This window comes from Mangifera indica, chromosome 6 (assembly GCF_011075055.1).
Source record: "Mangifera indica cultivar Alphonso chromosome 6, CATAS_Mindica_2.1, whole genome shotgun sequence".
NCBI classification, from domain to species: domain Eukaryota; kingdom Viridiplantae; phylum Streptophyta; class Magnoliopsida; order Sapindales; family Anacardiaceae; genus Mangifera; species Mangifera indica.
Genome location: NC_058142.1, coordinates 11695914 through 11768002, shown reverse-complemented (window position 1 = coordinate 11768002; position 72089 = coordinate 11695914). Strand labels below are relative to the sequence as shown.

Genomic DNA, 72089 nt, shown 5'->3' with positions numbered 1-72089 from the left:
AAGTCCACACACGAAAGAACTTCCATGCCTCTCTTTACTTTATGCAACATGAATCCATATAAATTCACATGCCCAACAACTTCATTTAACAACAAAAAAGTTACAAATCAATACAAGAGCCTTCTAAGTTTGTAATTTTTGGAATTGTTGTGATTAAAGATATAAAAAAATATTCTTGAATTACTTGTTACATATGGGATATTATATTGTTGGTTATCAATTGACTTTCAATGAAGTTATGTCATTGGAATTGTATGTGTAAATTAGTATGCATCCTTTTGACAGTAGTTACGTATATATGGCTATTATTTGAGTGTTGATAGAGGGACTTAGTGTGCGTGATTATGAAATCTGAAGCATGTCAAGCTAGGTAACTAGGCTTAATTGTTTTAGTGATCATGATTTCCATGTAAATGTGTTTGTGAATATATGAAGTGCATGTAGACCTATTGGTTAACTAAAAGGTGTTTAATTGAATGGCCAGAGGCAAGTTTTGGTGGTAAAAAATCGTTGTTCAAATGAATTCTTTTTTTATAGATTGAGTGATTCATGGTTGTGTAACACGCTCAAGTTTTGGTCAAGTTTTGGTGGAAACACGCTTATGTATCTTTATGAATGGATAGTCTTTGTGTTAGGAAAATCACGAGTGTATTAATTTAGGGATAAATACAAGCTCGTGTGGTATGAGACACACGCCCTTGTATGCCACCTTGGATTGCATACCCCTGCGTTAGATAAATTTGTAATTGTGTAGATAAAATAACACACCCTTGTTTATGGAAGATACACCCTTATGTACATTTGGAAAAATTTAGAAGTAAAGGCGTATGAAAGTAGTAATGCTAGAACAAGGTTTTTATACTTATAGATGACTATGGAAATTATTATTTTACCCGTATAAAGGATGATTATAAGGAAATGAATAGTAAGGTTTTAATGAAGGTAACACGAGATGATATCTAGATAAATGGTCTAACTGTGTGTTTGACAGTACAAAGGGATTTTAAAGATTAACTATGTGTATGATGACACTTGGGATAGTTTGTGTGACCTTGATATCTATTTGATGATTATGCATCGATGTTGGGCGTCTTAGCATCTAGGATGCTTATGTAATATTGGAAGAGGCTCGAGGTCTTACTCCTCTTGTGATATAGTGTCCATAGCCTGAAACCCGACTAACAAATGTACTGGCTACACCTTATGATTAACTTATGGAATATATTATGTTTTTACTAGGCATTCGAGATGCCAATATACATTGTGTGACATTAGTCATTCGGAATGATACTGCCATTGGAGATTAGATGTTGGGCACCAAATAACTCAGATAGGCATTCGAGATGCTGGAAAGACATTCAAAATACCATATTGAGATCAAATATGGGACACAAACTGACAATTATGGTTATGATTTATATTGTGTGTTTGGTGTCAAAAGACCACCTACTTACTAATTGTGTTTCATTCACCATATTCCTTTTGTGATTTTGGAAGAAGGATTGTAGAGTAACGGAAGAATGACAAGGGAGTCAATGGGTCAACACAAGACGTTGCATGAGATAGAGGTATTTTGGTAATTTGGTATTTTGAACGATTCTGTTACCTATGTTTTAAATAATAAGATACCAAATACTCTTCTTAGGGTTGCTTACAATTATTTCAACTTGCAAATCAAACAACGGTTAAACTCTATGTTATTGTTTAATAAGTTGGAGAACAACCAAAACAAAAAACAGGAGAATATAAATTATTTATTTTTAAGTTACCATTGCCAATTGATATTCTTGGTGAAAAGTATTATATTTTTATTTCATATGGAAGTTGAAGTTCATTGGAATACAAATATTGTAAGAAATTGAAGAGGAGATAGACATTGTTTTGAGAAAAAGGATTTGGTATCAATAAAGTTTTATAAAATTTTTTAAAAGAAAGGCTTTTTATATTCACACACGATATGTCTTGATCATCTAATCCTTATTGGATGAGTCCTGTCATCTTGTCTAGGTGTTCATGGGTTATATTGCTCATTTTCTTCTATATGACTTCTTGTTTTATGCTATCGTACTTTCTTGTGTTTTGTCTTTTATGGTGCCCATATTTCTTTTTTCTTTTTAATCAGGAAAGCTATGATTTGAGATTTTTTTTTTTTTTTTGGTTTAAGTGTGGGTGTATTATAGACTACATTTTCGTTAGATTACGCATTGTGCATACATTTCAAGGGAGAAAATTTGAATTTTTTTTTTTTAGTGTAAACTCTTTCAATAGTTTCTTAAAAGTCAAGTTTTTTTCCATTTAAAGAAATTCATATATATGGGCATAATTACTAAAATTTCTTAAAATATACGTTGTAATCTTTAGAAAGAGGAGATTATTATCCAAAAAATTACCATTCTCTTATTTTGATGATAACGTACTGATATAATAGTAAACATTATTACCAATGATTTGTGTTTAAGTTTGAATTTAAATGACAAAGAATTTCTTATGACATTGTTTAGGATTTAGAATTTAGGGTAATTGGAAAATGACAAAGCTTGGATGAAGAGATTTGAAAATTTCAAAAAAAAAATCTAGATAGTTGTTTTTTTTTTAAACATTTTTTTTTTATTAAGCGTGAGTAAGGGTTAGAAAAATCTTGCACATGTGAAAGCTATCAAAAACTTGTTTTTGGGTTCTTCTAATTTGTGTCAAAATGTTTTTTTTTTTCTTTTTAATCATGTTAAAAAAAATGAAAAATTTAGACAATTGTTTATTTGATATGAGTTGATTATATAATTTTGTTATGATTTGAGAAATTTATTAGTTCTTAATTTAAGTGTGGATGTATTTTGGACTATGTTTTCATTAGATTATTTATTGTGCACACATTTTGGGAGAAACCTGTATTTATTTATTTATTTTAAAGTAACTCCTTTCAATTTTTTTTAAAATCAAGTTATTTACTATTTTAAGTAAAATCATATTATGTTTGCACAACTCCTAAAATCTTTTGAAATACATATATGTTTGTCATCTTTAGAAAATATGAAAATGTTGACTCAATAAATTATCATATTTTTATTTTGAGGATAACAAACCAATATAATCGTAAGTATTATTAGTAATGATTTGTGCTTAAGTTTGGATCTTGATGGCAAGGAATTTTCCAATACATTTAAATTAATATTAAAGAGGGATAAGACAAAGTTTAGATGAAGAAATTTGAAGAATTCAAGAAAGTTATGTTTAGGTAATTTTTCTTGTAGTCATATTTATTTTTATTAAGCATGAGTTTGGGTTAGAAAAATCTTGTGCACGTGAAAGCTCTCAAAAACTTGTTTTTGGGTTCTTCTAATTTGTGTCAAAATGTTACTTTTAAAAAACTTAAGGGTTAAACAATTTTACTTTGGAAATTTTGACTTTGGAAACTTTAAAAAGGCCAATTCATCTCCTTTTTAGATGATTCAAATCTTTCAGTGTAAATAATCTATATATACATATTTTAAATATTGAGATGAGCCAAAGCTTATAATCGAAGTAAAATCAATCTTAAAAAAAAAAAAAATTGAATATAGGATACATAAATTTCTTGAACGAAACTTGAGACTCAAGCTAAGAAAGAGTCCATATGATTGCTTAGTAGGTAAGACCAAGTTTCTCATGGTATGATATACCAAATGGGCATAGTTTGGCCCAACTATGCCCAAACCATGTTCATCCCAAGGTGTCATCATGACTCTGGCTTTGGGAACCAAGGGCCTTTGATATGGAAAAGTCGTCATGTCAAGTCGTATGTTCATCCCCATGATGAGCAAAGGTTTCTTCGCATTCATATTGTCAGCATATGACAGGTTTAAAAAAAAAGAGTGACCTAACGTTAAACATAATTCTAATATCATGAAACTACCCAAGGATTCGACAAAATCAAGGGATTCTTTGGCTTTCAATGTCAAGAAACTTTCCAAGGATTAAAAAAATCAGATAAATTGAATGTATAGTGAGTGATAAAAGCTCGAATATAAAGGAGCAACGTTCAAGTAGCGAAATTCAAAGAAGGTTCAAAACAAGCTGAACAAGAGCTCTTTGGAGCATATCCTACAAGCTCAGTTATGGAGGTTTCACTTGAACATGGACAAAAAGTCCATAAATTCATAGACTATGGGATTTGGGGGGCTACTGTTAGATGAAATTATATAAGTCCAATGAATAGGAAGCCTTAGAATGTTCATAAGATACGGAATTTAAATAAAGGTATGTATTAGAATGTTGTTCATAGGATATAATATGAATTATATATTCAAAATCTCATACCAATAATGCCACATTAGCATATAACATAAACTCCAGTGTTTGTCTCATATTTGACTTTCCATATTGTACGTATTACAAAGAAAATTTCAGATAACATGGGCTCATTGTAATATAAATTGCTTTATTTTAAAAACAAATATTATTTCGAAATACTTTAGAGCATTTATAATGTGACCTCCTCAGCCACAACAGAAAAGATAATATAAAATATTATTTGGTAGTTGAATGAAGGTCTACCATCCCGACCACCAACTCAATTGATTATCTTTCATAACTTGTTCCCCATGTGGCAAATTCCATTGTTGACAAACACATGTTCATATCCAATTTCTTTGAGTTTTTACAAATTCCAATATTTAATGAATCAAGGGATATTTACCTTAAATCACAGATTGAACTCTCTAACTTAGATTTACGTCTTATTTCTCCAAGAAATCTTAGTCAAAGCAAATCAAATTAAATTTCTTCTTGTTGCATCAAAGTTGGGATTTGTTACGAAAAAGATAGGCATTAAGTATTCTTCAAACAAATGCTTATATTTTGCTAACAGTGAACTATGCTGAACCTTATAAAGGATAAACACTCAAATTGCATGAATAAAAATATTTACAATATTACAAAATTTTTTCCTCCATTTTCTAAACCCTTCCTGTTGGTTAAATTTCTCCTATATTGAAACAAACGTAAACAGCAATTTCATTTACTTTAAAAATCGAGAACCAGACTCCCAAAATGAATAATTCTAAATAGAAAACAGATGGATTGGAATCATCCTAACTTATTGCAAATGCTTCATAAAACTAAAACATAGCTATTGGATTACTCATAATATTAATAATAAAACATAACAAGTTGCTTTGGACGAACAGTTCAAGTATAAATTTTGGAAACAAAATTTGTCTTGACGAGATCATGTTATTATATATATATAATTAGGGTTTGTCTTGAAACTTGTTATATATTCTAAAGAGCTCTGTAAATTTAATTATATTTTTAAATTTCTTGAAATAATAGATTTGGTTAACGAATCCCCTCTCCTAATCATTCATTCTATTAGAATAAATTATATGATATACACTTAATTTTATCTAAATGATCATTTATAACTTATTATTTATTATAAATCTAATATACCATAAATTTAACCAAATTAATAATAATATTTCACACAAAAACAGTAAAATAAAATAATAGAATTGATTATAGAAGATGGTGGGACAGAATCTAACAGTTACATGTAGAAGTAGAACCAGTACTTACTGTAGTATAAAATAAGGCAGACATAGAAACAATCTGAGCAGCTTATGGTACCAAGAAAATGGGATTCTCTACAAGTTTTTAGTTTTATTTTCTTTAGGGTTTACTTGTAACAGTCATTATATTGTATCAAGTTCTTGGCTTTTGCATTTATTTTATTTGAACTCAGTGCTATGCAATTTAATCAACTAACATTGGTGTCGTCTGGGTGTGACATAATTTGTCCGATTGTCGGCCTAACAATTCAGCGGGAATATGGCTGCCTGTTCTTATTTCATTTATTCTATTTTCTTACGATACTTCCTTTAATTCATTCATTATAAACTTGTCTTACTTTATTTGACCATTTTTTTATTTACCAACTATTACTATATATATGTATGTGAAAAGCATATGCTCTTGTTATATTTTAAGCCTTATTTTTCTTATTTATTTATCTCTTCTTTATCTAAGTGTCATACATTCAAATAGGATATGCAAATATTAAATTAATAAATAATGATAAAATTATAATAAAATTAAAATTAATTTGATGGCCTTTTAATAGTTAACATAAAATGGTTTATTATATTATAAATTAAGTAATATCCATACTAAAATATAAACTAAGCAATGGAAAACAATGATTGGTCCAATAATATCAAGGAAGAGTGGGTGGGTTAGAATAATCAATATATTACAAAAAAAAAAATTAATTAATTAATTATTTTCCCTGATTTCTTAAATAATATATTATATGGTATATAAAGTGATTGATAGTACATGTAGATGATAATAAGTTGTCTCAAGAGAAATCCAGGTGGGCTATGGCTTTTCACATGCAAACATTTTGACGCTTCTTCCTTACAGCCTCTTCTGAATCACCTCTTATCTTATTTTGAAATTACGACATTTAAAGGCACCAATTATTGTTGACATCTTCTGAGAGAGTAAGCAAAAGGACAAAATACCAAAACCCAAAAGGAAATTTGAGTTTTAAAGCTTTGGCCCACGGGATCTCCAAAGGGGGATTAGCAATTTGGATTTTTACTCATTTACATGTGTTGTTAGTGCTTAACCACATTGATTTAATCATTAAAATCTATGGATTTAGAATTTTGTGCTATTTCTTTTTCTTTTCCTTTTTCTTTTTTTTTTTCTCTCCTAAAAATAAAAATAAAATCAGGCTACAGGTCATTTTGTCTGCCTCCTCCACAGTATGGTTGATTCTCTCATTTATATCATTGATTTATTTCAATACCAACATCACATGATTGATGTCTTTACATCTCTCTCTCTTTCTTTTTTCTTTTCCTCTTTTCAGCTAGTTTGCCTCGTTTTCATTTATACCACGTTCCTTCGGTCTTCATCATAACCACTATTCAATTTTTCTTAAATTTATAAGGCTAAGTTATTATTTTCCACCCAAAGTATAGTGTAATTCAAACTGATACTCCCTAACTTTTAAAAACCTAAAATCTACCCTTAAAATAATAGTCATTTTTACATCTAAATTTTAAAAATCAATTCTAAATTATACTATATCTTATGTGGGAATAAGTCATTAGGCCAATTTATAATATATATCTTCCAAATCCTTTTATCTTTTGTGTGAGGTGATACAAACAACTCATTTATAGAAATCTCTCAAAAAACAGGCTCTGTTTCAAATTTTCAATATTCAATTGATCAAATTATATCTTTCATTTTTTTTGCTAAATACAAAAATTAAATAATACGTAAAATATTATTAGGGTTTTTAACTAATAAAAAACTATTTGGGTTTTCATCCAATCAACCAATAGCTTGGATTAAAAAAAAATATTTATTTTTTTATCAAGATTATATTTATATCAATTTATGTGGGTGATAATAACAAACTTATAAAGTCATAAAACAAGACAAAATATATTTTATGAAAGAATATAATTATATATTTATTTATTTGTTTGTTTATGGGAAGAAAATTCAAATGGCTCAACTGCAGAACTCTGCCACTTGCCTAACTTTTTTGCTGCACTTTTTTGCAACACCAACTTCATTCAAAGCTATCAGGGGCCCTTAACCCTTAAATTTATTAGTTACAAAGGTTGAAAATGAAAAAAATCCAAAATTACGAGGGACACACGAGGGACACATGTTCCCATGAGTTGCAACCCACTCGCTGTTTCCAGCCTTGCTGACATGTCATGCTTTCTCTGTTCCATGTGGAATTTTAGTTTCTGTCTACTTTTCTTTCTAATGTTGCTTTCACTATTAAATACAAAATTACCAACATTACTCTTCTATTACACTAAACACATCTTTAAATTATTAAAATAATAAAAGCATTATTTTTTAACAATTTTTGCATTCAGTGTATTTAATCTAATCTAACAAGGGTAAAATTGGACACTAAATATTAGTAAAATTAATAAAGTATCAGAATTTTTAAAATGAAGATTTAAATTTGAGTCTCTATCATACTTATAAAATTTTGACTTATCTAGTATAATAATTACGAGTTTAATCATTATATCCTGAGTTTATTTATCTAACAAATACGGATAGGTTATCAGGTATAAAAAAAAAAAGTAAAATTGAGATCATAATTAAAAATTTATGTCAAAATTTGCCATAAATAGATGTTTGATTCTTCAACAAAATTATAGTGTCCTAATAAATTAAAATGGGTTGTCTGTATTGCAATCATGCTATTTATATTATTCATAAGTTTATGGTTGAATTTTCCGATCTGTAACTGGACTTCCCACTATTCTCAAATTCTAAAATAATGGGTTGAAATTTAAAATTGATTAAAAAAAATTTAAATTTAAATTTAAATTTGAATTTGAATTTGAATCCAATCAAATTCAACTCATAATCCCAAGTAACCCTTCTGGGATTTAAAGGCTCCTAAGTTCTAAACATGTAATAATAATAATAATAATAATTAAGTGAAAAGCTATTTTACTTTAACATCACAATTCACAAGATCACGGGAATTATAGACAATTTTACAGACAGAAAAATGCTCCATCAAATCCTGTAGACAACAGTAAAACCACACGCGCCTGGTGTGTAGTGTTCCAATGCATTTTTTTTCAAAAGATTGCATCTCAGACACGTGATGACATCTCCCCGCACGTGCCACCAACTTACGTCATCATAAAAGCTACTCAACTTAATCTATCCAGTCCAGGAACAATTTATCGATATGCCCACGCTATACCCAACGTCTACATTGTTTTAATCCAATTTTCTCAAATGACACTTTTACCCTTATTTAATTTAATATTTTCTTTACCCCATCCGAATCCTACGTCTTATTCCCATTCTAACCCCAGTATCAATGTCTTATATGAGCAGGGAGAAACCTGCACGAATTTGGATATATAATTAAATATCTGATTGGAAAGATACTGTAATAATGATTTAATTAATAAAAAAAAAAATGAACCCATTTCTCCCGTAAAATTCGACTTGAAGTGAAAAGACTATTTTAACCTTGTTTTATTATCTTGTTAGAACGAAACGAAGCATAAATACCCTCAACTACCATCTCATTTACAGTGTATCGTCTTTCTTTCTCTCAGAAAAAGAAACCAGAGATATATTGAGAAAACAAAACATGCGCTCTCTCTCCATTACTGGCTTAGCGTACGGACTGGTTTTTAATCAGGAAAACCCTAATTTTCAGGTACACACTGCTTCTTTCAAAATGTACATTCAAACCATCCTTTCTCTCTTCTATCTCTTGTAATGCCGACTCTCAAGTCTTAACCTTCACTTTTGTTTTCATTTGCACATCTTTTTGACTTCAAACTCTTTTATGCGTTTACCCATTTTCATTTCCATTAGACCCTACGTTCTAGAACAAAGTTCAACTTAAATTCCTTTTCTCAATCTTATTCGTGTTGCTGTTGTTGTTTTTCTTCACTTTTTGACCTTTGATCTCTCTCTTTTAAAGAGAGAAGTAAAATGGTAACAGACTCATCAGAGCTTGATACAACAACAACAAATTCAAGCTCGATGAGCAGTGAAAGTTGTAGCAGTTTTAGTCGTCTCTCCTTCGAACTCCCAACTTCTAAATCTTCCCCAGATAACATAACTCTCAAGCCTCACCGTTCTTCTGACTTCGCCTACTCAGCAATCCGTTCAGCGACTTCTGCCCGAAAAGCCGGCCTCACTTTCCGAGATTTCGCTCTGCTCCGCCGCATCGGAACAGGAGATATCGGAACAGTCTATCTCTGCCGACTCAACCACTCTGAGATTATTGACAGTGGAGATGATGAGCAGTGTTTGTATGCGATGAAGGTGGTGAATAAAGGGGCATTGGCTATGAAGAAAAAAGTTGAGAGAGCTGAAATGGAGAAGAAGATCTTGAAAATGTTAGACCATCCATTTTTGCCTAGTCTTTACGCTGAATTTGAAGCCTCTCATTTCTCTTGTATTGTCATGGAGTTTTGTTCCGGTGGCGACTTGCATTCTCTTAGACATAAACAACCTCTCAAAAGATTCTCTTTGACTTCTGCAAGGTACTTCATTATTTTGTTAAGTTAATCGCTGTGGAAATTTATCTTCTTCCTATCAGAAATAAATAAAGCTGAAACTTTTTCAAGTTTAATTTTCTTTTGTATTTACTCTTATTTTTAAAACTCTCTGGAAATTTCTTGATTCTGCGTGTTTTGTTTTCTTGTGTAACAAAGCACTGTATCAGTATGAATTGTTCTTATCTTGTCTGCTTTGGCACTGCAATGTCGTCTTCTTCAATGAAAATAATATTATACATCATTTCATTCATTAATTGGGTCGTTCCCAGTTTTCAGATTTCTCTCTCGTAATCAACTTACTTCGCCGCAAATTTCCATTATTAGGTCAATACAGCCTTCCTGTTTTAGTTTGCTTATTCGATAGAATCTGCCTCATGGAAGAAATCAAAAGATTTTCCCTGAGATGAGATTTCATTGATAAGAAAATTAATATTAATTAAATTAAAATTTTATTTTCAGGTTTTATGCTGCGGAAGTTTTGGTGGCTCTTGAGTACCTTCACATGCTCGGAATAATCTACAGAGACCTGAAACCTGAAAATGTTTTAGTTAGATCGGACGGTCATATCATGCTCTCAGATTTTGATCTCTCTTTATGCTCAGATGCCATTCCAGCCGTTGAATTTCCATCCTATTGTCCTGATCCGGCTTCTCCACAATCTCAAACCTACGCACGTCAACACTTCAGTAATACCCTTAAGCGCTTCTCCTGTTTTTTTAACCGGCTATTACGGTCTAGAAAGATCCCAACATTAAACCCTAATCGGCTCTTCGTTGCCGAACCGGTCACCGCCCGGTCATGCTCTTTCGTCGGAACCCACGAATATGTTTCACCTGAGGTTGCTTCTGGTGGGTCCCATGGTAACGCTGTTGACTGGTGGGCGTTCGGCATTTTTATCTACGAGATGATTTATGGCCGTACACCATTTGCTGCTCCATCAAATGAAACTACACTGCGCAACATAGTGAAGAAACCATTAACGTTCCCAACCCACGTGCCTTCTTCGACATTTGAGCTGCACGCGCGGGACTTGATTTCCGGATTGTTGAACAAGCACCCTAATCATCGACTGGGATCGAAACGTGGAGCTGCCGACGTCAAAACGCACCCGTTTTTCAAAGGCCTTAACTTTGCTCTTGTACGGTCGCTAACGCCACCTGATATTCCGGGTCTTAGAAGACGGAAAACGACGCCGTTTCCCGAGGAAAAGATTAAAATACAAGCAACGGATTTCGATTACTTTTGAGTTGGACAAAGAAGAATCAACCTTTGCCAGATTTTGTAACTGGCTGGCTGGTGATGAATGTGTACATGTTTTTTTTTTTTTTTTAACTTGGATGCTTTTGAGAATTATATAACCAATTACGTAAATATTGTCATTAAACAATGAAATTTAAAATTTTAGTTAGAGATAAATATCATGTGCCAAAAATTATTATTATTATTATTATTTATTATTATTATTATTTGTTTACAAATCACGTGTGTATATATAGTGATGGATTAGTGATAATGACTGAGTTATATTTTTATTCAGCTTTTAAAAAATAAATTTAAAAAAAAATTAATAACGTATTTATTTAAAATGGAACATTCCCCGACAAGTATACTTTTGTTGGGTGAGATTAGATTAAAAAGAAGAAAAGTAATAATCAAGAAAAATAATGATGATTTATTAAGACGGAAGAGAATATAATGAAATTGATTATTTAATGTTAATCATTTGATGTATATGTAATTCGACTTTTTTCCAAAAGTTATGATGGAATTTGCAATTGCGTAAAGAGGATTTGTCTCCCGCATTATACCACCTCCCCACCCCAACAATATAATTTTTATTTCCAACTTTCAATATCATTTTGCATGCTTCATGCAATACAACATTTAACATCTTAATCATTTCTTTAACTAATTTCTATTAGAAATATAAATAATATTTACTTAAAATTAAATCCCAGTGGAGTAGAGTAGGTTTATTCATGCTGTCACAAAGAAGGCAAATAAATAAATAAATAAATCTCCCTGACCTGAATTAAGTAGATTTTTACTACTGTTAAGTATTTTTTTTATTACTACTACAATGGAGGAGATGATGAATAATCATATCATATCTTATGGGAAGACACAACCAACGGCTGAGATTGAGTCTCAACTCTTCTCCTTTATTAGTTTTCAAAAAAGATTTTAAAAAAAAATCATTGGATAATAATAATTTAGAAAAGGGTTTTGTTTGCATATGCCGAGGTTACATTAGATAATGACGCTCTCTGTTGAGGAGGTGAAGAACACGAACCAATGAAAAGGGGAGTAGGTGAGAAGAAGGAAATTGTTAAGACAACACATGGGAGTGTCGATGTGAACACCTGCCAACCGGGCAGGTTTAACAGCTAAGTTAAAAGCAGTGTCCCCACTTCTGTCTTACCAAACATAATGCTACCAAATATCTGTCCCCACCCTATCACATTTGCCCACATGGCTTTTTTATTTTCTGTTACGTGGGATTTCTTTGCTTCCGCCAAATTACCTTTTTTTTTTTTTTTTAATTATTGTAAAATTACCTTATGTTGGGAATAATAGAGCCTACTTTTCGGTATATTATGAGACATATGTGAGCTATGATATAGTCAAATAATAGTATAGCAGCTCATCAAATGGTTTAGGACGACCACAAAATAATCTTAAGAATTATCGTTTAATTTTGGCCACTACCAACATTTCCTTTTCGATTTCGATTTTAATTTTTTTTAATTATTAATTATTTCTTAATATAAATTATTTTAATATTTATCTATTGATTATGGTTTTTGAATTTTAATGTTTTGACAAAAAAAAAAAATTCTGAAAATTTTCTGAAGTAGTTCCCCTTTTCATTGGTAGGGTAACAACAAATTTTTAAAAGGCAACAATATCTACCATATATTGTGTGTGATATAAATAAAGTTATGAGAAAGCAAATGAAATAAAAAATTCCTAAAGTAGTTCAGCTTGATAATTGAAAACCCTATGTGATGTAATTAAATATATCTTGAAGAAGATATATGTAGGTTAAAGTGTATATATCTAATCCTCTATCTTTTTCTTTTATTGATCATTTATATTTATTGGATTTGAGAGGAAAAATTACATTCAAATAACAATATCGCAAAGTTTCTTATTCAAATATGATTTTGGAAATGTATTCCTATTCTAAAAAAATTGAAAGAGAATATTTACAATAATAAAATTATCTTGGGGGTCTTCTCGCTATTTTGGGATGGAATGTCTATTTGTGGGGTGGCCAACATGTTTATATTATACAACAAGGAAAACAAATAAACTTTTCATCCTGTAGTAGCAAGAATAACTTCACTTAAAGCTAGTTATATACACTTTCTCCTATACACATCCTCTCCTTGATATAGTATAACACCACGCTTCAAATACATATTTTTATAGGAAATATAGACTCAAAAAGACGTGTTGACTAGAAATTTTACTCAACAATATGCAACAAAACTAAATTTAATTATTAGCTTGATTTATTAAAACTTAAATGCATGTAAAAAGGTGTCTAAACAATATTGTAAAACATCATCAATAACTATAACAAAATATCTTGAGCATACATCTGAAAAATGTCTCAATCCACAAATTGAAATGTGCAATAGCAAATAACACAAACGTCTCAAGTCTAGTACAATAACATATAACCATAAAACCAACATGGAAACTAAAGCCCCTCCTTATGCAAGCACTCCTTAGGTTGACCCATTAGCTCCTCGCATGTCCAACTACTAATCACGTCTACTTGTAAAACCACTAACAAAGGAATGAGTGAATGTTACAACACTTAGTAAGTAGGTGACCTATTGGGACATCTTAGAATCATCTAACTCAAATAAGCATTCCTAGGCTAAACTTTATTAAATTTTTTATCGGGGTCTACCCTTGGATGTTTTTCAATATCCCAAATGCCATCTGAGTATACTACAACATAAACTCATACCCTAACACCATAGGCTCTCTCATCTTGAATAACTAGTTCTAAGCTTGTATCGATAAGATCCAAACTCTTGATCTTGGGCATTCCATATATCTTGTGAAAACATATTAAACAGCATAGTAGATATCTACTACTATTAGTACACATAACACAATGTCGATTGAGCTTTAGGCTGACTAAGCATAGATACTATAGTCACACGAAGAATTTGATCTTAGTTCCTCATTTTCCACGTACACATAAATATAAGACTACTAATTAAAAACCATCCTCTAATGGCTTTTACCATGGGCACATATGTGAAACATTTTGCAGATCATATGAGGAATAAACTAATGTAGTTGTCCCTTACCTTGCACACTTGAATATGATGGACTATTATTACCACTTAGTGTCGAGTACATGATGCATTTACTAGGTCTCTAGATATAGCCTTATTGTTTTCACATGTTTAATTTGATATACATCATTTCCTTTACACTTTTATCAACGTTTTTGAATTTGAGTTGAATTCGCTTAGGTCATGGCTTGTGTCATTCTTCGTATAGTCAAACACCTTTTAATTATTAATCACCTTAATTTTCCTATAATAAGGCTTCCCCATCCTTATCCTCATTCCAACACATAGCATATGCATATAATTGTCATTTTGCTATTGTATATAGGCATGACCAACCATGCACACACATCCATCATCTAATAGGTTATGCATAGGCATACATTCCTTAAAGTCACGACTTTATTATCCATCCTTTTATGTCATATATAGACGTGCACCTCATAATACACAATCGTACATGACTTTATTACCTAATCCTTTATTAGTGTGCACCTATGTACGAGCGAGTCGTCTCTACATAAGGGATGTACAACCATACACCTTTATGTGTATAATCGTGCATCATTGTGGGCCTTACAATTTCTAATGTTTTGCAACGTACATAGTACAATCTGTGTGTCCTAAAACATGCAAATTATGTCTTTAGGAACCCTAACACATGATTGCCATATTAGAAATATCAGACAATAATCAAGATCACAAATCTCTGATTATCACAAATTATATCTAACATTTATATATTTCTAACATGTTTTCCATGTACTTGCATCAATACAATAACAGTCTTTGTATACTAATCATCATGTCATTTGTACAGAATATGAATATCAATCACAAAGCACTTGAAACTGTTATAACATCCTTATCCAAATGAAACCAAATGATCATCATACTTGTTGTTTGACATTAGCTAAAACTTCACATGGCTACAGCAATCCTCTGGCAACTTTAGTCTCTTCTCTAACACTCTTTGGTCTCCCACTTAACTCTCTTAAACTCTTTATTTTTGTAAAATACAGAAAGTGAAAATGACTTTAACAATACCATTACACCTCTTTTTTATTTTGGTCATATAATGTTACTCACAGTCGTTTAACCTCCATGCCTATTGTACAAGCAATTTAATAACAAAGATCATGTCTTGCTATCATCGTAAATGTGATTACAAAAAATTCCAATGCCATGTATGACCGTATACTTTCTTATGCATAGGTGTACATCTCTAACAATTCGTCTTCGTCTTGACGAAGATGAGTTGTCTTTGTCAACAATGACGTCTAGGAGAACCTTCGAAATGATGTCGCATTGAAGAGGAAGAAACATCATTTGGAGGTTGTTGGAGAGAAAGAAACATCGTCGAAAAATCGAATTTGAAAACTTGGAAACCCTAAGGGGAAAACGCTATTTTTGAAAACTTCGGTTGGGGGGAAATTGTTAATTTTTAGGGTTTAAGGGAGAAAATGATATAACTAACGAACTCAATTAATTTTAACCACTCATGATTAGGTAAATGAGATTTTCAAAGTTAACGGGGAAAAATTTAAGAAAGCAGCATACTTTGGGTGGGAAATAGTCCTTTGGCCTTTAATTTTTTATAATTCATGTAAATTGATTATATTTTTTAATATAAACTCATGTTTACAATTATAACATAGTGATATTGCATCAAAACGTTTTAAAACTATAATGAAAAACTTAGTGATTACAAATGGCCAAAAGACTTATTCCACCCAAGGTATGGTGAAATCACAACTCCTACCCTCCAACTTTCAAAAACCCAAACACTCACCCATGATTTGGAAAACTAACAATTTTTCTTCAAAATTAAGTTAGGGTTAATGGCAAAATCATCATTTAATAATAATATTTAAAGTTTACATCATTTTACCCCATTAATTTGAAAAACTACCAATTTTTCCCAAAATTAAGTTTTGAAAAGTGAGATTTTTCCCCTACCTTGGGTTTTCAATTTCGCCAACAAATTTCCAGCCAACGATAGTCGATCTCTCTCCCTCTCAGTGTTGTCTTTCCCTCTGGTGTTTAATATTAGACTGACGACATCTGAATTCGATAAAGTCTAGACAAAATCTAAACGAAGAATTTCTCTATAAAAATATACAACTAAATATATAAAAAGATGTGACTCCACTCTTTCATAGTCATATTATTCATATTTATTTATTGAACATATATTGAGTTAAGAGTAATGTTATATGTATTTATAATAAATATTAATTCATATATAAATGATAATATGTCATTATGTGATTGTTGTTATATTATTTTTAATTCAAAATCATTTAATTACATAATGATACATTATTATTGATATTCAAATATACTTATTATAGTTGCATATAGTTTTATTATTGAAAATTTTTTTTATATAAATTTCTATGATATTGGTTTGTAAAGAAAAGTATGAACAGTTATAATTGCTCAAAAAAATAATAGTAAATGCTTCTGAATATCCTAATGATCTTATCAAATCTCTCTAAAATAAAATGCTTTTTTTTTTTCTCTCTAACATAAGTGATGTTTTTAAAAGCCAAAATTACTCACCAATAATTAAAAATCTTTGGTGCCCATTATTAGGACATGTCCATAAACATAACTATCCATCATCACAAGTTTGTTACAAAAGAAGAGATAAGCTAATACATGTATAATGTTTCAATATTATAATGTAAAGAGTGAATTACATTTAACACCGAAGCATTGACCTAAAAAAACTTTTCCATCACTAAATAGCATAAAGAACACTCTTTCATCCGAAATCAAAACCCTATTCTAAAATATTAATAGCATAAAAGCAAAATAGCAATTTTACAATCTATTAACTTTGAAAAAAAAATTAAAAAATAAATTTTTTATAGATTAGACCTAAATATTTTAAATATAACAATTTGACCTTTAAAAAGTTTTAAATACTCACAAATCAATTTTTAAAATCTTTTGACTCTAATATTATTATTACCCCAATAGTTTGTAATATAAAATTAACTCATCCAATTTGTTGTGTTTTATTAAGTTCTTTAGAGTGTAATTATTATTTTTTAAACTATCGAAGATCATATTAAATTTTTAAAAATTTCAAAATGCTCCAAGTCTTTTTCAAATTTCCTAAAAGCATTGAAAAAATTTCATTAACATCTCCAACATTTTCACAAATGGTAGGTCCTCAAATATATAATTATACATTGTTGACATTTCTATCTATACTTATAGTAGTGCAATTACTACTTTTCCTTGCCATCATTATCCACTTAAAACTAGAAAGAGATAAAGAAGGGGGTGAGGGTGATAGGAAAGGAAAATAACTCTTATGTAATTTGGATATTTATAGCTTTACTTTGAAATTTTGTTAATTTGAAGTTGTATGATAATTTTGAAAAATGAAATAACAGAAATAAAATAATTATTTCACTTTCTAACACTATTAATGTTTTTTATTAACAAAGTTTGATTTTGAGTGTGAAAATATTGCATATGCGCTATCTAGGGTGTAAAAGTGTTTTTAGCCCAAACCTTGTTGAAAAATGATATTTACTCTAATTTAATAATTGAAAGCAACATAATGATAATGAGAAAGAAAAAAGTCTAGGCTTGCTAAGATAAAATGTATGACTTTTCCTATGTCATTGATTATATAGATACCATGGAGATGTGTGTTTCACAATAATTTTATTTTGATGTGAATAAATAATTCAAATGGAAACATATATGGGTGGAGTGATGTTTAGTTGTCTTTCCTTAATTGGTAACAATGAAAGATTAAATTTATATTATCGATAAGAAAGATTTGAGCATGAATTTCTTTGGGTTTAGGCACATGATTTCAGTAAATAAATTAAATATATAGTTTTGACTCTGCTGTTTGAGACAGATTGCTTATATATTTAATTCAAGTTATAATATAATGATAATTTTCTTGGGTTAAGAGCTAACAAGGGATGCATTGTCGACAACATTTGAGAGACTTGATTGTGAGAAAGAAAATGCCAGCTGAGATTTGATTCTGCAAGACACAATGTCAACCCAACTATCCCTTTTTCTATTTGTTTTTAAGTTTTCTAGAAATCAAATTGTACATTTTGTCACCCAAACCAAATCTCATTATCTTGTAAACCTTTTTATGCAAGTTAAGTTAGCCTTTATAATTCCTTGTATTATGTATATGCTTTACAACATATTATTGCCACATTCTAACTCTATATTATTATAAGTAAAGCCATTATGTTATATATATATGCACGTACGAGAGAATTGGGATTGAATTTGAAACGGAAACACGAAGAGGTAGAAATGTCAACGGCAGAATGGCAACGTGGCAGAAATGCAGGGAAAGGAGAGTATCAGGGTTAGAGATTACGTAGAAATAGAAAGGAGGTGTCAATGGACATGGACAGACAAAGCTGTCAATGTCACGTGAATCGTGCATGCAACGGAACTTGTGCCTACATTATATAGTCTGTACGTGGGCTACGTTATGTATTTCTGAATATTTCTTAATTTATTTTATTAATCAATTATTAACATTTATTAATTATATACAGCAACTAGGTCTAGGCCTGCCTTTTTGCTTGCTTTGATGCTAGATGTAGGCTTTCTTGGTTGTTGCTCAAAACTACGGGTCAAAGACTCGAAATGACATATCATTCGAATTTCCTTCGCCATGTTGTATGTTCAGACATGGGCCTGCCAGCTCATTGCCTAGGGTTAGGCTCTGTCTAATTCTGTCAATGGGTGGACTTAGCATGCCAAACTGACTCACTAACTGTATCATACCAATCCATCGGTCTTGTCTCAAAACCCGGCACACTCTACATGATCCACAGGTATGACACAACTCACAATTTTGCAGGTCCAGTCACGGGTCAACCCATATCCCTTACTATGTTTGTATTTTCTTGCAATTTTCCTACACTAACTCACATAAATTTTATCAATAATATGTGATTATGCAAAATAATAATAATATATGATTATGTCTTTACTTTTATTTTAAAATTACATAATCATATACTGTTACATACATAATTACTCTTTTAAAAAAGAAAAAAATTACAAAAAAAGAAGGTTATATGTTAAAGATTTGTGCTCTAATTTAGTTCAGCAGTAAAATCTGATACACAGATCCAAATACCAAACATTTCAAGTCTTAAATGTGGCAGAAAAGAGAGCTGATTACAGACCATTACATACTTTGACATAATATGAGAACCACACATAATTCGTTTAAACTTAACTACTAATCATAAAACATATATTCATAGTCAAATTCATAATCAGAGAATTCATAGTAATCATCCTCATCCGACACAAATTCAATGTCAGATATTCCAGATGGATAGTCTTCTTCAGATGATCCATAATGTTCAAGAAAGTCTGTATCAAATTCCCCATCCTTAATAGAATCATCTGGATATTGCATAACTTTGATCCGTTCAGCACATCTTTTCTGCAAATTTCCACCAAGATTGATGTTGAAACACTGGCGCAGGTCAAGCGATTCAAGGTGAGGACAACCATCAAGAATGGCCTCCAAGCCATCATTTGACAGCTTATTACCAAATATCTCAAGATGGCATAATTTAGGCATGTTCTCTGCAATTGCTATTGCCTCGTCATCACACACTATCTTCGGGCATCTGTAACCCTTATCATTCAATTTCAACGATTTCAGATGAGGACAACAACTCCCAACAGCTTCCAAAGTCTCTTTTGATAGTGAACAGAATGAAATGTCAAGCTCCTCCAGCAGTGGAAACTTTGATACAGCTTCAATCAATCCAAGGTCTGATATGCAATAGCAAGATACCAGTCTAAGGCTTCTTATATGGGGACACCTAAAGGACCATAAAAGAGCATGATTTAAATATTTTCAATGGATGATTTAAAGATTAATAAAATGAAAAATCAGGGGAGAGAATCCCCAACTGATACTTGAGAACATTCGCTGAACCAATTTGTCCACTCATAGATCAAATTTACAACCTGCAGTAGGTTAATTCTAAGTGCTTTCTTTCTTCTCTATCTCTCTCTCTCTTTTCTCCTTTTAGACACACAAACACCTGAATCTTTCCGTATGTTCAGTGCATACAAAACTCTGGACAACTGCCAAATCACACTAACCTGGTAGCAAGGAAACTTTGGAATTATAAAATTCAAAACAGATGCCCAAAGGGATTTAAGTGTTGATCTTTTGCTGATGCAAAAGGCCCTAACTTTCCACCATTTCCTTGGGGTTAATAAGAGGTTACAAATGTGAAACATGCCTCTGTCAATTGGAATAGAAAACAAAACCAAACATTTCTTGCAGTCTTTGTCAAAATGTTACATATGCCAAATTTCACGTGTTCAAAGGCAGCAAAACAAATCACAGTAGTGTCCAACAATCGTAAGTCATAGAACTCTCAATCAAAACTATATTATCCATACCCCTTTTACTTCTGAGAAAGAAAATTGATCACAGCTCAACTACAATCCACCCACACTAAAAAATATGGATGAGCATAAATGAAAGAGAACATGCAAATAAATAAAGAAGCACCATGTACAGGTATTGCATTACTAGATTTTGGTATAGTTGATATAAAGATCAAGTTATACCTAGTTCAGGAATTCCATTAATGTAGAGTTGACAATATTTTGGTAATTAATTGAACCTAAATTGAATTACGTCATATCTAGTCCACTGACTTCTTGCTTGTGCAAAAATTTCTAATAATATTCAGCTGGTGAATCCAAGTCCCATTAAATTAAGGAAAGAAATTAGCAAATAACTATAATATTTAAACTGTTTTGGGATAATGGAATTGTTAAGCTATAAATGATTAGTGCTCCTTCTCCCTTTATTAACAACTTTTCTTCTATGAATTACTACTTCTTGCTCTTTTTCCTTCTTGATTTTCTATTCTTGAAAGCTCAAATCCATGTTTCCATTAGCTTTGAAAATGGAATTGTTAAAACTATAATTGATTAGTGCTCTTTCTCTCTTTATTAAAATATTTTCCTACATAAATTACTACTTCTTGCTCTTTTTCCTTCTCTTCTTGATTTTCTATTCTTGAAAGCTCAAATCCATGTTCAAATTAGTATCACTATTATAGTTTAACATGACAATCCATAGTCCCTGTTCAAAGCAAGGATGGACAAAAATCATCAAATATCAAAATCAGAGTTAAAGTTAGTAATGTTCTTAAATGTTAAAAAAAAAAAAAAAAAAAGAAGAAAAAACAGGTTGGCTGGGCTCAACCCTGCACCCCCCTATTGTTTGGCCAAGACTTTGGACATAGGCAATGCAATCACCTCTCTGAACATTAGAGAATGTTTCTTCTTTGAAAAATAAGTTATTTTTTTCATTTTTTGTGTGTGTGTGTGTGTGAGTGTAGGTGCACGCGTTCGCATGTGTGTGTATGTGTACATTAGCCCTGCTTGATATTTGGCTAAATATGATCATTTTTGTTTATTTATGGGTTTTGTTAATTTTCTATTTCTTCTTAAAAAATTAATTAAAGCCAAAACAACGAGTTGAATGACCTGACCCTAGAAATTCTGATGGTTCAAGCTTGTCAAACCTAGACATGACATGAATTTTGTCCACCATCGTTCAAACTAGAATTAAATTCAAACTTTTGATTGAAAAAAAAAATAGCAGTTTCATTTTTATCTTTTAACAAGGACTATTCAACATCTTATTCTTACAGAAATGTACAGAATGAACACTGTCCTGCTCAAAACAAAAAATTACAGAAAAGCTACAATGAATATATTGTAATATTATATCAAATAATTACTTTAAAATTCTACTAGTTTCAACTGTCAAACAATTTTTTAAATGCTTATTATATTTTAAACCTTAATTTCCTCCTTGTAAATTTTAGAATATCTAATTTTCACATGCATCATGCATCATACAGAAAGAAACACAGAGAACAAGTGGTGAACCCTTCTTTAGAGCCTTAGCAACATTCTTCCAAACTTCTCTCGCATTATTCATATAAAAGATCATATATGCACATTAAGGTGATGAAAATCAACCAAAACTATCAAGATCAAATTGTGTTTGTTAAGCAAAGTGAAGGTGAAATATTTTTGGACCTCACATAGCTTATTCCATGTCTTGATCAAAAGCTTTCTTATACCACCAGATCATGATCATATGTAACTATGATGTCATTTAACAACTAGTGATGTCACTCCTGTTTGACTGCTTTTTTATGTGACCGCAGAAAGTCACCATAAAATCTAGATATAGAACTTACAGCAGGTATTCTTTCTATAACCTTGATTTTAAAATAGAATATGTTCGAGACATTGTAGACATAAACCTAGCCCAGACTAACCCACTTTAGTTTAACCTCAGGAAAACAATGTCATAGGGTTACGCATACCAAACATAATCGAATCAATTAGTAGTCACAGTGAACCTCCCACAATGTAATAGCGTCTATATCTAAACACAAACCGTCAGCCAGTAGCTTATCGTCCAAAATGTGATAAAAAAACAAAGCTGTTGCAGAAAATGTAGAAATAGACACAACAATCAATACAAAGATAATAAAAATAAAAGGCCAACACGTTATCACACAAAAACACACACAAAAAGAAACCCACCCCCCCCCCCCCCCCCCCCCCCCCCCCCCCCCAATTTATAATTAATTCATGATATATTTAAATCTCAGTAGTGCTAAAGATAGATCAGTTAAAACGATCAGCTATAAATTCACAATTATATATATTTTTAACTGAATAAAATTTTAATGGATATATGTCAAAGAAATTACCTTTCAGCGATGTAGTTGAGGAGATCATCGGTACCAAAGGACTCGATGTTGATAGAAATCAAGCTGCCATGACTAAGATCAACGGCATGCCGACACATCTTCCCCAAGTCATATTCCACGTCGCAAAGATCTCCAAGGTTACGCATGTCGATGCTCCGCCACATCGACGGTTCTCTGCAGATCCTCAACCATGAAGAACACACATATTGCACACTCGTCAGGATTTCAATGGCCCCTACCTTCGCGAGAATCGTCGCCGTCACGTCGACTGGAAGCTCTGTCCAGTCGCGTGTTTGAAGATCCGGCGTGATGGTGGTGCTCATGCCTGCTGTTGCGATTGCCTCGTGTTTCTATTTCATCTTAATCTTATCCAAGATAATTTGCTCGACCTAATTACCTCATTTTTTATAGGGCACCGACACATAAAACGCAGCGTTCTGTGGTGTTGAATGGTTAAAAAGTAAGACGTTGAAAATGGCTTGGGTAATTTGGTTAAGGCCAAAGAACTATTTCCCACCCAAGGTCTGCTGCATTCTCAGTTTCCCCTCTTTAACTTTGATAATCTCAAATACCCACCTATACGTAGTTAAAATTAACAGAACCCTAACTTCTTAAAATTTTATCTCTTTTTGCCCCTCTAAACTTTAAAAACTAAAAGTTTCCCTCATCCTATGTTTTGAAAAATGACAGTTTTCCCTTAGTGTTTCGTTTTGAGATCTCCAGCTCCATTGCAGGCGACCTTTTCCTTTCGAAGTTTCCTCTCATTCTAACAGTCTCTCTCCACCCATTTGGACCCCTGATCGAAGTTGAGGGAGTTGTGGAAGACGAAGTTCTTCGTCTCTTCGTCCTCCCAGACGAAGATGGAGTTGTCGTCTTTGTCTAGGAAGATGATTGTCTTCCCAGAAGAAGACCTTTGGGAAGACGACAACTTCCTTCATTTTCCCAGACGAAGCTCTTTGTTTTCCATGGATCTTTCGATGTCGATCGGACGTCTAAATAGGAGGAGAGTGATCATCAGAGGGAGAGTAAGCTTCGGGAGGGAGAGGTCATCGACAATGGCACTGAAGATGATGTCAGAGATCTCGAAACGAAACCCTAAGGGGAAACTATCATTTTTTAAAATTTAGGTGGGGAAAACTTTTAGTTTAAAAAGTTTAGGGGGGCAAAAAGAGAATATATTTTAGTTTATTTTTAATATTATAGAGAAAATGATGATTTTATGCTTACTACCGTTAATTTTAACTACTCATAGGTGGGTATTTGAGATTATCAAAGTTAAAAGAAAAAAACTTGAGAATATAACATATCTTGCGTGAGAAATAGTCCTTTGGCCTTTGGTTAAATATGAAAATAATGTCACTTTTAGTGTGGGTAATCAATATTTTATTAATGCCAGTAGCTTGTTTGATTCTCACTTACTTATTTTAAGGGAAAATATCCTTATTTTTTAATAAAATAATAAGTAATATAAGAATATTTTAACATGAAAAAAAATGACTTAATCAATTAATTTTATAATTTAATTATATAAAAAAATACAAATATATTATTAAGATGAAAATTGTTTTTAGAAAATATACAAAGCAAATATACCACTTAATGTATGTTAGTTTAAGCAAATATAATATTAAATTATACTTAATAATCTTTTAAAGTTATTCAAGTAAAATAATATCTTAGTATTCATTTATTATTGTCAACTAAACATAATAATTATTTATATATATTAAATTTGATCAAATATAATAATAATTCATATTCAATATTCTTCCATGTAATCTATCTTTGTGGTAATATTTTATTTTTGATAATAAACTATTATCTAAACTAAACGCATTATACATAATTACTTAAACCCCTCAAATACCAAAACGATGTAGAACCCCCTTTTATCTGTAAGGATGAACTTGAGTCGAGTTAGTTTAATTCAAATTAATGTTTAACTCAATTTGAGTTGAGTTTGAACTGAAGTTTTAGTTCAAAAACTTGGCTTGAGTTCAAGTTGAATCCTCCTCTGGCAATATTGTTCATCTTATTGGTGATATTACTCATCCTATCGATGACACTATTTATCCCATCGAAAGAACTATTCATCTTGTTGATAACCCTATTCATCCGTTAACAACTTTCTAATGACATACCCAACTAGCTCAAATTTGATTGGAATTCGATTTGAACAAGCTATAATAAATTTGAGTCAAACTTAAGCTAACCCATGTTTACGCTTGGCTTGGCTCATATTTAACCCAATGTATCTGTGAGAGAGATGTCACAAATTTTAATAGAATAAGTGCAAATGACATTGTTGCCCTGACTATACCCTTGTTTAATCATCTCTACCCTTCCACACCACCATTAGTTGAACTAGCACCTTTCCACCCAACCAACCACCATAAACAACACTAAAAACATCATTAACAATTACAAAAATCAAAATACAAAGTTATACTATAAAACTCTTCATTGAGTGAATTCATGGGTTTGAATTTATAAAATGACCAACTACATGAATAACGATCATACACATAACCTATCCATCAATTGTCCAATAACATGGGTAACAAATCTTATCACTCAAGTACAAACAAGAAGAACTCCACAAGTTAGTATATCTCTTAAACATCTATAAGATTCTTTCTGATTCCATCTTCTATCTACAAGGGAAAACAATTATCTCCTATCAAATCAAGATTATGCAATCAATGTTATATCATGTTTTTGCACAATTATAATAGAAATAAATCTTTAGAAACATATTCAAACTAGAAACATTTAGATACAGTATCTGCATGTAACTTTACCTAATCGTCCTATAAATTTAAAAGATTAACACAAAGGTAAGGGCATCTAAAGAAAGATCAAAAAGGGAAACTAGCTTACCAAATCGAATCTAAACCTCAACTAGAGATATTAGACTGTTGCATCTCGCTTGTAAGTGCATGAGTTATTAAGTAATATAATATATATCAATCCCACAAAGATTGGAAGTCAACTACTAATTCTTTTTGTTGTCCATATTAGTTGGGGAACTGAACTAATGCTAAGATTGTATTAAACTAATGTGACTATATTAACCACTGACTAATCTATTATACTAATGTGATCTAACTACTATTAACTGAACTTCTATGATAACAATCTCTAAAGGTAAAGATTTCACCGACAATCCACATAGACTTGTAGTTTAACCATATGCACTTTTGAAGCTCGTGATGTATTGATGATTGGTTGTCTTATTTTACTCTAGTTCCTCTCTTGAGGTTGATTAAGCGTATAAGCATTAAATGGGCACCTACTCTTGTGGTACTCGGTTAATATGAACCCTTGAAACTCTATGATGACCAATTCTTCCACAAGGATGTAATTTATCTTTAGAATTATGTATCAAGGTTTAATGAATGCATGAACTAATTTTGTATCTACCTTTCAATAGTCTACATGAACCTCTGTAAACATCCATAAAGTTGCTCTCTTGAATCAATGCAAGACATAATATACATATCCATGAAATCAAAAATTGACGAAAATTATATTAATGATCAAAATAAAATACTACAAGTTCATAGGGATTGAAAGATCCCTTTTAATCCCTAGATAATAAGTTTAGCCACTTGTAGCTTTTACAAAAACATAGTAATAATAATCGAAGAGAATCATACTAAATCCAAGAATTAAGTGTAGAATATTCTTAATGAATGAATGACTTATGCTACTTGGACTCTCATTGTTGTCCTTTGATTCGATATCGTTGATTGTGATTTGCATTGCAATATAGTCTTGGTGGCTTGCAAAAAAATTCAGGAAGCAGAAGTGTAGGTTGGCTATCTAAAATTGTGAAATCGAACTCTTTTTGTTGTGTGTTAAGTGTCCTTTTTATATCTTATGGTGATAGTTAGCATGAAATAAGAAATTACATATCTATCTACATTATCCAAATCTACTTGATATTTGCTTTTTCCTTCTTGCGCGCATATCAGTTTCCTAGTAGGACTTAGATTCTTCATGTGTTAAGGTTGTTAGTCTCCTAATGTGATCCAAATTCCTTTATTTTCCTTCTTTTCTTCCGTTTTTCCTTTATTTTATCTGCATCTCTTACAAAAGAAAGAAAATAATGTTAAATCAAGAAAAAGATATAAAAATTATTCTAATTCTAATTTTTTTCTTTCTAAAATTATTTTAAATCTGTAAGTCTAGACCTTAAAATGTGCGTAAAACATGAGTGCAACATAGACACAAAATATTCTTTCTTTGTATTCATTACACCAACTCTACTAAAACTCTTTTCTTAGAGATAAATAATATAACTATGGATATAAACTCTCGAACAAAGGGTTAAACCATTTAAAAATTTCTTTTGTTTTTATTATTCTTTCTCATACTCTTATAATGGATACAAAGTTACTAGCTAATTTTCATTGCCATTATCATAACCTATATAAAGTAAGATTCTAAATTACTTACTTTTAGTTAGTAACGAAAAATTGCATCAATTATTTAATGCTAGAAAGAGGGCTTCCTTTGAACCTCATTGCAAATGCTTGCACCTGTTGATATTTGACATACCATTCTCCTTAGATGGCCCTTAAAAGATGGAAAAGAAAAAAACCCTTGGGTGACTAATCCTTTGAAGAATCCAACCCTAGCCTAAGACCATCCAATAATACCATTTAAAATTAGATAAGTTCAACAAATGAGACACAACAACCAACATGAACTACACTTCTCTCTTTTGTGCTAACCTTGAAAAGTTGTTAAGGAATACATCTAGAAACTCACATATTATTAGAGTATCTTTTATTCCTGGGATTACCCTATCTGATTTGTCACCATATATGCCAAATATCCCATACACCCTTTACTCAATATCTTTCAGACCTTTACAATACTGATCATCATGCTAAGAACTCAACCTCTCCAAATGTAAACTTGTCACTGTTATCAAAGTTAAACCAAAATTTCTTCTTTCTACAGTTTATACCAACCTTATATTTACTTAGAAAATCCCACATTAAAGTCTAACATGTCAAAGACTATCAAGTTAATAACTAACTCTTAAACTTTCAAAATCATAATCTTACCCAGAAACATGTGATTACTTATCACCCTATCTCAAGTATGCATCTCAATACTGATCTTTGGGACTAATGTAGGCTTTAGATTTATCCTTTTTATGATGCCACATGTAGTACAACTACCAGAATTTATTATTACTATAAATAAAGGATATGAATGAAATAATAATTAACTTATCACTACTGATGGGTTGGCCTTGATTTGTGTCTAAGTAGGTATGAAAACTTTAGTCTGTCTTCTTCTTATTGTCTACTATGCGAGGGATAGTGCTATTACTATTGTGCAGTCTCTGGCAAAATGTCTTGGATACTTTCACATGCAACTCGCCCTCTTATTAGCCATACACTTATTAGCATGTTTATGTCTACATCTAAAACAAGAAGAAATATTATCTTTCCTTAGTTGGTCCTCACATATTTATTTTGTGTTTCTTATTACCTTTGTGTTGGCAGCTTTTCTTGCCTCTGAAATCCTTGTTGCCACCTTCACAATTGCCACCCCCTCGGTTGGCTCATGTAATTGCTTGATCTAGTTTCTAGTTTGGGGTAATTACATTTGGTTGATCTAATACACCCTTGTCTTTAGCCATCCTTTATAACATGACCTTTGATATATGTGTCTTTCTTAGAGCCTCTGAATAGGAATTGAGGGCATGGTCTCCTATCATGACATCCTTAACAATATTTGGTCAGAGCCCATTAATGAATATCTTTATCTTACTTGTGTGACCTTGATACATTTGAATAATTACGCACTAGTGCAGAGTGCCTTAGCATTTGGGATATTTGTGCATGCATTAATGTTGGGCATTTTAACATCTAGGATATTTGTGTAAATTTGGGAAGGTCTGAGGTGTTGTTCCTTTATGAGATGGTATCCATAACCCAAAGTCCAACTAGCATGTGTATAAGGTATACCTTATGATTGACATCTAGGATATCTCATACTTTCACTTGACATTCAAGATGTTATCATACATCATTCAACATCAATCATCTGTGATGATATTGCCACTGAGGACAAGGAACTAGGTGTCGAGATAATCCAAATGGATATCTAGAATGTTGGAAAAATATTCGTAATACCATAAGAGATTTGTAAAGAACACATGACTATACGATTAATTGAGATTTTTATATTATATTGGTTAATGTGAGATCACCTACTTATTAAGTTTGTTTCATTCACATGTTCTTTTACGTGTAGTTTTGCAGGTAGGGTTATGAAACAATAGAGAGGTGTCGAAGTGCTAGTGAATCAACTCATGATAGTGTATAAGGGTGGGGAAATTTTCATTGTTTTTATATGTTGGACATTTTGATCTATTTTAAGTTGTTATTACCTCTTTATGCACAATTATTTCTACAATTTGTTTTCAGACGTTGATGGTTTGTTTTATTTAATAATCAACACACTTTTAGGATGGTAGGAATTTCATTAACTATAATGCATGCTTTCGTTGTATACATTTATGAAAGAAATTTTAAACTAACACGTCTCTTCAAATGCATATTTCGTGTAAGGGTATGTATCTTGAGAAAGGTGTTACATTCTCCTAACATCAGGACTGCTTATTCCTAAATGTACACTGTCGTGTATCTCCTATACACGAGCATGTAATCGGTTTTCTAGAAATTCAAACTAAGGTTTCTATATCCTGTTGCCATCCCAAATCATAACATACTGATCCAAAACCAATCTTCAACATTCCTAAGTATCCATTCTATGTTCTTAATGGACTTATCTTCGATAGACAACATTAAAATCCTTAAACAATATTGTGAAATCTTAATCAATTCTTCAATACTTGAACCTTACTTCCATAGTCACAAATGCATATACATATTGAAAAACTTCAAATGGCTAATAATCCTAGAAAGGAGTAAATAAAATTATTTAAAACTTTTTAAACCAAATAAATCAGTAAATTTATAAACAATCACAACCAAACAGATAAATTCAACAAGATATTCAAGTAAATCCAATAACCAACAAACTCAAATAATTAAACATCAATAATATTTAATAATTTATCAAAAACATATAACATAAATATAATGCATAAAGTAAAGAGTGTAGAGAAAAGACATGCTCAAGATTTATAGTGGTTCAAAGCTTTCTCTTCCAAGCCTTCTACATCCACTTCTTTAAGCAACTCGTTTGAAGTTTCACTCGTAAAGATAACGTCTCTTTACAATAGTTCTTTGAAATTTTGCCCATGTACACTAATTCTCTAAGATCGCACCTACCATAATAGTTTATCTGGGATTGGTCCAAGATTGTTTGAATACAGAAAAATGCATGTGAATACCTTTACAAGGCTGATACGAGAAAGTGAATACAAGTGTATCTCTCAAGAATTTGAGTTGTGAGCTTTGGAGAGAAATTAAAGAAGAAATGATTATTAGATTTTACATTAAAAGTGTCTCACCTATTCCCTATCAAAGAGTCTTCAATTTATTTTCTTGGATGGTTGAAATATCTCATATGACTATTGGCTGAGAGAATAGATCCATTGAGCATTGAAATCATTATTTCTACAAAAATTTGCAAGGCACATACATGTGTGTCCTTCAATTTTTCACTTTTCGTGCTTGGTTAATCTTCGGTCAAAACTCCTAATGGTCGAATTTTTAAATACGTCTCTTGAGGAATGGATGTCCCTATTTCTAAGATGGGCGTCCCACTTTGTACCTTTAAAATTCCAGAATTTTCTAGGCATGAAAGGATAGGCAAAGGACAGGTAGAGGGATGGACGTCTTTAACACACAAGTGTGTATTTGGTTTGACCATGTTGACTTTTGCGCAAAACTGCATAGGTAGGATACATGACCATTTTTCCTTGTGTGATGGCTTGATACACAGGTGTGTAGTCATGATGCATATGCGTGCATTTAGTTTGATCATGTTGACTTAAACCGAAAACTACATAGAGGGATATTGACCACTTTCCTGTGTTTTGGCTTGATACACGGGCACATATTCATGATGCACAAGCTTGTATGTCCTGTTTTTCAATTTTTCAATTTGTGTCCACTTGGTAATGTTTTTCACACATTCTTTGGACAATATTAGATATTCAAACTTGTGTTTTTAGCATCACCAAAACACCTAGGGGTTCAATAATCTCCTCTATTTTGATTTATGACAAAAACGAAGTTTGAATCAAAAGTATGCAATTAAAAAAACCCTCTTAACATTATCACAAATTTGCACATTTTACTCAAGCTTGAAAAATGCAAAATCTAATTTCATTTTAACAAATATTCAAACTATTTCTTCCCTTTTTTGGCATTACTAAAAAAACTAATAATACATTTAAGCTCCAGATTCATTTGAATTCCAATTTTAAGAAAATTAATTTGCAATTAATCCATTTTATTTACTCTTCTCATTAACCATTTAGAAAAAAAAACATTTTAAAATCCAAACTCATTTCATCAACAAACTTAGAAATAATTCATTATCATTTAAAACAAACCAATCTCTCCTCTTTAGTCTATGACTATATACTCCTCCTTACTTTAACACATTTTAACAAACATAATTACTAAGTTTCGGTGTTAAAACAAGTTTATTTGGTAAGATTTTGGAAAAAAATTTGCCATGGTGTCCCTTATTTTTTTGATAATTCCCTTTTTCAAACAAAAAAAAAAATACACTTTAATATAATCCATTCAATTAACCAAACTTCTTTTCAAACACCAAACTTCCATTTATCTCAACCAATCAATTCAATTTCAATCCATAAAATACAACATTTGCAAATAATCAATCAATATCCATCATCAATAAATGTATCTTCTCATGGCAATAAACTTCAAAGTACATAATTTAAACTCAAAACAACATTAAGATGATCAATATAAACATTTAAAGAAAATGTCAAAGGTATCATCAATATTTCAATTTCAATCCATAAAGGTATTGATACATAGTTTCAAAATTGATACGTAGATATCTATGTTATCAATAACTACAAACTTGATAAATAACTAAATAAGCAAGAGAATAAGTTTGAGTACTAAAAATAAAGTTGCTCCTAAAAAAAGTTATGATATGCAATGAGTAAGATCAAAATGAGATGCATGAAAAGATATCATAGCTAAGAGGGGGGGGGGGGGAGAATCATCTCGGTGTCTCAATACTCGATTCCAATAGAAATCCTCTTTTAGACTAGTAAACTAATCCCATATATCTTGGACCACTAAGTTCATGACACTTTGGGATAGCTTAATTACATAAAATCTCCTTTCCATATATTGTATAGAACTATCCACACAATTAGAAGATATATCCTTATTAACTTGGTCTGTCGTTGTTCTTTTACTCTTTCTGGAGCTAGATTAAGGTATTGTAGGATCACTGGGCATAACATGCACCTTTTGTTCTTCTTCAACCGGTTGTTGATCTTCTGGTTGATTTTCTCCCTACCTTTAACTAAGATTAAACATCATCCTTTACTTTGAGCTTTTTTAATCAATCTCATTTTAAATAGTGCATCGGCGTTAATCCATTGATTCATTTTGAATTTTCGTATGAATGCTTTGTCGCTTTCATTAAGAGAAACTTGTAATTTTATTACGATAAAAGTGACAATCATCCCGAACTAGAGCTCTACTTTTTCATCTCTAATTTTAAGAAACTTATGGATTAACTATTTTGTCGAAACCACTTGTCTCCCATCCATTGCGACCTTCAGTAAAACCAAATCTTGCACCGATACATGTCCATTGGTGTTTTTTCTTGCATTCAATGTGAAAAACAACCTTTGGTACAAAATTCTTATTATCAGACAATTGAATCTAGTTAATTTTGTCATATTTGCATAATATGACCTCACACTACCCAAACATGCCACAAAAAATTCAAAGTCCACCTTATTGAAGTATTCAGAATGCTCTTATTATCACACTCTAGCCATTCAACAAACTTTTTAGATGTGGCGATATAATCATCACCTTTCATTCTGAAGCTCATAGTATATTCAATAATATTGCTGTGATTATCCGTAGGCATTCATAAAGAACTATAAAATTCATACACAAAATCTTCATAAACATCTAAATGTATAAGAAATAATTTTTCCCATCTCATCCTTCTAATTATCTCTATTAATTCATCTCAAACATCAATTTCATTAATAATATTCATATCAAAACAACGACTATTAAAGATACCTCTAGTTTGGACTTCTTGATGCTTATGCTCCTGAAGTTTCTTTCGTATGCCTGTGGTTGAGCAACCAATTTTCTTCTTGGTATCATTTTCAATTTTTTAGATTTTGAGGGAAATTATGCAATATGGACGGGAATGAAGTGAACCGAGGTTTGAAAACCAATTATAGACGAAGATTGATGCTTGTGGTGGCTGGAAACACAAAGCTTGTAGTTGATTTGCCAAGAGAATTGAGGAACGTATAAGATTTTGGGTGGAGATGAAGGCCTAATGACGTTTAGCTTTGATTTGGAGATGAATAAGGACGATAGTGGCCAAAGATATATTTGTCAACACTAATTTGATCAGAAAAAAGCTACTAGAGTCGGTGCATGATAGAGGCACACGATGGCTAAGGTTTTAGGGTGAGTGAAAATGAGAAAAAAAGATGCAGATTTTTCTTTAAAAACCATGATACATTTGCTTAGTACCAAAAGTAAACAGGCATGTGCTTGCTTTAAACTGGAAATTTAAAAAGTACCAAAAGTATACGGGCATGTGCTTCTGATGCATGGTTATGTGTTTCAAATTTTGAAGGAAATTGTGCAAAAAGCACATTAGGTGTTTCTAACATGTAAAAACTTAAATTTGAGAACCCATTAGCATTTTGCATAAAATGATTTGCCAAAAATCACGAATAAATATTTATTTAAAGAGTCATATGATTTTTCAAGAATTTTTAAGTTGAAAACCCAACAATAAAACATATAAATTATACATCAAATCAAAACACCATATGATACAAATCTTGGATATTTTGATCCATTTCGAAAAATAGTTATGTAAATCAAGTTATGATTAACTTTGAACATAAGTTTGGATTGATTTGATTTTTACAATAAGCATTGAACACATTTAGAAACTTAAATTTATATCCAATATCACATATTCAAACATCTTTGAAACATGTCAATCATAGAATATGCAAAGATAAAAAATATATCCATATCATCACATATTAATCAAGATACATATGAATTCACTCAATCAATTCAATTGCATCATTCAAATATCCAACTAACTCATCAAACAAGATTATATAGATATTCAATTCAAATAAGAGTTTAGGCACTTACTTGACATCCTAAGCTCTCAACTTGCAGAACTTAAATTTTCAAAGTGCTTTGGTGTTTTCATCTCCATTACTTGGATATGTGCCTTGCATAGTCATTTATTTTGTAACATTTGATTCCAATGGTATAAGACACATCTACAAAGAAATTCAAGTTTTCTTTGGTACCCAAATGGTTCTACGTCCATCAAGGTCAGTCTTTAATGTTCCTTTAGGAACCTAAACCTTTTTTTATTTTAAATGATTTGTCATTCCTAATTGGACATTTTCCAATAGTGTGACCAATAAAAGCACAAAACTTACATTTTAAATGTAATGAATTATCATTTTTCAATGGTTTATATGTTTTAACAAAAAGATTATTTCCATTATATGCTAGACCTTTCTAATTTAATGCACATATTTGAGATGCAAGCATCTCATCTAATCTTTTTGTGCATATCTCGAATTTTTCTAAAATCTCATTTGAGTTAGTTACTTTTCAAGCAATGCATCATTTTCACTTCTAAATTTTTCTAACTCATTTGATGCTAAAATCTTTTCATTTTTAAATAATTCAAATTCGTTCTTGATTTTAGCATGCTCACTAATGAGATTTTCATTATCATTCTTAATGCATGTCAATTGCTTTCTCAAAGATTTATTTTTAGCACACATGCATTTATACTCATCCATTAAAGAATCAAATGCTTCTTACAATTCATTAAAAGAGTTAGAGTAAAAGTAAGAGTTACAATTATTATCTCTTTCTTCGATTCGTTTATTGCGATGAAGCATAGATTAACTCTTTCATGCTCCGACTCACTTTTTATCACTAGAATTATCACTCTCGCTCCAAGTAGCCACAAACACATTCTTTTTGAGTTTCTTCTCTTTTCTCGTCTTCATGAGTTGAAGACATTTTTGTTGGATGTGTTGGGTTTTTTACATTCATAGCATATAATTTAATTGTTACTATCTTTCTTGTATTTTGTTTTGGAGAAGTTCTTGCCTTTGCTTTTTGAAAGGAACTTGTTGAATTTTCTTGCAAGAAGACTTACATCTTCCTCATCCATTGAAGAATCATCACCATAATTTTCTATTCTCAAGGCAATGCTTTTATTAGGCTTGGTCTCTTCCTCCTTGGACTTTATTTTCATCTCAAATGTTAATAAGCTTCCAATAAGCTTATTCGTGCCCATTTTGCTTAAGTTTTTTTATTCTTCGATGATGGTTACCTTTATGCTCCATGATTCCGACAATGATAAAAGAATTTTCTTTACTAACTTAATGGTCTCAAACTTCTTTTCAAGTCCTCTAAGATCATTTACCAAGTTTAAAAACCTCTTGTAGACGTTAGTTATATTCTCTTCTGAATTCATTTGGAACAATTCATATTCTTGAAAAAGAAGCTCAATTTTAAACTCCTTCACTTGACTTGTACCTCCATGAGTGGTTTGAAGGATAGTCCATACCTTATTAGTTGAATTACATGAGGATATACGATTAAATTTGATTGAGTCTAATGCATAAAATAACATATTCATAGCCCCTGCATTTAAACTTAGTAATTTTTCATCTTCCTTATCAAAGTCATTTTCATTTTTAGGTAAATTTGTTCTAGAGTCTCTAGGCACAAAGTCACCATTCTTAATTGTTTTCCATAACTTATAGTCTATAGATTGAATGTGAAGTTTCATCCTAATTTTTCATTGAGTGTAGCTTGACTCATAAAATAATGGTGGTTTTGTAGTGCTATGTCTTTCACAAAAAACAAGGATAGATAAATTAGCCATTCTAAATGATCTTAAACTTTAAAAATCGTTAGATTTTACAACCTAAAGTCCAAATTTTAGTACCAATTAAAAAACCTCAAATTGCTAATAATCCTATAGGGGGAAGGGGTGAATAAGATTATTTAAAATTTTTTAAACCAAATAAAATTCTTTAAGCAAATTTATAAACAATCACAACTAAACAAAAAAATTCAACAAGATATTCAAACAAATCCAATAACCAACAAACTCAAGTAATTAAGCATCTGCAATGTTCAACAATTTATCAAAAACATATAATATAAGTATAATGCATAAAGTAAAGAGAATAGAGAAAAGAAATGCTCAAAATTTATAATGGTTTAGAGCTTTCTCTTCCAAGTCTCTTATGTCTACTTCTTCAAGTAACATACTTGTAGTTTCACTCGTAAAGATAACATCTTTTTACAATAGTTATTTTCGATTTTGTCCACATACAGTAATTCTCTAAGATTGCTCCCACCACAATAGTTTATCTGAGATTTCGCCTAAGATTACTTGAATATAGAAAAAATGATTGTGAATGCCTTTAGCCTCTACAAGGTTGATACAAGAAAGTGAGCACAAGTATATTTCTTAAGAATTTGAGTTATGAGCTTTGGAGATAAATTAGAGAAGAAATGAGTATTAGATTTTACATTAGCAATGACTCACCTATTCTCCATCAAAAAGTCTTCAGTTTATAGTCTTGGATGACTAGAGTATCTCATAAGACCGTTGGTTGAGAGAATAGAACAATTGAATAATTTCTACAAAAATCTACGAGGCACATGGGCATGTGTCCTTCGATTTTCACTTTTTGTGCTCGATCAATCTTCGGTCAAAGTTTCCAATGGTCAAATTTTTAAATGCACCTCTTGAGGGACGAACATCCCCATTTCTAAGATGGGCATCCTACTTTACACCTTCAAAATTCCAAAATGTTTCAAACATGAAAAGATGGGCAAGAGATAGACAGAGGGATAGGTGTCCTTAATACACAAACATGTATTTTAAGGCACACGAACATGTATTTAGTTTGACCATATTGACTTTTGTCCAAACTGCATGGGTAGGATACACGACCACTTTTCCTCGTGTGTTGACTTGATACACAAGCATGTAGTCATGCTGCACAGACATGTATTTTGTTTGACCATGTTGACTTACACCTAAAACTACATAAGAGGGATACACAACCACTTTTCCTCGTGTTTTGGCTCGATACAAGGGGCGATTATATCTTATTTCTGCATTTTTTATTTGTATCCACTTGGTAATGTTTTTTATATATTCCTTGGACAATGTTATATATTTAAACTTGTATTTTTAGCATCATCAAAAACCTAGGAGTTCAACACATATAAAACTAATCACAATTTCTTTGATTATATAAAAAAGGTTTATTAGTTAATAAACATATCACCAAACAGTACCATTACAAGCATTACATTTCACCATCATCAAGGAACAAAATATAGATACACACATAAGTGCAAAATCATGTGAACAAATCATCATGTAATTTGAATAACCAAAGAACCTATCTTTTCAAATCCATAAATGCATTTATAAGATTCTCTTCACAAACTAATCAATTAATTTAACAGTACAATAGCAAATTTCATATCAATTGAAAGGAGAAGCCGCTTACTTACCTTTCCTCCATAGTCCAAAAGCAAGTCTTCATGTGGCAAGGTGAATTTCCAAGTGCTCTTGTGCACCTTCTAGCTTCAAGGCTTTCAAAATCTCTCAAACCTCTCTAAATTTTTTGTGAAAAGTGATAACCAATGTTTAGCCAAACCCATTTTCATCCTTTTTATTTTTAAACTTAAACTTATGATACACAACCATGTACCCTTCATACACGGGTGTGTATATCATTACCCATTAATGAAAAATTTTGGAATTACTATAAAATTGATCTATATCCAAAATTCAAATATGTTGACCATATATGAGCATGTACAATAATATACACGGGTTTGTATGTCTTTCATTCTTAGTCAATTTTCATGTATTGTATGAAAAAAGAGTATTTTACCCTTGTCATCACGTACATGAATTGCAGGCCTTCTCACACGGTTGTACTTGCTGATATTACAACTAATTCCCTTGGATATCAACTATAGTCCACCCAATGCACTTTGTGTTCTTCCAAGTCCATAAATGGTTTTTCCTCTATCAAACGTCTCAAAGAAGAATAGAAAATTACTAGTGTTATAGATTTATATTACCGAACCCCAAGATATTCTGATCCAAATAATATAACAACACGATATACTTGGTTCGGATTTCGTAAAAAAAATCCTACATCCAAGGCAAAGGTGTTCCTCTAGTCAAATTCACTAATATCAAGTTCGATTATAATATATAAACACACGGATCTCAATCTCTGTACATCCAAAACAATATACAAAGCAAATACACGGTAAAACAAAGTCAAAGAGAACCTAACTTCACCGATGAGACACCGCCAATCGAACTTAGAGAGCAAAACTCAGCCACACAACAACCACAAGATGCACAAAACAGAGAAGAAGAAACCCCAGTAGCCTGCCGCCTCTATTTTCTTTTTTCTTCTCTTCTACAACTCTCAACCAACGCAAGCTTTATATACTTAGGTCAAATAATGTGAAAGCTCAACCGAATTACCAAACTGCCCTTACTTAATGAAAGTAATCACTCATGCATCCTTAGCTCTAATTACATTACTGCCCTTATAGTTTTTAAACACAATATTACAACTGGAATATAAAGAATAAACTCCATCTGAATAAGCATATTTCAAGTGAGAGAGTAAGAGTTTGAGTTCAAGTTTTGGAGGCTCTTCAATAGATGGTGTACACTATGAGGTTGGTGTGACATCCCATATTGTTTGGGAATGTGAAGAGAAGATTGTTAAATAATCTGTGAACTTGTAAGTTATTAAATGTGTTTTAGGTTGTAAAACAAAAAAAAAAAAAATAGTGATGGATTATATGTCTAAAATAAACAATATTTGATAATGGGTTGAGTTGCTATAAAGGTATCAAAGCAAGACCTAACTAATAGTACATGGATGGCTAATAATAGCCCATGATGCTAGCGAAGACAATTAATCTAAAATAAGGTGAATTGTAACATTTTATATCACTTGAAATTGTTAAGATAATATTGGTTAGTTTGTGAGCTCCTAAGTTATTATGCATATTTTGAATTACAAAACTAAAAAACAAAACAATGATGAATTATATATGTAAAGTAAATAATATTTTGATAGCGGACTAGGTTGTTACAATTGATTTTCCAAGTTTTTCAAATTTTGATCCCCTTTGATTTTAGGTATGATGAAAATGCTTTCATGTAATTCACAATATACTTATGGGGATTTTTAGTAGTAAAAAAATTATCTAATCATACTCAAAAAGTTTAACTCAATAGATTTAAAAATACACATAGACATCTATATAAAAGTTGACCTATCACATTTCACATCAAAAAGCTGTTAGGTCATAAGTCTTTTTAATAAAGTAATGTGAAAAAAGAGGATAAAGAAAGTAAATTGCTTTATCACAATGCATTGTCAAGTAAGCATTTGATTTCATTTTCCAAAAGTAACGAAGAATGGAGTTTACACGCTTGCCGGTCATCAAGGGTGGAAGTCAAGGTGCAAGCAAACCAACGGCACCAGATTCTCATTCACTTTTTAGGCAGCCTCATTCTATAAATTAATTAATGTTATTATTAAACGCATAACAGTTCACTGCACACCCACATGCACGCAGACGAGAAGTGGCCATCGATAACCGCCACAAATTAAGTTAATTCTCTCTCCGCTGCACCCTTTTTTTACACACTTTCAAACCATCACGAAGATGGGGCACACTTTTTAAATATTTAATTAAATATATTATTATAAAGATTTTAAATTAAAAAATTAATTATATAATAAAATATTAACAATATATTTAAAAACATATATATACATTATTGTTCTTAAATTTAATTAGAGAAATATTTTTTTTGGTCAAAAACTCATATTAAATAAGGGTTTAATTAAATATAACTTCATTATTTTTTCTTTTCTTTGAAAGATATTTTTTAAAACAAAATCCTAAATTTAACAAAAATTAAAAAAAACAATATCTTATAATTTTAAATAGCTTTGGCTAATCGATTAGATGTAACATCAATAATTTATATGGGATCTAAACTCTAAATCAAACTAAAGAACATATAAAATACTAACATTGTATTGTTGGCCTCGTATTTTTTAGATAATTATAAATCAGAATTAATTTTAAATATAAAAATATAGAAAATTTTTAGATATGACATAAATTAAATAAAAAATGATATAATTTTTGAAAATCGTATACTCTAAAGTTTTTCATCAAAACCAATATTAATCTATTAACACATTTCACTGTTCATGAAGAGATATGCACTTTCTTAATTGTTTTATTGTATGAAAATTTACAACAAATCAAGAATATTGATTTATTTTTTTAATATTAATGAATGTGCTTTTATATAAAAATACTTAAATGATTATTTCATGTCTATTAATAGAAAAAAGGTATCAAAATAGTCAGGAGTTTTTTTCAAACTTCTTGACTTTTGCATCTTAAACATACCCATTTGTAGAAAGAAAAAAACTTTATTATTATTTTTTTTCATTTTCAAGTGATGTATACGTATGCGTTATTGAAAATATGAAATATGTGATACCTAATAATTAAGTGGAGAATCCAAATATCATATTTCAGAAGTGAGGTGGCAAGCTCTCTTCTTGTCCAATCATGGTGGTTTAAGAAAGTCAAAACAGGCAAAGGCCAATGGAAAAGTCAAACTTATGCCAACAATTACGCATAATCACAAACCATTCTCAAATCAGAAAACTTTGAATAGCAATATTACAGATAAAACACAATACAACCCAGATTAGTCATAGGAAGAAAGATAGGGATCGAGAGAGTGCAAACAAGCAGTCACTCTTCTTTGGATCTCTCAACAGAGATCATATGATATAGAATAATAAATTAATTTACCCTACCCATTTTCTCTTCTGGATATATTCGCCTTCTTCCATTTTGTTAATGGTGATTTCTCTTGAGCTTTTTTCTTTAATTTTCCAGAAAACTATGAACCAACATGATCTTAGCTTAGAAGGTAAATATATATGTATTTCTGTTTTTGATGTGCGATTGAAAGAAACTGAGATTTGGTATAATTTTTTTGTTTTGACTTAGGTATTGCTGCCAATGTAAAGTTGCTTCTGAAACTAATTCAAGAGCATAATGAGGCAAGTACAAAAGATCAAGATGACCGGAAAATGCAGAGGGTGGCAGGCATGATAACTATTATAGACGATCTTAAAACAAGGATACAAAAATCTCAATCTGTTAGAAAAACTGCTGAGCTTAGACGATGCTTCACGGAGTTGAAGCCTATCCGTCCTTCGAAAGATAAAAAGACTTGTGAACTTCCAACCGATGAACAAGACAAGTTGAGAAGACAGCTTACAGAGAGCTTGGCCGCACGAAAGAGCCTAGAAGTTATATGTTCAAGCTTAGGAAAGGAGAAGAACATTATGGCATCGGAGCTGGCAAGAAAGGTTCATGAATTGAGTGAATTGGAGGAACATATCAACGACCTAAAAGCGCAAAATGAGACATTGCTGGCAAAGGTACAACAATATGCATCTGGGCACAAAGAGACGAAGAGTAACGGAGTGGATTTACAGGAAAATGCAGCACTGCAAAAGCGTAATAAGGCACTTTCAGAGCAACTTTTAAAGACACTTGACGGGTATAAATCTTTGAAGAGGAAATATCAAGATGCAAAAGAAGAAAACATAGCGATAAGAGCAACAATGGAGGAAATGGGATTGAGGTAGCAGCTGGGGTAAATCAAGTAAAGGGATTAACGCAACAAATAGCTACTAGGGAAGAACCAGTCAACATTGAAGCTGAGATTTTGTCATTTGAGACTATGTTTATGGTTTTCAATATGAAGATTGGAAAGCATATAAAAAACAAGATTGAGAGTGGTAAATCCAAAGCTCAGGTCAGTGGCCGGAAGCCTTAAACTCTTTTGCTTGCATTAGAAGATAAGAGTTTTGCTGTTGATTCTTGATGGTGATGGGGAAACAAAAACTACATGCATTTTGGAATCATATATAAGAGGAGAAGCAGTCTAATGTGTCAAAGTAGAAATGATTAGTGGCATAAAAAATTATTGAAACAATTACAGTTCACCAGCTCAGATTTCTAGCTATAGATTAACACATATTGTCTTGTAAGGTTGTATAGTTGCATCATTTTTTCCTGTCACTTCTGGAATTATATAAAGATAAGCCCGATGTTATTTTTTGATCTCTTCATAAATGTTTTTTTTTTCATTAGGTGAAGGTTTTACCAGTCTATGCAAGCTCTAAAATTTTGACTCGAAATGATGTATCCTACCAGACATGCAAGCGACTATTATCCCTAAATTCTTTCAATAAATCAATACTTATTAGCAGACTCTGAACGTAACTCCATAAATTGTCAAAACATTCTTCAGTCAGGGCTGAGTTTTTCTCAACCAAGAAAACAAGATTTTTTTTTTCCAAAAATTAGAAAAAGAGAGACAGAGAGAGAGAGGGAGAGAAAAGGACTGACTTTTAAAAGACTATGGAGAGCGGTGCAGAATTCCTGCAAAGTCAACCTTGACTAAATCTCCTTAATCCAAAATCCATAGTTCTTTCAAATGTTACATAAAACCTATATTTTCAAAGGTTCAAATTGGACAATAAAGATAGAGTAAGTCCAGTTTTATTTAAAGCAACTATTATAACACCTCTTTTCATAAGCATATCCCTAATAATAATTATCTCCAAAAAACTTATCACATGTGAATAAATGTTAAATTAAAACACCTATTTAATGTATATGAATAAGAAACACGGTATATTTATTGATATTAAATAAGCATGCATAATTTCATAAATAAAATTATCTAAAACAATGAAATAGTTGTAGCCATATATGCAGCTCAACGTGTCGATCCACTCACCTTCTAGCTTGTCCCCCTGGCTCTCCTACTGACAAAAACAAATAACGAACATGGTGAGTATAAACACTCAGTAGGTATTCACGATTTCGATGAAATTCTTTATCAACCTTCCCCCAACAAAGTTTCACTATCAAACGAACCCCGAGTGTAGTAGTTGACACTCATCTCATGTGTCTCTTATAGACATCGATCTCATATGCATACTGAATTAAATACCCATCTTAGGTATCTCCCATAACCATAATTGGGATGAACACCCATCATAGATGCGTTTACCTCCCTTTAAATAACAAATTATTCTCATTCCACTTTCAAGGACCTAGACATCTCATCAATCGGCTCATATATTCTCAATACTAGGATGTTTCATCAATTAACATTCGATGTGACTCACCTATAGTTATATTCAATTATACTCTCGTTTTTGGACCTGACCTCTTACAATCCTTTTATGAATATCCTTGATGGTGTCTCACGCTTATCTGATGCACCGGATTGGACACCCATTTTAGGTGCCTCCTACACTTTATATTTGGATAGGGCATCCATCTCAGATACCTCTTACATCCGTTTTCATCAATTTTGAATACCCGCCTTAGGTGTCACTCACATCATTATCACGTATCAAATTAATTCAACTTTTCCTTTATTCGAAACTGAGGTATATACTCACAACTTAGATGTCTAATTAATTGGTCTTTAACTCATAACCACTTATACACATATTTATGACTTTGTTAATACATGCAATTTTATCAACTAAATTCGAGAAACATACCACTCACGAAAGCACTATTAAGGCAGTAATTCCAACTACAAAATTCATGCCTGCAACCATACATAAATTCATTTCAAGTCATGTTATTTGCTTAACCAATTCAAAATTTAAAACCCTTAGTACATGCCGACTGTGTTCACCCTTGTTGGAAACAATTAAACATGCTAAAAATTAACATTTTGTGAAATTCTATAAACATAAATGCGTACTCAAATTCCAATTCTATTCGCGTTATTGATTCGAATACTGCATAAAGTGTTTGACGTGAGTTATTTTCATGACCCCATTTGCTTGAGTATTGCATTACTTTTGGGAGACATTTGTTTTTGTGTGTTTTCTGTGCTAAGGGAAAAGAAGAATTTTTATTTTTCTGTAAAAAATGTGTTCTTTCTAGAGGGGAGGCAGTTTGGACATATAAATAAGATTCTAATTGCAACCACACCAACTGCCCTTTGGTGGGTTGGGTTAACCCAAACTCAATATCTCCCACTCATACATGATGGAAGACCTGAGCAAAAAAAAAACTTATCCTCAGAAATTTCATATGGCAATATGTTTCATACTTGCAAATGCGTCATGCGACTTTGCGAGTAACTTGCATTTAAGAGCTAAATACTATGCATTTGTTAGGAATAGTATAGTTGTTACAACTCAAATAAAACATAATAAAGTGTTGAGCTTGTATCACGCTAAACTTACTCGATAACATTAGCTCCCTTTAATTCCTTATTTATCATTGTGTTATTTTCTTATGTATTCATGACCAAGTCTATTCTCCCATATAAGTGACATGATCGACTGACAAAAGGACACATGTAATATATATAAGTCTTCATTTTCTGCTCGAAATTTCAGTTTAAACTTAGCTGCTTTTTTAGTCTTGTTCCATAGACTAAAATGTGTGTGGCCATAGGTGTCAAGCTAAGATAGCAACATTAAGAGTAAACATTGAACAACAACAAAGAGTCAAAGGTTATCAACATGAGATAATATTTATAAAGTCTCACACAGTGAGGAAGTAGAGATTTATCGTCTTACTACTTTAATTGGTCATCTTACTTATACACACATGGTATGAATCATGTACTATAGTGTGTATTTCTCAAATGTCACTACTAACATTGTACAGATCTTAGTTCAGTCACTACACCTAGTGTTTAACCTGAGTTCTTAATCGTCTTCACACTTACGGGTATTTATCCATATTAAGAATTCACATCTCGCATTCACAGTTGTTTGGATGTGGGAAATCCAAATCAGTTATTTTCAAATGTATCTATTGATGGCCTCATCTTGATTGATTATTAAAGTGACATTTTAACTTTGACAAATCTTTTCTCAAGAAATTTTGTCCCCTATTGGCATGTTCTCTTAGCACAAATTTTCTCAAGAATAATATCTCATATTTGCATGTTTTATCAGTGCCAAAGGTGATTGCTTGTGTGAGTGAGCTAATCTCTAACTTGTGTGAGATTACAATCTTGTTGAGCCAAAAACGATGTGTATACAGTGAAAACCCAAGAATTTTGGGATGTAAGTTCAAATACAAAATGAACTTGAATTCATGGTCTTTGATGTTGTGTCACCAGTATAATATATAAGTTCAACAACTTATCAGTCACAGTCTATGCAATCCAAGAGATTTAATATATGCAAGATATACATTTATTAGAACAATCTTAGTCAAAGGATCAGTGACCATACAATACGTAAAATTATATTATACCTTTGTTTTCCTCTTGAAGATGATGTATCTAAGAACATTGTGTCTAGTGTTGATATGTTTGGTTATAATACTTAGGATCGTTTATTTTAACAGATAACTATTACTTTAACAATATCGTCATGTTTATCTAGATTCACATTGAATCTTCTTAACCAAACAATTTCTTACATAATCACTGAATAAGCTATATACTTGGCCTCTATTGAGGATAATGCTATGCATGTCTGTTTCTTATCACTCCAAGATATAGATCCTTTTAGAGTAAGAAAACATAACTAAAAGTTGATTTGCATTGGCTTAAATTACTTCCCCAACTGACATCTAAATAGCCAATCAAACGCAAATTCAATCCTTATTCATATAAACAAAAAATCTATAAAGCCATTTAAAAATATATCAATATTCTATGAACAACCTTTTAGTGCTCTTTTCAATATTAACTTATTTCGACTAACCAGCTCGACAACAAAAAATAAATGTCAAGGCATGTATGCACTATAGCATACATAATACATTCAATAACATTTGAATAGATAACTATTGACATTTCTCTACTTCCATATTGAGTTTTGGGACATATCTCTAAGCTCAATAATGGGCCATTTGACATAGGAGTATCAAATGGTTCACAGCTTAATATATTGAATTGTTTTAGAATTTTTTAAATATTATACTCTTATGACGGAGTTAAAAGTTTCTTCAAACGATTCATGTAGATTTTAATTTGTAATAAGTAATCTACTTACCCATATCCTACAAGCCAAAAGTATGGACAACCGTCATTTGATGACCATCACTTACTTCATATCATTTCTAGCTATCTACATATTATCACGCATATAGATTGAATTGTAAATTTGTCATTAGACTTTGTCACATAGACATGGTAGTCTTGATTAATCATCTTAAAGTCATAAGACATTAAGTTTTCTAAAATTTCAGTACTAGTGTCTGGATGATAGTTTTAGGTCATGTAATGTTCTTGAGCCTTGCACACTCTGTGTTTTGGACTTATAACAATGAGACCTATATTTCATTTCACGTAGATGTCTTTACCAAGTTCTCCATTAAGGGTTATCTTGATATTCATCTAATGCAATACTAAATTCAAATGTGTTACTACAACTGAAATCAAACATATTGAAGTAAGTCATATAAATAACGAAAACATCATTCTTCATAATTTATACTTACTAATTGGGTATAGTCATTCGTTATAAGGCAAAGTCATATCTATTTATTGAGTTATCCACCTTACGATTGATTCAGATAACCTACTTGTTCCCAATGGGTTTCCAACCTGACGGTTAGTTAACCAAAACCTAGAATTAGTTTGTTTCTATGTATTTCATCTTTTCTTTCAATTTATTTTACTAGTTTTTCTTATCTAGGGATGAGACAACTTCTTTTATGATTTTAGGCTTTTTATCATCTTGGAGAGTGGTTATAAAACCTCGTTTTCAATTTAAAATGTCACTAGAGTACTTTTAAACGTCCACTTCTATACAATTGAGGATCATCGCTCTCACTATCTGAAATAGATTAAAGCTGAATCTTAATGCTCCTACTAGGTTGAGATAGATGAAACAACCAATTGAGGATCATTGTTTCCACTATCTAAAATAGGTTGAAACTTAATTGTATTCTCTCCCACTATTTGAAATAAGTATAGATATTATCTCTTAAGACTCAATTAATGGTCATTAAGATGTACCTATCCTCATTCTTCTCTTATCTCATTCAAACGAAATCTTTTATCAACATTATCCTATTAAGAAAAATATTTTCTATGAATCTCTTAATACAATTTAGTTAATCTTCTACCTGAATCCTCCTTAATGAACATGTATCCTTTCTATGTTCAACGTATTTGATAAAAATATATTCCTTTTTTCTTGGTCCTAGTTTTTCAAACTCATGGAAAATCCTATAGATAAACATTATTTAGTTATGAAGTTCTTGGAATTATTAAGTCCTCATACTATTCCTTTTTCATTAATCAGTTCCTTGAATTTTGGACAAATACTTAAAACTTTGGTTGGTTCTTAAAACTCTTATCTGTTTTGTCTAATTGATTCTCAACCTTAATTATATATAGTGTCTAAAGCAGTCTATTGTTTTTGACTCATAGGAGATTAAGTAGACAAAACCAAATCGAACATTTTCATCACCACAAGTAATGGAATATGAGACACCTTCTCAAAATTTACATTCATAGGAAACACATATTCGTAAGTATATAAATTGCAAAGGAAGTCAATCTCTTATAACTTAGTCAAATGGGTTTTTTAGTAGTTTTTCCAGTTGGGCAATACTCACACACAAACAATTTTATTTATATGAAAGTTTCTAATAAACTTTCATGGGTTAATCTATTCAATTAATTTTGGCCAATTTGCCTTAATATAATATGTCATATATTTGTATTCATATCCATTTATATAAGAGATGCCAATAATGAAAAACTAATATTATCATAATGAAGGGTGACAAACACCATATAACTATTCAACCAAAAAACCAAATCCATAGAAATTAATTCTATTATATTTTGATAAAGCACCCAAAGAAATTTAAATTATATCCTAGTTTAAGGAAGAATAAGTACTATGACTAAGATTTGTCGAATATTTAGAACATATTGGATTCTATGAAGGTATAGGATTTTACCATCTTGGAAAGCTCATTTGCTAATGTCCATTCCTTTTACTAAGACCCTTGTATTGTTGCCTACATACATTTGATTCACCTTATTTGGAATTCAACAGAAAACCACAAAATATCCTCTTTCATAAGTTATTTAGTCAATGGCTTCTGACTCCATAATCCATATAGGATAATACTCAGTTAATATTACAATATTAGAAAATAAAGTTTTATCATTTTATGTAGAATGAGACAATATCATTTTTAGCTCCATTTGTTCATGGGCAAAATAACATTCATTACTTCTATTGTAACAATTCATCTTGTTTCTGTCTCTTTTTCCAGTACATTTTTCACTCTCTTATTTCAATTCCTTGTTCTTGTTCTTTGAGTATTATACAACCTCCTTCCCTTACTCGAACTTTGGCCAGTTACTTTTGAAACTTGACTTTGTAACATATGCATGAGTACCGGGTTTAGCTGCCTTAACGTTGCTTGTCCTTTAGTTTTATGCGGTAAGAACTATTAACAAAAAGTCCTTATATTCTTATCTTAGGTCATATGCACCTTCATATGCTCTTAATTTTAAGAAGAGATCGTTCTACTATATGAACCTATTATTCATTTGTTAGGTTACATCTAGTTGACTTTAGTTCCATAATTATATTTGACATTCTATCAAATTTAATGATCAACTGCCATTATTTGGGGCTGTAGTTTCTCCAAACTTTTTTATCAAAACCATATTTATAACATATGCAGTTGAACATTACTGGTACTTATATACCAGATCGCTATTTATGGAACTCGTCAAGATATCACATGAAATGAATCTTGCTTTTTATATGTATGATATGCATCTAGATCATGTTTGTGTAAGGTACCATTTAGGTTCCAATCCCTTAGTCAGCTGCAACTCTTTATTAACATGATCTATGATGTCCAAAGCCTTTGCTCGTCTTGGATATTGTGTATTTTAAATGCTCCATGTTGGAATTACTCCTATTCAATATCATTCTCATTCAAATCAGCTATCATGTTCTAGGATATTATGGTTAGCTAGATCATATAGACATACATCAGACATAGCTCAATTAGTGCAACCAGATACACATTAATTGTTGCTATTACAAATTAAAATTTAAAATATTTCACATAAAGCACAAAATCAAAAGTTTACTATATTCCCAATCATCTTCCATGCCTCAAATGTTTAACATTTTAAAATTCAATCTAATTGGACTAATATTAATTCTAGATGAGAATTTCACTAAATTTTTACCAATCTCATAATTCCCATATTTAAAATATATAAAATATATTATACAAAAAATGTATCATTTATTATGACTAGAACCATTTCATTAGCCCGTATCACGCTTAAAGTCACTTTATTCATGATAAAACCTTTATTAAATTTGTGATAAGTCAAATATCTCGCATTTCGTTAATTTGGGAATAACGTTAAAACAATGAATTTTCTCTCGTACATTACTAAGCGTCATTCTTTAGCAAGTTGTAATGTATCAGCTTAGTCCTAAAAGTTTTCGAATTCTTGTCTTGAACAAAATCATTATGTACTGGGCTAATAGTCATGCAGGAATATGATTAGACTATGTACTATCTCTTTTCCAATTAAGAGAGTATGACTGATTGTATATATAGTTTCAACATGCACCATTAGATCATTAGATAATCAAATTATATATTTTTGAATTAGAAACTATATATACAATCAACAAACTTGCATGAATTAGAAACATATATTTTTGAAACACCAATATGTGTTTTTGGGAGTCGGAATGAAGTATTACATGTCTTTATGTGCTATAGGACCTATGAAACACTTTCCACGCATAGATTCAAATATCACACAGTTGTCACATGCCAAAAAAGGGTTTCACTTGCCCAAACATGTTGGAAAGAGTTGCACATGCACCAAAATATGGTCCTACGTGCCTTCACGCATCGAGGTGACGTTGCACATGCTTCTATCTACTGAAACAGTGAATGCATGTGCAATCAAGCATCAGGAGTAAGCCACATGCACCATAACATGTCGAGAGATGTCTCTCATATGCTGCCACGCGCTTATACGTGTTAGGTGACTATAGATTGATTGTTAACCTCCATTGACAGGTTGTTGATAGTCAAGCTTTGATCATTGAGTGGTCAATTGACCCGAGTGGGCATTGATCGATTTGAGGTCAACTTGGTTGATCATAGGTTGACGTGTTGACCAATGGGTTTAGGTAACCCGTTGACTAAACAAGTCAGACAATCAGGTTTTTTCAACCTTATTATGACCCAAATTGTAGCGATGAACCCTAAAAGTTTTGTCATCCAATTTGTAGTTTTTGGCCAACTATCGATGATGATATCATGGGATTTTTGAAGCTATTATGTTGACGATCATTCTCACATCAATGTTTGATGAAAAAATCACAAAAATCTAGCAAAACGATGACCTTAACGGTGCTGTATGGGTTACAACTTTTTGGCTTTGAATATATTGATTTAGACTAGATTCGATGTGATTTTTCAGTTTAAGATATGTAAAATAAGTCTAGTAATCATTCCAACATGTTTTTAACCTCCAATTTCATACAATTTTGGTCGAATTTAATTCGTGCCGAAAACGAATTTTAACAACAATTTTGATCATAAACAAGAAAATTTAGATTATATTATTCATAGAATATGTAATTTAATTCATAGAAAGCATGACATATTTACACCCTATGCTCTGATACCAATGTTAAAAACAATTAAACATGTCAAAAATTAACATTATGTGAAATTTTGTAAACATAAATGCATAATTGGATTCTAAATCTATTCGCATTATTGATTTGAATACTGCACAATGTGTCTAACATTAGTAATTTCCACGACCATGTTTGCCCGAGTACTGCACTAATTTTGGGAGACATTTGTTTTTGTGTGTTTTTTGTGCCAAGGGAGAAGAAGAATTTTTATTCTTTTGTGAAAATTGCATTCTTTTTGGAGGGGGAGGTAGTTTGGACATATAAATAAGAGTCTAACTACCACCACTCCAACTGCCCTTTTAAGTAAACCGGGTTAGGTCAACCCGTCATGGTGGACCCAAACCTAATAATCTTGATAATTGTGTAACCAGATTTAGACTAACCATTCATCCAAGAGACAACACAAGGTGTTTCTATCACATGCAAAAATTAAGTGAATATTACGTAGGAGCTACCCTAATTCTTCACATTTTCCATGACATACAAGGTCTGGGCAATTTATTGGTTATTGAAGTTTCATATGGCACAGGTGCACCATAACGTGTATGGATGCATACATGCCACAACAACGCAAAAGTACATATATTTTGCCTGCAGCTTTTCACCAAAACAAAAATGAATGCCACCAGAAGTTTTGCTCTACCTGGCATGCATGATACTCCTACGACATCCTTATTGCATGTAGGACGTGCTCATAGCATGTTGATAGTGAGAACATTGCCAAATGTGCTACACGTCTGAAGTGTGTGCTGCAAGCTGGCAATGAAAATTCGCCTGACGTGTTGTACGTCTAACTTAGTTCTCAGCAAGATCGGCCCTTGACGACGCTAACAGTTCCCTAGTCAAGAGCAACCGCAAAACACCCATCTTCCATAAAAAACAGAATCCACTGATCATCTTCATTACAACCTAAGAAGCACGGAAACGCACAGCAGTATGCGTTTCAACGAATCTGAAATGTTTCAGTTTCTGAAACGGCCCGAAACTGGTACGAAACATTTCGGGGTCGTTTTGGTAATTTCAAATAAAAGGGAAACGCGTTTCTTAACCTAAAGAGTTTCCTATACATACCAGGATTCTGAAAGTGCATCCTAAATGGATTCTAAAAAGATTTTCAAAATAAATAACAAAAATTCTGGGCGTCTTCTCTTCTTTGCTGTCAATCTCCTTTGCCGTCAATCTACTGGACGTCTTCTTCTTCTCCTGGGGGTCTTCTTCTCTTCTTTGCTGTCCAGGCGTCTTCTTCTTCTCTGAAACACTGGCTGGAAGAAACAAATCTCTGTGAAAAAAGTAAGAGTTTTTTTGCCCTTCTATTCTGCTGCGTCTTCCAGATTTTGTTAGCTTTCCAAGATTTGTTTGTTTCCCAGCACTTTTTTTTATTAATCTAATAAAACATATATTAAATTATTATATATACTAGCCTGCCTTTTGCTCAAAGTAAATTAGAATCCATTAGCCTTTGCCGTCAATGCATGCTTTCTTCCAGATGTGTCAACCTCAACCTTGGAATTCTAATTTATTATAAAATATATTTTAAAACATTAAATTATTTGCTCTATTCCCCCTAATATATATATATATATATATATATATATATATATATATATATATATATATATATATATATATATATATATATCAATGCAATTTGATTAATTTTTGCAATATATATATATATATATCATGAATATAATTTGTAATTATAATTCATAATTTATTTTATTAATAATTATTGAATATTTGATTTTATATAATTTAATCGAATAATTTTATAGTTTGTAATTTAATTATTTTTGTTTAATTTGAATATTATTTATAGATAAAAGTTTTCCTATAATTAAATTGATTTATTTATGTTTCTAATTTGTGCTTTTATTTCAGTTGTATAGTAAGTTGCCAAGAAGAATAGTCGGTGATTTATGTGATTTGGTTGATTTTTTTGATAAATTCTAGCAAATTGTTGGTGATACTGAATTTGAGTTAATCATTAATGGATTCTGCTACTGGTAAGGAAAATTCAAATTCTAAAAGTAGTAGTAGTAGTGTGGGCTCTGCAAAAAAGAATAATGATGAAGACCAAAATCCATTGTGGAAATATGTCACAGAAATTGAGAAACTTGGAGAATCAGGGGGTACATGCAAATGGGTTTGTAATTTTTGTCAGAAAGAAAGACAAGAGACTTATACTAGAGTTAAAGCTCACCTATTAAAAATTACGGGGAAAGGAATCGGTGCTTGTTCTAAAGTGAAATTTGAAGATTTAGTAGAAATGAGAAAATTAGATGATGAAGCTACCAATAAGGTTTATAATTCTCAACCTAAGGAAGTGTCATTGCCTAGTAGTACTACTAATGTAAATCAATCATTGTCTTTATCCTTACCGTTACCGAGTGGGTCAAATCTTTTTTTAAAGAAGAGAAAAGTTGATGATTCTCCTATTGCTAAATCTTTTGACATACAAACTAGAGCTCAATTAGATGAGAAAATTGCTAAAATGTTTTACACTGGTGGTCTCCCTTTTAATTTTGCTAGGAATCCAAACTATATTAGTGCCTTTTCATTTGCAGCTAATCATTCATTGAGTGGTTATGTGCCTCCTGGGTACAATAAATTAAGAACTACACTACTACAGCAAGAGAAAACAAATGTGGAAAGGTTATTGGAACCTATTAAAAGCACTTGGATGGAAAAAGGGGTTAGTATTGTTAGTGATGGATGGAGTGACCCACAAAGGAGACCTTTAATTAACTTCATGGTAGTTTGTGAATCAGGCCCGATGTTTATTAAAGTTGTTTATTGTGCAGGTGAAGTTAAAGATAAATATTTCATTGCTAATTTATTGAAGGAGATAATTGATGAAGTTGGTCATCAAAAAGTAGTTCAAGTAATAACTGATAATGCTAAAAATTGTAAAGGTGTTGGGGAAATCATTGAAGGTATGTTTCCACATATTTATTGGACTCCATGTGTTGTGCATACTTTGAATCTAGCTTTGAAAAATATATGTGCAGCTAAAAATGTGGAATCTAATCAAGAGACATATGATGAATGTCATTGGATAACTGATGTTTATGGTGATGTTCTGGTAATTAAAAACTTCATAATGAACCATTCAATGCGATTGGCTATGTTTAATCGATTTAGTCCTTTGAAATTACTTTCAATTGCAGACACTCGTTTTGCTTCTGTTGTTGTTATGCTCAAAAGATTTAAATTAATTAAGGGTGCTCTAGAATCAATGATTGTAAGTGAACAATGGGGACAATATAGAGAAGATGATCAAGGCAAAGCAAGATTTGTTCGTGATAAGGTGTTGGATGAGAATTGGTGGGCGAAGGTCAATTACATTCTTGCTTTTACTGCACCGATTTATGATATGATTCGAATGTGTGATACAAATAAGTCATGTCTTCATTTGATTTATGAGAATTGGGATTCTATGATTGAAAAAGTTAAATCAGTTATTTATGAACATGAAGGAAAGTTTTCTACCCAAGATTCTCCTTTCTATTCAGTGATCTATAGTATTCTTTATGATCGTTGGGCAAAAAGTAATACTCCATTCCATTGTCTAGCTCATTCATTGAATCCAAGGTAAATATTTAATTGAATTATATATTTCTTTCATACTTATTTGATATATTTATTTATTAAATTGGGTATTAATTTGTTAACTATTTGATATATTTATTATTTGTGAAGGTTTTATAGTGAACAATGACTTGAAGGAGGTGAAGGTAGAGTGCCTCCTCATATGGATGGGGAAGTATCTATTGAGAGGAACAAATGTTTTAGAAGGATCTTTTCTGAAGATGAGCGTTTTAAAGCATTGGATGAGTATGCTAACTTCTCTCTCAAAAGTGGACCGTTTGAAGATCCTGATTCAATTGGTGCTAGATTTAATACAGAACCGATGAAGTGGTGGGCATGTTTTGGTTCAAATGCTCCATTGCTTCAAAAGTTAGCATTCAGAGTACTTGGACAACCTAGTTCCTCCTCTTGTTGTGAAAGAAATTGGAGTACTTATTCTTTCATTCATTCCATTAGAAGGAATAAATTAATTCCAAAACGTGCAGAAGATTTGGTTTTTGTTCATAACAATCTTCGTTTATTGTCAAGGGTTAACTCTAAGTATTATGATGGTAAGGAGAAGATGTGGGATGTTGGTGGAGATGACTTTAGGAGTATGGAAGATGTGGGAGTTCTTCAATTAGCCAACCTGTCATTAGATGAACCAGAATTGGAGTCTGTTTTTTTCGATGAAGATGCAAATGACATAATGGATAAGGAGAATGATCAAATAGAGAAAATACAATAAATATTTTACTATTTTTTAAATTTTTTATTATATTTTATTTGATGACTTTGATATTGACCCTTGGAAATTATTATTTTGATGAAATAATATTGAGTTTGTAGGTTGATTTATTTACATTGTGATAAAATATATTGATTTATATACATGTTTATTTTCCATTTTAAAAGATGAATATATAAGTGTTGATTTAATTTATACATACATGTTTCAAGAACTTGAATTCGTAATTTATTTTTGGTACAAAATTATTTTGTTATATGTTATTTTAAATTGGTTGAAAAAAATCAATTGTTGTATTTTTTTAATTAAAATATAGGTTATTGTATTTTTTATAAAAATTTCATATTTATAAAAAAACCCTATATTTTTTATATTTACACGTTTCCCCACGTTTCCGTTTCCTACTTTTTTAAGGAAATACGTTTTCACGTTTCCGTTTCCACGTTTCCACGTTTCCACGTTTCCGTTTCCGTGCTACCTAGATTACAACATGCATTTTCATTATATCATAGGATATATATGAAAAGCTAGAACCCACGTGATGATCCAACAAATATGTTAGAGACTAAAGTATTAAATCTAATAAATGCAATATAAGTGAGTAGTATATAAGTGTATGAATTGAACTTTAACAAAAGCCAATTTATTTTGTGTATTCTTCACATTTGTAAGTTCAATATATATTTCCAACAAAATGTAATATATATACACAGTAAAATAGAAGTTTAAATCACAAAACTTAAGTGCAGGAAAGTAATGGTTGATAGCCAACCTCTCTTTTAGTGACTACAGTCTTTGCCTGGCAAGGTTTTTGCTCGGCGATTTCCTTCCCCAGACAGCACACGTGAGTCTTGGCCCTCCCCTCTCTTTTGTGAATAGATACTGTGTAATTAAAATTAGAAAGCTCTCTGTTGCCAATGTGATTGGTTTATAAGTATATACATTGAAGATAGATTTTCTATGGCAACTTTCCCACTCATGGCAAGTTGGCACAGATTTTGTGAATTCATGATCATCCCATACAAGGTTTACGGGATCATGATTTTTAAATGCCAAAATAATAAAAACATAACCTTATATACATGTATGTAAGGATGTTTGTACATAACTATATTTAATTGCCCCTTTAATTTCCAAGTAATAAATGATATTTATATATTTATAAATATATGTGTGTACGAAATACACAATCTCTAAATATGAGCACATGCACAAATTAAATCAAGGTTTGAATAATTACACATAGCATTAAATAATAAAAAAATGATGGAAATACCCTTTACATTCACACAGGGGTATTACAATTATCTGTCATGTTCCACTTATACTATAAGTTATAAATGCCATGTTTTAGAAACGATTTTTAAATCAAGCTTTTAGTAAATATTATATAGCCATGAAATATGCTTTCAATGATGTTTATACATATGCAAGAGCATAAATAAACCAACTCATCCATTCTTGTTATAAATTAGATACTAAATGTATATAACGACTAAGACTTAAAAATTTGTAATTTTAGATCACTATTCATAACTTGAAATTTGCAGGTTGCAATGGAATTCAAAACCAAAGAATTGCTTACTGCTTTTGCTCTAGTTGAATTTGCTAAAACATCTGCATATGATTGCTTGCAGTCCAAAATTTTAGTCTTCTTACTGTGATGACATTTATTGACACCTCAAGGTTGTAAATTATAAAGCTTGTAGTAGATGTAGATGAATTAGAAAAGAGATCTTGATCTCTTGAAATAGGTTTATGATGTAGAACAATTCCTCCAACAATAATTATAAAGTCTGGCAGATATCCCTTATAGGAAGATTTAACAACGCTCCGTAAATGGGCACTAAAATCTAAAAAATGTGCAAAAATACAAAACAACACTCTTGAGTAATAAAATCAAAAACAAAACATAAACTGTAAATCAACTACTAGCCCTCTCTGCATGCAAGCACTCTCCTCAAGTTGACCGTTGGCTCTTCGCATGCCCCGCTAGTGATTTCACTTACCTGCAAAACAACATAAAGGAACAAGTGAGTGTTACAACACTTAATAAGTAGGTGGCTTATCAGAGCACCTTAATAACAATGTAAATCCATTGAAACTTTGAAATAAAATTAGACTCATATATAAATATGCGGTCTACTCTTGGATGTTTTTTGACATCCCAGATGCCCATCCGACTATGCTACGACATTTCATATGCCTTTACTCCATAATTATTGTCATACTGGATGGCTAGTCTTAAGCTCATGATATTGATCAAGTGCAAAACTTCTGATCTTGATGAGCATCTTGAATGCTCTATAAAGTCATATATGAATGGAATCCTAGAAGTCTACTACTGTATTGGTGCACATAGCACAATGTTGGTCAGATTAAGACTAACCCAACTTGTATACCTTGGTCGCATAAGGAATCTGATCACAATCCCTCCCATTTCATGTACACATAACTATGAAATGGTTAACTAAACGATAGTTGGATGCCCTTTACCATGAACATGTATATGAAAAATCTCGTTGATTATGTGAGAAATAACTAGTTTTAATACCCTTATGTACATTGTAAGGGCATTATTATCTTTTCCTTAGACTTAGATGTGATACATTAGTAGAGATTGGAAATACGATCTTGCTTATGGGGTTTGAGTAACAATAGCACGTGGGGGTCGTGATAGGAGATTAGGTGTGTATATGTTTGATTTGAAGTGCAATAGGCTTACATATGAAGGTTGTGTACGAAAGTTTCTCAAGATTGATTGAGTTAGTTAAGCTGACAACCAAGCTAAGATCTTATACGAGAGAATTCGATCTTTTTGAGAAATTACTTTTCAAATTAGATTTTACTGGCTATTTGAATTACTTGTGTTTTAAAGGGACTTTGGCTGCACATAGGAATTAAGTCTATTTCCCATGTCTAAAGTTGTCATTTTCTGTATTTAAGTATAAATTAATTAGGATTATAAATAAATATTATTAAGTTATATAAAATATACTATTATTTCTTTAGTTTTTGTTTTGTAGGAAAAAAAAAGGGGAAAATAGGAGAGAGAATGCAAAACTTCAAGTTCAAAAATATGAAAATTAGTAATCCTTTTTTTTTTTTTTCCTATTACAACATTAATTTACTCGGTGTTCTTATCTAATAAGGATCTTACTTGTTGATTCGTGCACTTGCAAGTGAGATGCAACATGGAGCTTCAAAATACATTTTGATCCTATATGATCGAGCCTGCCATGTCACATATATGTGGTGTTTAGGTCAAGACATTAAATTCTTTTATTTTTGATATTAAGTATTTTATCATGCAAATCAAGAATATAAGACCATTGAATAAGCTAGTAGTTTAATAATGAATAATTTTCAAATTAAAAGTTATAACACTACTAGCAATTGAGAAACATTATCCAAGTTTGTCCAAAGCGGACACATTAATTAAATTGCTAGGAACGTTAGGTACACCTACAGAGTGCCTTCGACACTTGGTAAATCTCATACCTCGTACGAGTTATGAACATGTCACGAAGGTGAAAAAGAGAACATTTATATCTTCATGTTGCTTCTATAGCTCAGGTGTTATAACTGCTAGCATTAAACGTTGGATGTCCTTGGAGTCATCCAAATACTTATTATAAGTATACATTTGCTCTTGGGTGACATCAAGACTAGGCTCAAAAGGCATTGCTCCTTCAAGAATGTACAATTCATTCTTTTAGCATAGTATTATCTAAAGGCTTCGGTACCAATGATTAAAGTTACTACCTTCAAGCATGTTCCTTTTTTCCAAAATTGATCATAGATTCATATTATTGTTTTACACGGTGGGTTTTTGATCTACACATGCAAAAAAGTAAAAATTAGTAATTTCAATTTCAATTAATTATTTATTCAATATAGGTTTTGTTAAATAAATCTTCTCACTATGTTATTCAAGTCAACAACTCTCTCTATTGGACTTAGAAAATCTTGGTGAATTTCCTAATAGGTCAAGATCTTATTGCATTAATTTTCCCCTTCTGATTGGTGAACAAGTTCGATTAATCAATAGATAGGTCAATCAAACCAATAACAAAATTCATGATCTCTAATTCAATAGTTATGGATGAATCAGTCATGTGCTATCAATTGTGATTCTTGATTATAATAGGGTGGATACTACATATCATTTATGTAATGACAATTGCATATCCCTAACTCTGTCTTTAATTATACACTTTCACTTTCATTTAGACGAAGAAGTGTACTAGTTAAGTTGAACTTAATATGAATAACCACTTGGTCTTCCACCTTATAGAAGTATATCATTTACTTTGGTGAACAAGTTTCAAATGAACATGAACTTATCTTGAGGCATCATATTAGAAGACATTGGTTATTTTCAACTTAATATTTTTAAGGGATTTATTACGATCTCACTAATTTAGTTATTTAGTATGTGAGGTGATAATTTGAATATTAAAATCTAACATGTATACTACAATGTAAATTAAATGTGTCGATATGCAATTTTAACTAATGTCAATTTCTTTGATCCAGGAGGGATTAACTAGTCAACGTAGGTTCTGCTATTTAGGTCTTCAATAATCTTTTGCCTTTGAATTTCATGAATATATTATTTCATTTCCTAGTTACATTTTTTCTTATCAGGAGAAATCAAATCCTATTCTAATTTTACATTTTTATAATAGAAACTTTGAATTGCATTCAAGAGGAGTTAGGTTATAAGAAAAACACATCAGATATTGAGAGAAGTCAAAATACGTAAGTATTATTTTATAGAAGTTACGAACCTAAAATAAAAAGCATACATTATTGGTTCGTAAGTTATAAATTGGGCACCATGCATATCAACCCAAACATGCATATAATAATTAAATTAAATTTAATTATTATTTACAAATTTGTTAAATTTATTTAGTCCCTCAATTTTTGCAAAATTATAGTATACGCCTAAGTATTGCAACAATTGCAATCAAGTACAGTTTGATCAAAATTAGTCAAACAAAATTTTGAATGTATGTACATGCATGTATTCAATTTGTACAAGTATATACAACCTCAAAATTCATGCATGTGCGCTCAAGGGATGTACACCCATAAGAAAAACTAAGTATGGGTGTATATTGGCGTCCATGTTCATTTTCCAAGCGTAAATGGTTTTTTTTTTTTTTTCACCAATGTACACTCGGTCCAAAAGCATGACCTAGGTGTACATTGATTTTTCCAACCAATGTACGCCTATTTGCTTTTTGCCACACGGGTGTACAATGTTTCAAGGGAAAATTTCCCAGGCATTGCCTAGGAATTACACAGTGTAGGGTGTGTGTTTTCATGCACTCTTGTACACAATGTATATTCCAAAATTTTGTCATGAAACAAAATTCTGGAATATTTCCTAAAATCTGGCAACAATTTCGAAATAGGAAAAAAAACATGAAAGTCAATCCTGTTTCAACAAAACCTATTATGCGCATAAACAAACAATAAGAATGATTCAACCAGAATTAAACACTCATAATACTGCAATTAATCAACACAAATCAAGAAACTAAACATCAACAAAATTAAAAACAATTTACATTTCATAGCATCAATTAAAATTACTACAACAATTTCAACATCTAATTACAAATTAAATAACATTCAACATCAACAAGAAATTAAAAATATGCAATCGAATTAAAAATAATTCACAAGTGTATCTTGTGAATTAATCCTTTAAAGGTGGCTCTGATACCATTGTAGAGATTTTTTGACATTTGGGCAACAGAAAAATAATTAAATTTTATATAAATCAAGCAACCATACTACAAAACTCCATTTGGACAATCCTCATAGAAAATTAATTCACAATCATGCGTAAAAAACACACTTAGGGTGTTTATTTGATATACCTACATTAGCTAATTCATTCATCTTTATTTGATTGCGAGAAGTTGTGAAGTCGTGCTTTCAAAACCAAGCGTAAGTATGCATCTTGGTATCCACACAAAACACTCACTATGGAGGTTTGACTATGCTCACGGCTTGATAGAACTCAAGGACAATTGTATTTGCAGGAGAGGGATGGAAAAAAACACTCACTATGTGGCTAGGGTTATGTATATTGAATAGTGTATATTAAGAATGCGAAAATACTTGCATATATATACATAAAAGAAAGATCTGCCCATGCCTTGTGCATGGCCTAGGCAGATTTCCCCATGTACACCCAAGAAACATTACTTTCCTTGATGTACATTGTATGGGTGGGATAATTCCCACCAAAACAATGCATGCAACTTAGGTGAGCGACATGTTTCTTCTTTGTTTATGCCCAATTATGCATTTACATGCACTCGAGCTTGCATCCTACACCTGTACATCACCTAATTAATTTCCTTATGATTGTTGGCAGTCAATCTAAAATCATAAGATAATGAAGATAACATAGAAAAGATAAAATCATATCTTTAGCCTAGTTTGAATTTCAAATTAGGTGATGTGGCTTTGGATTTATCCATTTACAAAATCAAACCTTTCCATTTTTCGCATACATCCTAAATTCTTAAGATTATTACACTAAGCTCCCAAAGTACAATAAAATATACTTACGAGTCTACAGACCTTTTCAAGACTTTAAATTCTCTATTTGAAATTCAGACCAGATCTAACTCAGACAATCCTACACTTTTAGAGTTCATCAACTTTTTTTGTGTGTGTGACCTATAAGTTCTCTATTAAGTCAGAAGTGTTTTGATTTGTGTTACGCATTTGACCTGACATCCATTTAGACACAGATCAAGATTGGCTTTTGGCAAGACATCATGACTAACCGATTAGTTAAGGGTCAACATGTGTTTTTTAACCTATCAATGATACGGTTACTCATACAGTTTGATTATTTCGTTATACGATATCTCTTCGAGGTTGAGATATAAATTGTCTCCCTCAAGGCTTCTCAAATTACATAGATTAACTTCTCTCAATGATCGAATAATATTGAATCGAACATCAACTCAATTATACTATAGTCATAGATTTAATTAATCATTGACATATGTTAGTAAACCTTAACTAAGATATTAGCTCTCGTATGAAGGAATGATGAATCCTTTATTGATCTATCATAGCTTTCATAGAGACCACAATATGGCTAATCATCACCTTTTTGAAAATCCATTAATTAGACTACGTTAGGCTAGTGTCAAACTATACTGATCCTCGTATAAAATGGTCTGGTAACCTCAAATCTAAAGAACACATGCACATCCATTTATAAGGAGCATATTTTTTATAGATATTGAAACAACCGTCCATATAGAATCCCTTTGGCAGGTCAGTCTGATGAATATGTCTACAACGTGTATCTATTTGCTGCACCAAATTATCAATAAACAAGTTTGACATATAAGAATTGTTATCATCTTTCGATGAGATTGTTTAATACAATAATAACTCTATCACTATTACTTGTACCCTTGGTCATAGTAATGTCAAAGTTACGAATGGGTTTAACAATAACTATCTCATATGAACAGAGGGTTCTCACGATTAAGTGTCGAACACTGATATTCTCGTCATGATTAAACTATTTTTAGGATAATTATCTATTTTGAATTTGAAAATAAAAAAGATAATGCAAATATCATATTTATTAATAAAATCTCAAAGATTATAAAAATTATGATTGGGTTTAGGACACTACTCTAACAATATAATGGCATGTGATCACACTTGGAGACAACATTGTGTCTTGGAGCTCAAAGGAACATAGAGCCATCCCTAGGTCAAACACTAAAAACTAGTATGGATTTACTCACTTCTTTGGGAACTACCAATTAATTCATACCTAGGGAGCATCATCATTTTCTCTGAATCTAGTTCAACATGAAGGGACAACCCAACCAATTTTGAATTTCATGAAAGTGCAACACAATGTCCCTCATCCACGACAGTTGAGATTGAGTTGTGTTAAAGAAAATAGAAATCATTATGAAGATGTCACGCAGAATTGATGGCTGCATATTATTGATGTATACTAGCTAATTTTGTCTTTGGATACCATTTACGAGAAACTATTGCTAAGGAGTTGGACAATATCACCAAAATATATATATATTGTAAATAATTTTTTTGCCAGAAATAATAGTAGGACTAGAGGTGTGAATTAAGCTGAGTTGACACACGGTCTGACCTGAAGTATGAAAAAATTGTTTGGCCCACTACTATAATGTGTCCCCAGCCTATGAACTTTCCAAGCTAGGTTATGGGTCAATTTTTTTTATTTTTCCTATATAAACAACCTAAACCCCCTCCTCCTTTTCTAAATTTCATTGACATAACTCACACTCTCAAACTCTCAATCTTTCATTATTCTTAATTTCATTTTTTCTCATCAATTCTCATTTTGAAACTATCTGAATTTGCAAACAATAATTCTCTATATTTATAATTTTGTTTTTATTTCAATTTTATTAATTAAAAATATTTAACAAATGGATTCAAGGTCAAATGAATTCAATCAATTTGAATATTATCATGTTAGTGCTAATTACATTATTGATAATGCACAAGATGGAACAAGTGGAAAACCAATTGACGAAAGTGGTATAGGCACAAGTTTGATGGAGAGAAAGAGAAAACAAATATCAATAGTGTGAGATCACTTCGATTAAACATAGGAAACAATCAAAGGAAAAATAATTCGTTGAGCAGTATGTAAACACTATGGTTCATGTTTTACATGTGCAAGTAGAGTTGTATGGGGCATCTTTGCCGATATATTATTGTAAAAAAATTTCACACAAGTTCAGAAGGCAAAAACAAATTGCTTTCACCAAATCGTGATCGGTTATTCCCAACATTAGTTTAGTAAGAGGTCTGATTGGGTCTAAACACATAGGAGAAATGTCAACTTTCATGTATGATCAAATAAAGATGCGAGAATACATGACCATGTATGTTGTTGCTTCTAATCAATTTTTTAGTTACGCGAAAGATGAAATTTTAAAAAAGATGTTGCAAAATAGTGTTTATCTAATATTTAAAAGAATTTATAGGTCAACTCTTATGTTAGACATTCTTAGAAATTATGAATTAATGAAATTAAAAGTTATTGGAGAATTAAGTAATTTTAATGGTGTTATTTTAATAACTTTTGATTTATAAATAACTGCAAATCAAGATTAAGGTACCTATACAAAAGTGCTTATTACATTAATTCTAATTGATAATTGTGCAAAAAAATTATTATATTTAGAAATTTAGAATATTTGCATGATGGTTTCACAATTTATTGTGCTTTAGCAAATATTTTTTAGAAATATAAAATTAATCATTCTATTTTTTTCAATTACTTTTGATAATGCCAAAAATAATGATAGAATTATTCAATTAATGTATAGTTATTTATTTTCTCTATTTAAAGAAAAATTATTTCATATTAAGTGTGCATGTCATGTTATTAATTTAATAGCTCAAGATAGTGTGAGCATGACTAAAAAACATATATAAACAATTAGATATATCATTGCATACATTTCATCATCTCTATCACGAGTGCAAATATATAATGAATTATATAAATCAATAGGGTTAAAACAAAAAAAATTAAAAGTAAATATTAAAATTAGGTGAAATTCAACATATATTATGTTGAAAGCATGCGAAGGGTATGAAGTTCCTATAACATGATTTTTCAGTACCCAATCAAAAGATTTAAAAAATCCTTTTTTTTTTTATAGATTAAGATTGGAAGATTGCTATGACTCTAATGAATATGTTAGAGTCATTAAAGACAACCATGGACCATTGCTCAAATGTGTATTATCCAACTATTTGTTCAATAATATATAGTATGTTAAAAATAAATGATGTTTTTAAAAAGTATAGGTATTACAATACTTTCTATAATATATCTAGGCTAATAGAACAAAAATTTTAAAAATATTAGAGCGAAATTCTTTTACTTTATTCTGTAACCACTATCTTGGATCCTAGGTTAAAAACATTAGGACTACAAAATTTATTTGATGCTATCAATGTTAATTCCATTAACTATGTTCAAGAATTTTTAATGGAAATGTATAACATTTAATAACAAAAATACAGAAGGGCTAGGCAAAGTTCAGAACCAGAGTTAAGTTCCAGTAGTTCAGGCCAAAAAAAGTCGGTTTTATAATTATATCTTCCACAAAGGTAAGCAAACTGTGAGTCAAAATACAAATTATAGTTGGTTTTATAATTATATCAATATTGACTATTATCTTTAGAAATTGTTCAATGATATAATGCTAAGAAACTGAATGTTTTAGTATGGTGGAAAGACATGACATAAACCTTTCATGTGCTTGCTGTTATGATCCAAGATCTACTAACCCTTCTGGTGTTAACTGTAGCATCGGAATCCACTTTTAGCGTAGGTAGATGTATGTTAGATGATAAGTGACTCAATTTAAACCCAAACATGGTGGACGCGATCATATGTATGAAAGATTGGGTCAAAACTGATTTTAAATTACAAAATCGAATCACATAAAATATCTTTGAAGAATTAAAAAATTTGAACTTTGAGGACAAGTAGGTAAATGGTATGATATATATATTATATTTATATTTATAATTGTATAATATATAAATTAATTTATTTATACTATGTTATAATAATTTTATTATATAATTACGATATTCTTTTGTCACAAATAAAAAAATTATCAAGAAAATATTTATAGTACTATTCTCAGTTTTAATAATTAAAAAAAATAATCTTTGTTTAAATTTTTACTTAAAAAATTTAAAATTTTGTTTAAATACGTAGGCCTGATCAAGGCTTAACCAATAAAAATAAGATTGCAGTTAAGCCGTAAAATTTTCATAGACCGCCCGATCCGGCCCATATCTTCAAAACGGGATTGCTACTCAATTGAGACCTGACCACTAGATTAATTGTTCAAATATAATTGATATGGCCTTAACAGATCTCAGGACTAAACACTGCAAGAAATAAATATAAAATTGTTATTGGATTATGTGTTTCATGCATTCCATGAGAAAGTTGTTATTGGATTATGTGATTATAAATATAAAATAAAATAATTGATATTGAAAAGGACTAAACACTGCAAGAAATAATCTTGGGACCCAATTGAGACCTGGCCACTCGATATTGCTCATATATAATTTGCATGGATGAGAGAGAAAGTTGTTAATGGAGTTGGTGGATGGATAAGTGAAAATCGATGCATTAATTGGACCTGTCTACCATTTTGATGTTCTTGGCTCGTTTATTAATTTTTGAGAAGCATGACATATGATTAAAAAGAAATACAAGCCCAATAAATAAATAATTGGTAAGATTAATACAGTGCATTGCTTTGGAATTATTTTGAGATTAATGTTATAACTATATGCTGTCGTTGCACTTCGAGGAGTTGGAATGTGCATATAACTGTTTGGGTTGTGAAACTTCAACACTACTAACTACATATATCATTCCATTTTCTGAATTCCACCTATTTAGGGTTGGCATAGTTTTTGTGGTGCATGAAACAAATGGATGAGTAGAATCAAGAAAAGAACCAACAATTAAAGAAAATATTTGGATTCTTCTATTGGTTGATAATACAAATACAATACACCCTGGATGTTGGTACAAAAAAAGCTACCAGATCTCAACCAGTGTCAATCAAATTAAAAATAACAAACTAAAACAAAATTTTAAAGTTTCGACAACTCTTTATATGAATTGAAGACCTAAGGCAAGTAATAAAAACAAACAAATGAGGAGGAATATTCAATCACTTCTTTTTGTGTAAAAGTGAATGGTGAGTTTTGATAATGTCAAAAGGTTTTTATATCCCCTATTTAATTTAGCTTTGATCAATATTCTCACCTAAACCAAACCACACCTCTGTCCGTCAATATCCCCATTTAAACTAAATGACCATTATCTTAAAAAAAAAAAAATTCACACCATATCACCATGATCTGATGATCATTCATAGCATTGTAGTACCATCATCTCAACATTCACATCATCACTATCTGAACTTCGTACCTCTAACATTCAACTTTAACTGAAAAACACCATCTCATTGAAACACTAATCGCATCACTATGGTCTCAACATTCACAACTTCACTAATGAAACACCACATCATTTCAATCCTTATCTGATCACATCATCTCAACATTCACAATATCACTACTAAGTAGTCTAGTTAGTAAATATGAGAATTGGAAAAAATAATACCGAAATTATACGGATATGATACAATGAATGGTGAAAAATAAGTTTGTAAAAAATGTGAATATGAAAAAAAGACGAAACGTGTATATATAGGTTCAATACAACACATTGTTATTAATACATTATTAAAAATACAATAATATCTATAATAATTTTAACAATTTTCAAGGATCTCTTAGTTAAAATCACTATAATAATTTATATATAAAGTGTTTAATTAACTATTAAAATTAATATAAAATAATATATCATATTCAACCATTGTACCGCTAGATAAATATGCAATAAGATTAATAATGTCTCAAATTAGTAAACATAGTGAAGCTATAAATAGGTAAAAGAAAAGACAATAAAAGTTTACTTTTTTGGAGAATAACAAAGATGAAGAGTTAAGTTTAAAAAAAAAAAAAATATTGATTTGATGTAAGAAAATTATGTGAAATTTTTTTTACTAATGTTATAAAATTGAACTTGGTGTTATGAATGAAGATGTTAGAGATTTTAAAAATGTGGTTTTTTAAGGTATTTAATTGAAAATTAAATTCGTATTTTAGACTTGGGTATCGAAAGGACGCTGTTTTGAATTTCTTTAAAAATTCAAAAAATCTGAAAATGAATAAAGCGACTGTTTAATATGTATTTAATATGAAAAACTTGTAAAATATATATTTAATACATTTTGGATTAAAAAATATGTGAATTAAATGGGAAGGTGAAATAAAAATGAATTTTCATGTTTTTACTAAGTAGGCCAAACAGATACCAATTATAAGTAAACATAACATCGAACAAAATACACTTCAATCAATTAACATCTCAATCAATGGTAACAAAGTATCAATAATAATACAATTTATTACAACATAAAAGTCTTAGGAGGTCAACACCAATTTCAAATAGAAATAAATGTAACAACAATTCCAGCTCAAAATATGCGATCAGCTACAACAATCTATCAATCCAAAACATCTTTTACGTAAGAGATGTCAGGAAGCTTATTTCACCAAATACAACAACCTATATCAATCCGAACATCTTTGACAACAAAGAAGTTAGAAGGCTTATTTCATCTGCAAAACAATGATAGATGATTAAGTACTGTAAATTACACACACATATATATATGTTAGAAATATCAAGGGTGTGTTTCCACTAACCTTATGATAGTGGCGTCGTTTCCAACCCTAGAAGATATGAATGTCAGTTAGTGCCATTATATATGTTGAAATAATGTTGGTATTTGATATGATTTAAGCGCAGATAAAGGTAAGAGACTAGCAGAATGTATACCAGATCAATAATAATTCAAACTGATATGCATAGTATTGCTTCCAGTTGTTGTTGCACCAGCTTCCAAGCTCCTCTGACATGTCTTTCCTCTGTTAAAGTCCCACCTACCGCAAATCTTATCATATAAATTCCAGCCACCATGGTATGCGTCATGTGCACTTTCCCGGATGCATTTACCGACTCCAACAACTCTCTGTTAAGTTCATTCGCTTGCTCCTCCTCTGGGGCTGACAGATTTCTATACTTATTTTTACCTAAGCTTAATACCCATGGCACTGCTCTGAAACAAACCATACTGAAATTTCTTGGGACAACAATCTCGAACCTCTTATCACTAGCAACAAGCTCTTCAAATGTCTTGGCCATCTTCACGTGCCTGCGTAGGAACATCCTCAGGTTGGTAACTCCATAGCTTCGTAGCACTAGCCATAGTTTCAAGGAACGAAATCTTCGGCTTAGGGTAATTTGCCAATCTTTATAGTCAACTACTTGCTTCGAGTCACTAGCCTTGTTCCTCAAGTACTCAGGATATGTTGAAAGCGACTTTATAAGAGCACTGGGATCCTTCACCCATAGACAGCAACAATCTAGAGTGGTGAAGAACCATTTATGTGCATTCATACTAAACGAGTCTACATCCTCAATACCATCGAGGAAATGGCGAAACTCTGGGCATATACAGGCACTTCCAGCATATGCAGCATCAACATGCACCCATATGCTATATTTTTTTGCGATTTTGCAGAGGGGTCCTAAGGGATCAATTGCTGTTGTTGATGTCGTCCCGACTGTGGCACAAAGGAAAAATGGAGTTAGCCCAGCTTCTACATCTGACTTAATAGTTGACAGTAGTGACTCCGGGGTTAGGCCAAATAATGATGATTTGGTCGTCTTAATAGCCCGGAAATTCTTGGGATTGATTCCAGCTATTTGAGCAGCTTTTTGAAATGCACTATGAGTTTGATCAGACCCATAAACAACAAGCTTCGTTATGTTTTCTCTTCCAATCTTCCTTAGAACTTGATCTCTTCTAGCAGTTAAAGTGCACAGAATTGCCTCACAAGTAGTTCCTTGTAAAACACCTCCTCCATTACCAGAGAAAAGGAAAGGCTTTGGAAGCTTCAGCATTTCTCCAAGCCAATCCATAACAATACTCTCCAGCTCAGTTGCAGCGGGTGATGATATCCAGCTGAATCCTACAACATTAAAGGCCGTGATAAGCATTTCTCCGAGAATCGCAGCAATGCTAGCATTTGAAGGGAAATATGCAAAGAAATTAGGACTTTGCCAATGTGTTATTCCGGGGACAATATGTTCCTGGACATCCTGGAGGATTTTATCGATAGGTTCAGGATTATTCGGTGCAGATTGTGGCAAACGTTTGCTGAGATAACCCGGTTCAACTTGGCTTCGAACCGGATATTTCTCAATGTTGTTGTAATAATCAGCAATGAAGTCTATAATCATGTGGCCTTGCCTCCTGAGTTCGTCGGAGTCCAAGGGGTTAGTGACTGAGACTATCTCATTTTCAAGTTCAACGACTTTTTGAAAGCTACCCATAATGAAAGAGGGGTTTGTTGTTTTGCTGATAGGATGAAAGATGGTAGAGAAGGTGCACATTTCATGGAAAGGAAACCTTGGAATATATATAGGGGGCGGTCGTGAAAAAGAAAATTAAACAAATTTACACATGTTTTATTCAGTGCCACTAAAATTGTGGCTGTTGTCACGTGTTTAGGCAAATTGGCGTTGAAGGGCAGATGTTGGCATTGAAATATGGGTCAAAATATACCATCAAATATTGTGGTGGCGTCGGAAGGGAAGGGACCAGTTCATGCAGAAAGATTTCGATATCAATGAGACCTGGCCACACGAAAATGCTCAATCAGCCTGGCAGCAAATTAAAATCTGAGGAATCACATTTTTCCACCTTAGCTTTAGGGAAGCTAACAAATGATACATGTTATATCAGAGATTTAAAAAAAATGAAAGAAACAAAAAAAGATTGTTAAACCCTCTTAAACCAAATCTTAAAACTCTTTGGTGCCAAAGACATTTGGTCTAAGACAAAAACAGAGACAAGAATGCAAAGTAGTTTTAATGGTAAAGTAAATTATTCAAAGGCAATTTTATTTGTCCTATCTGCAGTTGTATTCCGAGCCATAATTCATGAACAAACATTATCAAAATGTGACATATTGATAATTTACAAAGCTAGAGTAGGGAATAGTAATTTACCAAAGCTGAGGTGGGAACATTAATTTGGGCTTAGAGATATTTATTTCATAATCAAAAGAGGTAGGTTGGCATCCGAAAGTAATTACCTTTTCAAATCTTAATTAATATTAGTCAGCAATTATGCTATTGTAAATTTACCCTTATGTAAAACTCATTATTTGTTTACTATCTCTCTTTTCTCCTTCTTTGATTTTTAGGTTGATTCAAATTTTGATAGTTAGTTGTTTCCATAAGATTTTACTCGAATAAAATTGAGAAATCAATTAAAATAGTTGAAAATTTGTTTGCAAAGCATACGACGGTATTTCAAAGTTCAGTTGAAATTCATGTTTAGAGAATATTTCTGTTAAAATATATGTTCATTTTAGGATATTATATGTCATGCATGTTAGCCTTTCTATACAAACCCTAAATTTTTCATTTGTGCACATGTTTTATGTGGGTTTATTTGGGAGTTCGCTATGTGTTTTGTTTGGCATGTTTGGCATAATTATCTAAAAGTGAGGTAGAAAAAATAATTATGTATAATCTAATATTAATTTTAAAAAATCTTATATTTTTCTATACAAAACTTCAATTTTTTATTTTTATTTGGCATGTGTTTTGTGTGATATCCGACAAAGCTTTCAATATGGTTGCAGAGAAATTGCATAATTACATACAAGTAGCCAAATATATATCATCTAATTTAATCTATTTTATTCAAAATTTTAAATGTATTTTTTTTTTATACAAAGCTCTCAATT

At 31.3% G+C, this 72089-nt stretch overlaps 4 protein-coding genes across 5 annotated transcripts; 2 read left to right on the top strand and 2 right to left on the bottom strand.

The window, feature by feature from the left end:
* Positions 1-9085: 9085 nt before the first annotated feature.
* On the top strand, positions 9086-11477 carry LOC123218532 (protein kinase PINOID-like). Of its 2 annotated transcripts, XM_044640008.1 has the most exons (3): positions 9086-9208; positions 9479-10046; positions 10521-11477. In XM_044640008.1, the coding sequence occupies exons 2-3, from the start codon at positions 9490-9492 to the stop codon at positions 11305-11307; spliced, it is 1344 nt and encodes a 447-aa protein (XP_044495943.1). In that variant the 5' UTR covers positions 9086-9208; positions 9479-9489; the 3' UTR covers positions 11308-11477. The 2 variants fall into 2 exon arrangements, with proteins under 2 accessions (XP_044495943.1, XP_044495942.1); XM_044640007.1 differs by having other exon boundaries at positions 9086-10046.
* Positions 11478-19466: 7989 nt separating this feature from the next.
* On the bottom strand, positions 19467-23564 carry LOC123219405 (F-box protein SKIP19-like). Its single transcript, XM_044641356.1, has 2 exons — positions 23173-23564; positions 19467-20232 (listed from the first exon to the last, which is right to left on the bottom strand). Exons 1-2 carry the CDS (start codon positions 23493-23495, stop codon positions 19635-19637), a joined length of 921 nt encoding a protein of 306 aa, XP_044497291.1. The 5' UTR covers positions 23496-23564; the 3' UTR covers positions 19467-19634.
* Positions 23565-41432: 17868 nt separating this feature from the next.
* LOC123219669 lies at positions 41433-42187 on the top strand. The gene is made up of 2 exons (XM_044641665.1): positions 41433-41460; positions 41541-42187. The coding sequence occupies exons 1-2, from the start codon at positions 41433-41435 to the stop codon at positions 42185-42187; spliced, it is 675 nt and encodes a 224-aa protein (XP_044497600.1).
* Positions 42188-68599: 26412 nt separating this feature from the next.
* LOC123218345 (tyrosine decarboxylase-like) lies at positions 68600-70730 on the bottom strand. The gene is made up of 3 exons (XM_044639765.1): positions 69106-70730; positions 68973-68999; positions 68600-68885 (listed from the first exon to the last, which is right to left on the bottom strand). Exon 1 carries the CDS (start codon positions 70723-70725, stop codon positions 69121-69123), a length of 1605 nt encoding a protein of 534 aa, XP_044495700.1. The 5' UTR covers positions 70726-70730; the 3' UTR covers positions 68600-68885; positions 68973-68999; positions 69106-69120.
* Positions 70731-72089: the final 1359 nt, after the last annotated feature.

Bases quoted from the DNA above. Each gene is read 5' to 3' on its own strand.
- LOC123219405 (XM_044641356.1), bottom strand. From the start codon at position 23,495: ATGAGCACCACCATCACGCCGGATCTTCAAACACGCGACTGGACAGAG. The intron at 20,233-23,172 runs GTAATTTCTTTG...ATGGTCCTTTAG, and splicing joins CTCAACTACATCGCTGAAAG to GTGTCCCCATATAAGAAGCC.
- LOC123218532 (XM_044640008.1), top strand. From the start codon at position 9,490: ATGGTAACAGACTCATCAGAGCTTGATACAACAACAACAAATTCAAGC. The intron at 10,047-10,520 runs GTACTTCATTAT...TTTTATTTTCAG, and splicing joins TTCTCTTTGACTTCTGCAAG to GTTTTATGCTGCGGAAGTTT.
- LOC123218345 (XM_044639765.1), bottom strand. From the start codon at position 70,725: ATGTGCACCTTCTCTACCATCTTTCATCCTATCAGCAAAACAACAAAC.
- LOC123219669 (XM_044641665.1), top strand. From the start codon at position 41,433: ATGAACCAACATGATCTTAGCTTAGAAG. The intron at 41,461-41,540 runs GTAAATATATAT...GTTTTGACTTAG, and splicing joins ACATGATCTTAGCTTAGAAG to GTATTGCTGCCAATGTAAAG.